This window comes from Gambusia affinis, linkage group LG24, assembly GCF_019740435.1.
Source record: "Gambusia affinis linkage group LG24, SWU_Gaff_1.0, whole genome shotgun sequence".
Taxonomy (NCBI): Eukaryota; Metazoa; Chordata; class Actinopteri; order Cyprinodontiformes; family Poeciliidae; genus Gambusia; species Gambusia affinis.
Genome location: NC_057891.1, coordinates 414829 through 486917, shown reverse-complemented (window position 1 = coordinate 486917; position 72089 = coordinate 414829). Strand labels below are relative to the sequence as shown.

General features: G+C 38.7%; 3 protein-coding genes and 2 pseudogenes across 4 annotated transcripts in view; 1 reads left to right on the top strand and 4 right to left on the bottom strand.

The window, feature by feature from the left end:
* Positions 1-15923: 15923 nt before the first annotated feature.
* Positions 15924-19989, top strand: LOC122827326 (annotated as a pseudogene).
* Positions 19990-29919: 9930 nt separating this feature from the next.
* Positions 29920-37069, bottom strand: LOC122827335 (NACHT, LRR and PYD domains-containing protein 12-like). 2 transcript variants are annotated; one of them, XM_044110162.1, is made up of 4 exons: positions 36954-37069; positions 34039-34212; positions 31331-31483; positions 29920-30797 (listed from the first exon to the last, which is right to left on the bottom strand). In XM_044110162.1, exons 1-4 carry the CDS (start codon positions 37031-37033, stop codon positions 30794-30796), a joined length of 411 nt encoding a protein of 136 aa, XP_043966097.1. In that variant the 5' UTR covers positions 37034-37069; the 3' UTR covers positions 29920-30793. The 2 variants fall into 2 exon arrangements, with proteins under 2 accessions (XP_043966097.1, XP_043966096.1); XM_044110161.1 differs by lacking the exons at positions 29920-30797; positions 31331-31483 and adding an exon at positions 31937-32185.
* A 10809-nt stretch (positions 37070-47878) lies between these two features.
* Positions 47879-57748, bottom strand: LOC122827349 (annotated as a pseudogene).
* Positions 57749-60360: 2612 nt separating this feature from the next.
* The window catches only part of LOC122827331 (NLR family CARD domain-containing protein 3-like), a 400427-nt gene continuing 388698 nt past the window's right edge, over positions 60361-72089 (bottom strand). The window contains exons 12-13 of the mRNA XM_044110152.1: positions 61763-61915; positions 60361-61239 (exon numbers count right to left, since the gene is read on the bottom strand). Of these exons, the coding sequence (XP_043966087.1) occupies positions 61233-61239; positions 61763-61915 (160 nt within the window). The 3' untranslated portion in view covers positions 60361-61232. The remainder of the gene's footprint in view (positions 61240-61762; positions 61916-72089) is intronic.
* The window catches only part of LOC122827329 (NLR family CARD domain-containing protein 3-like), a 138683-nt gene continuing 131902 nt past the window's right edge, over positions 65309-72089 (bottom strand). Inside the window, exons 5-7 of the mRNA XM_044110150.1 lie at positions 67791-69543; positions 65571-65719; positions 65309-65422 (exon numbers count right to left, since the gene is read on the bottom strand). Of these exons, the coding sequence (XP_043966085.1) occupies positions 65388-65422; positions 65571-65719; positions 67791-69543 (1937 nt within the window). The 3' untranslated portion in view covers positions 65309-65387. The remainder of the gene's footprint in view (positions 65423-65570; positions 65720-67790; positions 69544-72089) is intronic.

The following is a 72089-nucleotide window of genomic DNA, read 5'->3' as shown; positions in this document are numbered from 1 at the left end:
TTGGATGAGTTCACTTCCACTCAGTCATGATTGGTGAAGGGACTAACCTAAATCAGAGAAGTTGGAGGACAAACTCAGCTGATTGGACAGTGCAGGATCTATAAAGTGAAGACGTTTGATCATCAATCTGCAGGCTCTCTGTCCTTTCATTCTAACAGCATCTATGGTCTCCCGGGCCTTGTTTGCTGTTGATGGGTTCTCTTCAAGTATTGCCCGTTTCTCCGAAAGATTAAAGACACCATCTGTTTCCAGGTTATCGAGGAGCTGAATCAGGATTTCCTCAGAAACTCTCTTCACAAACTCACTGCGAACCTTGAAAAGTTTTTCTTCTGCAGGCAGAAACAGAAACGGGATTCATTCAAACTGAAGTTTAAGAGACAAACATGATGAAGATCAACTCTTCCTGTTGCTCCATCCAGATTCCCCTCAGAGTCTGTTGATCAGACCCTCAGGTCTAAACCTGTTGTTGTGTTTCTGCCTCATATCTGAGTGATGACACTGATTCTGTCTACATGAGAACAAATGAAGCTTCTGGTTCATCACTTCATTTCCTCACAGCAGGAAGAACAATAAAAGAAACACATTCTAAATATAAAGTTGAACTATTTCAGGAAAACAAGAAACTCTGATATTACTGGTGAAAAATATTAACTTATTAAACATTTTCATCACTTTTCTTTCTTTTTCTTTTAATCTCCATCTCTAAACTTTAGCATCTCTGTCACCAAATGTTGGAGTAAAAGACAGCAAGTTTTTCCCTCTGAGATAATAAATGAGTAATAAATGATGTGGTTACTGGATAAATGAATTAGTGGATTTATATGGAAGTAAATATGTGCCATCAGAATTTGAATTAAAAATGCCTCTGAAATTTGAATGCTGTATATTAGTGCTTACTTTTTCAGTATTAAAATAAATTCAGAATATATTTTTAACCTAAAAATTCAGTGTCATTATTTGTACATGAAAAAAAAATTCTGTGTCATTTTTTGTACATGGTTGTGTAACCCTTTTGTTGTTTGTCACCTAATGTGTTATGAACAGAAATAATGTGACTCCACACAACTGGTCCACAGCTCCACCAGCGCTCCTCAGAACTCTGGTGGGGGAAGCCGAGAGAGCGCCTGAAGGACCCGTTGCGTGCAGTCACTCATCACACCACTAGGTGGCTCAAACACATAAATCGAAAATCCCAAACACATACACACTACAGGCATACATACAGGCAGACGAGATTCCTCGTCTGCCTGTGCTGCAGAGACAACATCCCCCTCAGAGTCATTCACAGGAGCAACATCAAGGGGCTCATCAGATAGGGAGCTGACCCAGTCTTGTGTTCTGATTCTTGATTCACTTTTCTGAATGACTGATTCCAGAACATCTGAAATAGAGTTAATGTCAGAGCTTCCAGGTGTGACGGCAGTGGAGTCAATAAGTTGACTGGATGTATCAACAGGCAAGAAGTTCACTAGCATCAAAAGGTTACGATGCACAACTCGAATTTGACCAGTGGTGGGGTGTTTTATTTGATATGTGTAAGTTGTAGGGTTCATGCCCACAACTGTGTACACTGTAGACTCCCAGCGGTCAGCAGTTTTGCGTTTGCCTCGTTCACGCTTGTTTGACACTAAAACACGGTCACCGACCCCAATAGATTTCCCTTTTATTTGGCGATTGTAGAGACCAGCCTGTCGATCTTGTTCCTTGTTTGCATGATTTTGAGCTATGACCATAGCATCTTGAAGATCTTTAGTTAGGGACAGTACATATTTGTCATATCCACCAATTTCAGGATCTTGAAGAATGTTCTTAAAAAGCACATCAACAGGGAGGTGTGGCACTCTCCCATACATCAAATAAAAAGGGGCATAACCTGTGGTTTCATTGACTGTGCAGTTGTACATGAAAGTCAATGTCTGAAGTTGTTTTGGCCAATTCTGTTTTGCATCTGGTGCAAGTGCTCTTATCATGTTTCCCAGTGTTCTGTTGAAGCGTTCCACACTGCCGTTACCCATTGGATGGTAAGGAGTCGTATGAGATTTTCTCACACCAGCAACTTTCAACAGTTCGCTTATGAGTTGACTTTCAAAGGATGGGCCTTGGTCAGAATGGATTCTCTCAGGAAAACCATAAATGCAAAAGTACTTGTCCCAAAGCTGCCTCGCCACTTGTTTTGCAGATTGGTCACGGCAAGGAAAGGCCTGAGCGAGTCGTGTGAAATGGTCAGTTACAACCAGCACATCAATGGACCTGTTGTTAGAATCCTCTGCTGTCCAAAGGTCTATACACACAATCTCCAGTGGTGCAGATGTTTTATACTCTCAAGAGGTGCTCGACCATCTGGATCAGGGGACTTTGCGATGACACATCTGGGACACTGGCGAACGTACTCTTTGACATCACGGTCAATATGGGGCCAGAAGAACCTCTGACGAGCAATAGCCAAACTTCTGAACTGCCCTTGATGACCAGCATTGTCATGTATCCCTTTGAGAACATCAGACTTGAGAGAATCAGGGACCACAAACTGGTGGCGTCTCTTACGGGTAATTTGGTCTTTAGACAGTCTATAGAGGATGTCATTGGACACTGCAAACTTCTCCCAGTGTTTGAGGTATTTGATGACCATTGTTTGTTCATTCGATCTTTCTCTTCTTGACGGACGGCCACGATTAACATAGTATAACACTCTTGATAACACAGGATCGTTATGCTGTTTTTCTCTCAATACAGTTTCTGAAAACACAGGTTGATCGTCTTGAGATGGAAGGATCAGTTGAGGCAGATGTTCAAGGGTGTCAATAGCTCGTACTCTAGCAGCAGACTCCCATTCACTGTGTGTCTCAAGAAGAGCATGAACATCATCTTTTGTGACAGACTGAAACTTTGTGCTGTCAGGTAAGTTCAACACATTGGAGTCCTCGTCTTTGGTATTTGACTGTCTGAAGGCCTCTTGTACTGAACCAGGTGAAACAGGGAGGGCCTCATTAAGTAGCTGGCTGTATGGGCTCTGCAACAGCCTTTTTCCCACGGCAGATTTGACGAAGGGATGGCGACTTAAGGCATCTGCCACCACATTTTTAGAGCCAGGGATATATTTAATATCAAAAACGTAAGAAGCCAGCTTTGCCACCCATCGCTGTTCACAGGCATCTAGGCGTGGCTTTGTGAGAATGTGGGTGAGTGGGTTGTTATCTGTCCACACTGTAAATGCATGTCCTTTCAGCCAGTGGCTAAATTTGTCACACACTGACCATTTCAGTGCTAAAAACTCGAGACGGTGGGCTGGATATTTCTTTTGAGCACGTGTGAGAGACTTGCTAGCAAATGCTATTGGACGAGCCACACTTTCGCCCTCCTGAACTTGTGAGAGGACTGCACCCAAACCGTCTAGTGATGCATCGGTAGACAGGACAAATGGACGGTTAAAGTCTGGGTGGGCCAGAATTACTGAATTAACCAAGGCTGCCTTAAGCTCCATGAATGCAGAGAGCTGCTCGTCTGTCCAATCAGCTGGAGTCAGTTTGCGGAACTGGAGTTTTCGCTTGGTGGGTGTCTTTGGTTTGCGTTTCTGTTTTGCACCAGCCAGTAGGTCAAACAGTGGTCTGGCTATCGCAGAATAGTTTGGGATGAAATGTTGGTAGTAGTTAACCATGCCGAGAAATGATCGAATGCGTGAATGTGATGGAGTGATACCATCTGGCTCCATGAGATCTGTAGTGAGCATATTGCTGATGGACTCAACTTTAGAAGGATCTGTAGAAACACCAGATTTGTCAATTATGTGACCAAGAAACTTCACAGATCTTCTCAGCAGCCAACATTTCTTAGGAGCCAGTTTGAGATTGTGGTAACGGAGACGACTGAACACCATCTCTAACCTCTCGAGAGCGACTTCCTCAGATGGTCCAAACACCAGCAAATCATCGAGGTAACATAGTAGGCTGAGAAAGTTCTGGTCACCAAATATTGAGGCCATCATCCTCATAAAGCTGGCTGGGCTGTTGCACAGGCCTTGGGGAAGTCTGTTGTATTCATACAACCCCATGGGTGTTGTAAAGGCGGAGTATTTGCGGTCATCTTCATGGAGTGGCATGTTGTAAAAACCAGATGTGAGGTCCATTGTACTAAAGAACATGTTTCCTCCCAAGGCAGCCAAGCAGTCAGCCTGATGTGGTAGGGGATGAGCATCCTTCAGGGTCCGTCTGTTGAGCCATCTAAAGTCTGTGCAGATCCTTAAGTCACCGTTCTTTTTCCAAACTAGGACAAGAGGTGAGGCAAATTCACTCGTTGATTTTCGTATAATTTCTTTCTCCTCCATCTCATTCAGAACTTGACGGAGTTTCTGGTACTCAGCAGGAGGCACGCGATAGGGCAGCCGAAAGGGTCTCTCATCAGTGAGCCGGATCCTGTGAACAAATTCTTCGCCTCGCCACAGTCTAAGTGGTGGCGGGAGAAGACATCCTTGTAATTGATCACTAGATCTGCTAGCTTCCTCCGCCAATCATCTGATACATCACAAGACTGTAGGTCCAGATCTCCCAGACCAGCACTTCTCAGTCTTTCCTGTATATTGTCATTGTTTTCTACTGCAGAATCAACATCAGTGGATTTGACAGAGGTGGCCTGATATGAGCATGTTACATCTTGTATATCTAGGTCCTCCATAGCAAGACAGGTGTATATATCAGCCAGTCTAGCATTCTTACGTATGGTGACAGGACCACTGGAAGCATTTAAAATCTTGAGAGGGACTAACCTGTCTCCCCAGAGTGATATCACAGCTCTCGCCACCAAAATGCCACGGGGAGCGCAATGTGACGATGTGGGCTCAGACATCACAGTTAGACCAGGTGATAATTTTGTGCCCTTGGGAAGTTTGCCCCATACAAGATATTCAGTGCCAGCCTCCAGAGTAACAGCTGTGTTACATCTCACTGTGCCAACTTTGTCTAGGACATTCTCACCAGACCAACGGTCCAGGCCAAGCAAGAAGGGAGAGGAACTCCTCGAGTTCTGGGAGACCTTTGTGAGGTGTAGAAACTGCTGCCCAGTAGGAGGAGTCTTTCTTTAACAAGTGCAATAGTTGCCTGATGACATTGGAGCCCAGAAGCAGATCAGTCTGTTGGTTTTTCACTACAAAGGTGGGGACCGACAACTGGCATCCATAGATCTCCATATTCAGATCCACTATCGAGGTCGGTCTTACTCTGGAACCACCACATCCCACAAATACAATGTCGGTAGCCTCCTGGTGAGAGATTACAACACCAGAATTAATCAGTGACTGTAGGGCTACGTCGCTCAACGAGCATGCCATCGAGCCGCTGTCTAGCATGGCACCAAGAATTAATTTGTCATTAACTTTGACATTTGTGTAAAATAAACTGTCACTTCTTTTTACTTTTTGTGTTTCTTGCATAATAATATTCTCAGACTCATTTAGTCTTTGAATATTTTGGTACAGTTCAGCAGCGTCAAGTATGTGGGAGGAATCACTTTGACCCATGCGGTCTCCCTCCAGGCACAGGTAGTTTCCTGCACATTTTCTGTTGGGACAGCTCTATTTGGACAAGAGCGCCTTGTGTGGTCAGGGCTGAAGCATGTGAAACAAAGGCGGTCTGAACGGCAGTGGGCTTCTGTGGTGTGTTTGTCATCATTGCATATACGACAGTTTATAACAGGTCTGGCTCGACCCCATGCGCGCTTGTTGCGAGCAGATGATACCTGGCCACCAACCTGAATTTTATCAAGGACCTGCCAATAGTTCCTACCTTCAGACCGGAAGCTCAGCATCTTAGCGTCTAAACCAGAGTTGTAGAGCTTTCTTTCATCTCTGTTGGAGCTGAAGCTCCAGTTTAGGAGCCACAGCTCCTCTGAAGCTGCTGTTGGAGTCTGTTAGCATCACTAGCATCGCTAGCGCCGCTCAGAGTCTCTGCGCGCTGTTTTCATCTCTGTGGAGCTGCTTGTAGTTCACACTGACAGATAAAACATTGATTTTATGTTAAAGTAGAAAGTAGAAAGAAGATTTAAGAAATAAAACAGCAGAAACACGAAGAGAGAAATAAATCAGGCTTTAAGATAATGTATCAAACTTCATGCACAAAATAAAATATACTATAGAAATATGAAAGCATTAAACTCACCGTTGGGTTTGCGTTCGCCTCCATGGTCGCCAGCCTGGGTGATGCTAGTATTTCTTCAATATGACGGTTGTGTCACGTGATTAGGTGGATGTTGGACTCGGACATCCATTGCTAATGTCTGTGACCTGAAGTAACCTTGGCCATTTTTACAGCGAATTTTTAGACGCTGAATTTGAGCAAGTTGAATTGGAGGACACTGAAAATATTGCATTTGAATTTTGAAAAGTTGAATTTTTTATATGCTGAATTTTTTAACACTGAAAATTTAAACTGTGAAAAATATGTATATTGAAAATTTGATGACTTTGAAATAGGAATGTAAATTTTTTTAATAAATGAAAATTGCAACCATGTACAAAAAATGACACAGAATTTTTTTTTCATGTACAAATAATGACACTGATTTTTTTTTAGGTTAAAAATATATTCTGAATTTATTTTCATACTGAAAAAGTAAGCACTAATATACAGCATTCAAATTTCAGAGGCATTTTTAATTCAAATTCTGATGGCACATATTTACTTCCATAGATTTAGTAAATATTCCTGAAGTATCAGAGCTGCTGGCCTGTTCTTCACTTCAGTTTCCATCTGAGTTCAGTTTTTACCTTCAGGTTTCACAGAAACTCACAAAGTTTCCACCAGAGAAACAATAAAACAATAAATACACACTGAGGTTGAGGTTCATCACATGGCAGCAACACAGGCTGTGATTGGTCAGTTTGTTCCTTTAAGATGGTTCATTTCTGATTCTGATCACTTACCGAAATCCACTTCCTGCTTCTCCGCCATCTTTTATCTGGAAAACACGAAGGATTTATTATGTTTCTGACTTTGTTTAAAAATATATATATTTTGGTGATTTTGGAAGACAGAATGGAATCTAAAAAATACTGGATTAGAGATGGAAAATACGCATTTAAATTACACAATAACACACACCACCAAAAAACACAATTTCTTTAATTCTTTAAACTAAAATTTGTCTTTATAAAAACTTACTTGATCCTTACAGAAAATCTGAAATAATTTTTCCAAATTAAATTTGTTAAAATTTTTCTATGTTCCCGTTAAGGACTGTCAGTCATTCTAGGATCAGATTTCCTTCAGACTGAAATGAAAACATCTTTAAATCCTGTTTGTTGCCGCTGGACAGTATTGTGTTGCTGCTACCACTAGCATCAGCTGATTAAAGCTCCTCCAGAAACGCATCTGGACTCCTGCTCAGGTGTTCAGTTTTCAGGTGACCAGTTGTCCTCAGCGTCTCTGCTGTCTTCTTCTGAGTGATGATGAGAAGCAGCAGATATAAAGACACAGAGGGATGAGGGGGACAAATCTTGACTGACAGAGTTTCATCTTGCTGAAACAAACCAAGTCCTGATGGTTTTACTGAAGCTGCTAACTGGGACCAAGCTGGAGAACTGAGTGGAATTGAAAAGGGGACAAAAACTCTACAACCCTAAAGGTAAAACAATCAAAACTGCATAACGTAGATATTTGAAACTTGTTACACAAAGCCTTCAAGACAGGAAATTAAGTATTGGATGCAGGTCCTAAAATCAACATGTCAGCCATTTTGGGTCAAATGTCATTTCTAACATTTCACATATGCTGAATTTTGACAAACTCCAAAAAATGTATATGTATTGGCTTCATACAGTTGGTATGGTTATAAACCTTGGAGGATTAAAAGTTATCAAAATGTTGAAGTTTCTCAGTCTGATGGATTGGGGATTAATGTGAGATGCTGGAACCTGCTGAAGCCTGAAATCGTCCTCCACTCCTCAGTGGAACAATAAGACCTTCATCAAAACAGAAAACAAACTGTCTCTGAAGTCTGACAATAATGAGAGGATTAATATATGAACATCTCTACCTGCTGTACAGACATGACAACTGATTGTAATATGACTCAATAAGTTCAATATTCATTCAACAAATACCATCACGTAATCTGAGATTCTTTGGTTCTACTGGTTGCAGAACCAAAGAATCCAACCAATCTGTTGGGACAGATTGAGATTCCTGATAACTAGCTCATCTTCAGAGCTGATTACAGCAGACTTCATCTCTCAGGAGATGCTGTGGCTGGTTAAGTCCGATGGTAACCATCATAAGGCCGAGTTGGCTTGAAGTAGAAAAGGCTACGATTTTTTTAATGTCATTTTGGGTTAGGGCACAAATTGCAGTAAAGAGGGTGGTTAAAGCAAGCTTGTTGTTTTCAAGCAAGGGGTTGAGGCGAATGAGCAGGAAGATGCCAGCTACAACCATGGTGCTTGAATGTAGTAGGGCAGATACTGGTGTGGGACCCTCCATAGCGGCGGGAAGTCAAGGGTGAAGGCCGAATTGTGCGGATTTGCCTATGGCAGCAAGAATTAGTCCAAAGAGGGGGAGTGTAAGGTCGTGTTCATTAGAGAGGGAGAAGAGTTGTTCCAGGTCTCAGGTGTTTAGGCGGGTTGCCGTTCAAGATGGAACAGCAACCCAGCTGGAACTTATTGATAACTAAACATTAAGTTATCTCATTAATGTTTAGTTAATGAGATAACTAAACATTATCTCATTATCTGAGATAATGTTTAGTTATCTCAGAAACTAAACATTCAAAGTCAATTGTTCTCATGTTTGGGTTCTGAAAATAATCACTATTCTTAAGGAAGCTTCAACAAACTTTGCTTCTGTAAACTCTGAGTTAACTTAGCCTGAAACTGAGATCCTGGTTCCAAACTTTTTACCTCAAGATCAACAAGCTGCAAATGACGAATCAAGAACCACAGGAAGTGGATTTCTGATGCTTTGATCCACCAGGTTCTGATGTCATTAGATTGTTATTCCTCCAGAGGGCGCTGTTGATTCTTTACAGTTTGTTCAGCTTTAACAACAGAACCAGCTGCAGCCTGAACTGACATGAAGACTGATAAATAATTTGGTTGAAAATATGAAAACTATTAATCAGTTTTCTTCCACGTCACAATGATGAAACAGCTCATATAATAGTAATATAATTAATATAATACTTTGTTTTGATCACACATAAATATCAGGTTAACAGGGAAATTAAAATATGATGATGTTTAAAGGGTGTAAATACTTTCATATGGTTTTGGATTTAAAGTCAGACTTTAAATCTAGTTTCTGCTTTAAAAGTCTAGATAAATTATCCAATTATGTCATTTATTAAAGCAAATATAAAACTTTAATTAGGATTGTTTTACTGATAAAAAGCCATTAAAGTGAATGATGTTTTTCTCCTGATCTTATCATTCCTGACTGATTTCAAGCTCCGCCCCTTCTCACTACCATATAACACAAAACCTGTTTAAAGACGTAAAGAACTGCCGTCTCAGTTCGTTCATCATGTTATAATAACATTAGATGGCGCCATTTTGTTTCTTTGCACAATCAGGTTTGCTGCGAGAAGAGAAACAACCCAACAACTAGGGTCAAAGGTCAAACTCCTACCACCAACCCATAGAGGAAAAGTGTTTCTGAAAAAACTCTAAGTTAATTTATATTACATGAACAAACCCAAATATTTAACACTAAACCAAAAATAGAGTTAAAAAAATCCTCTAAATATTCACACTTGTGGGGAGAAGAAGTTTTCTTTAATTCATGAAAATAAAAATAAAACACTTAAAAACAACAAAAAATGAATTACCATCATTGAATATATTAAGTGACTGAAACATAAACAGGTTTATTTTTAAGTGTAAACAGTTGTATAGATTATTAGAAATTAGTGTGATTCAACCAATAATTTGGCAGATTTGTGATTTTCTAATAATCAAACATTTAAAAATCCAAATGAGAGGAAATGAGCGACAGTCAGACTGGAGGACAGTTTTCTTCTGCTTAAACCTCTGAGCTGTCCAGAAAAAATCTGACACTTTTAATAATTTTTCTTTTTTCTAAAACAACCCAAGATATTTGATCCAAAATGGCCGACTTCCTGCTGGGTGTGTCAATCAGGTCCAATAGTTATTTTTATCGGTTCTGATGATTTGATGTTTTCACTCTTACATAGATTTAAATAGCTGCAGTGGGTGGGACAGATGTTTTTACATCCTCTAGGGGGCGCTGTGTTATCTCACCATAATCACTTATTATTGATCAATAATTGATTGAAATGTGATCAGCTGTCCTCTGTCACCACAAACTGATTCAATCTGGATTTTCTACTGATCAAACCCAGAGAAATCCTCTCTGATCAATAAATTATTGACTTCATATTGAAATATTTTCCATCCACCAACCAGGAACCCAGAAATCTCAGCCGGGCCACAAACACTCAGAACCTACTGGTACCAGTTTGACTCCACTATCAAACTGGGAACAAACTCAGCTTGTTGTCTGGGTTACAGATGAAAACTCAGAGAAAATCAGAGTTCCTGACTGAAACCAGGTGAAACCAGAACCAGAACCAGGCCCAGTTCTGGTTCTGTCCAGCAGCTCAAAGAGAGAAAACCCAGTTTGGACTGGAAACCAGCAGAATGTGGAGTTAAAACTCACCTGATCAGATCTTTGCTTCTCCTTCTGTTCACACAAACCGAGTCGGAGCCACTGGAGAACCGGACCTGATTCTCCAGAACTTGAACCGGACCCACCTGAGGCTCCGCCCCCTCTCACAGCACAGGTGTGTTCACCTGTTGAAATGACAAGAATCCTGTCTGATCATCGCTACCAGGAAATAAATGTTTAAAAAACTAATTCACATTTTAGTTTGAAGGTTCTTTATGTTTTAAATATATTTAGTATTTTAATCAATATTTTATTAAATTAATGGATTTTCAGTTTCATCTATAAAGAAATTTAACAACCGACAAAAATTTCTGCACAGAAACACAAGAGCAATAAAACTAACAGTAGTTGCTGCTTGTTCTAATCTGAGCCAACAGAACCAAGAAATTTAAAATGTTGAAGTTTCTCCACATGTAGAAACAACCATCTGTTAATATGTTCATATTTTATCAAGTACAGATTTTATTAATTTATGTAATCATGTTTAATGTTGATAGGAGGGAAACTTTCCATGATGATTCTCACCTGATCCTCCCTCTTCATTCCTGAACATAAAGTTCTTTAAACTTTGGCCTCTTTCAGCCTGAAGGCTTTAAGTTGTAGAACTGGTTTGTCTCAAAACGTTTCCAAGTTAAAACCTGTTGAGTTACAAACAGGTTTTAATTACTGCTTAATTACTGTAGTTGTTCCCTGGAAAATGTTTATCAGTTTCTGTCTCTGCTGTTCAGGAATGTTTCCTGGTTTCTATCATGTCTCAACAAAAACAGGTTCCACCTACAAACACGACATCAGGATCCGTCCAGCAGGAACCTTTTCTGAAGGGTAATAAATGAAGGTGATGGTTTCAGATCAAACCCTTTAACAAAAATATCACTTTTCAAAAAGTCATACTGGTAAATATCATTTAACACAAAATGGAGAACTGGATCAGGAAGCGTCTGCCTTAATGGGAAAACTTCAGGGTTTCCCCCAGAAGACCCACCACCACTGAGCCTGGTGGTGAGGTCATAAGGTCATCCGTCCACCAGGAGGCAGAAATGAGTAACAGCTATTTATTTAAGACCCATTTAATCATCAGAAAAAAGATTTACCTTCCATAACGAAGCAGGATTTTATAACATTCTAAAAACAGCAGAAATTCTCAGGAAAACATCAAAAAACTACAAAAGTTAATAAAAATAAATGATAAGAGACAGAAAATATGATTAAAAACAGAATGAATAATTACATTAAACTCTTCACCTTCAGTATCATAATGTTGTCCATCAGAACTCGCCTTAATGTTTCTTTTTGTTTCCTCCGAAGAGTTTTTGTGGCGCTAGTGGCTCATATTTTTGTGACAGTAGGCAGACAGGAAGGAGGGCGAGGAGAAGACATGTGGTGAAGGTCATCGGGACCGGGAATCGAACCCGTGACGTCCGCGTCCAGTACTGAGGCCTCCAAACATGAGGCTTGCTGACCCGCTGCGCCACCACAGCACGACCACAATGTTAAACAGTACCATGCAACCTATAGACATTTTATCAAACTGGACCCAGAGTTCCCAGTACATAAACTGGACCAAGTGTCGTCGTAGAAACTTTAGCCAAAGTTTCACAGCAACTTAAAGGTTAATTCTCTACAATCCCAGGAAAAAACCAAAACAAAATAAAATGGTCTAGTCCAAGTTTGTGACTCAAAGTCAAAAGAACCAAATCCAGAACTTCATCCTGGATTCTCCATCAGCAGCAGAACTTCTGTCACTTTGGACCAAAACGTCCTCAGTGTTTATTTCACAGTTTGTTTTTTGCACTAGTTGCTTTAATTTGACAGTCATCCAACAGGAAGTGGACAGAGAGGACAGAGTCCAACTCAGGACTGCAGTGCTCTACACAGCCTCTAGGGGCGCCGCTGGAACCGCGTCGCCATGCCAACCCTGTTGTGGTCAACTTTAGTTTGTAGTTCCACTTTGGTCAATAACTGATATTTTAGACAGTTTAAAGTGTCTGAACTCACCTGGTTCGTCTTCTGGTAAAAATCGGTTTAGTGAGGTGATTGAGACGAGAGGACTAGTGATGGAAAAAGTCACTACTAGTTAACAATCAACTAGTTGCTGCAACATCCAGTTCAGAGACAATCTGAGTCGTTGCTCCTCACATTGTTGGTGGTTTTTGTTTTCATGCAACATTTTGATCATTTTCATTCAAACTGACTGACTGACCAACATCCTCCATGTTTAACTAGAATGAATCATTTTGATCAACCAGTTCAAATCTTTTTGATTTGATCTCTATAGATTCACATCAATCAGACAGAAACTGGTTTCTTACTTCCTGTCTGAGGGTCCAGGTTCAGTACTGAAGTCTGGAGGTTCTGCTTTGGACCGGTCACTCCTCTCAGACGGACCGATGGATCCTGCAGGTTCTGCTCTGTCCTCCTCCAGATCCTGATCTTCCATCTTCTGGCTGGATTCCTGGATCTTGGTCTCGTCCTCCCGGCCCGACTCTCTGCTCCTCAAACTGAGCAGAAAAACATTCAAATGTTCAGCAAACTGCTTTCATGTCAGCCAAACAGAACCTGAGACAGAATTTGTTTCTTCATGACTGGATCCAACTGGTTCATCCTCCCAGAACCAGCAGCAGCTACTGGTTCTGCTAACTGCTGATGAAACTTTCCATTTTCCTCCTGATGGTTTTGTTCACATTTTCTCCCAGAAAGAGTGAAGCTGGTCTCCATGTTGGATCCAGTTCAATATGGACCCGATTCACCAGAACCGCTGCTTTGTCTTCCTGTCTGCCTGCAGAACCACTGGGTTTGGTTCTGATTCTTCCCTCTGGTGTGGACTGGGATGCTGCTGCCGGCCCAGACTGGACTGGAGCTGCATGCTGAGGCTAACTGGGAGCTCTGGGCTCAACCGGAGCAGCAGGTGATGCAGAAAACCCGGTTGGGACCTGGAGATGGAGTTGCTATAGCGACCAGGTCTTGATGTTGTCCGGGTTCTGATGAAGGACAGAACCTGCACCATCATCACCATCATCAGAGAGCAGGAAGTGTTTGTCTCTCCACAGTAAAGCAGCCTGAACCAGCTCTCTGCTCACAGGATCCAGAACCTCCTGGTACCGAGCGGGTCAGCAGGGTTCTGTTTAAGCCTCTAACTGCCGAGCATCCGAACACCAAACCTCACTTCAGCAGTCAGACGGAGCAGCTGCAGCAAACCAAACCTCCAGCACCGTTAACAGCAGCTTCTCCTCCAACACGACTCGCTCTGGAAAAACTGACTGCAGGATCAAAGATCCATTAAACCATCTGGTCAATTTGTTGAGCAACCAGCATTTCACACCATGAAGAACTCTGAGAGGTGACCATCTCAAGAACCTGATGTCCACAACTTCCAGTAAGATTTTTATTGCTTTAATCTGCAGAGCTGAGCAGGAACAGAACCGAGTCAGAAATCCAGAAAAACAGAGAAAAACCATCAGTTTCCAAAATGACCAAGTTATCTTCACTAAAACTTTTGACATGTAATAAATGAGCGCAGAGAGAGAGAGACAGAGAGAGAGAGAGAGAGAGGCTCATCCACATGGAAAGACATTTCCTGGTTGATTCATGCTACAAATCCAGATGTTGCCCCAAAACTCTCATTAAAATTCTTCAACTTGTTCCTGACAAAACCTGAGAAAGTTCTTGGCTCCAACCAAAAGAAAAACTCAGCAGCCTGGAGAGGAAATCCAGGTTGTGAACCCTCAGCTGTTGGTGTGTCGGCCTCATCAGGGCTGCAGTTCTTCTCTCCAAACCCTGAAGGTCTTCACCGTCTCTTCTGGATGTGAACACCGAGTCAGAACCCCGTAATCAGCAGGTGCTTCTGCTTTGTGCTGTTTGTCCTACGGAGCTTTTCCCTTGAACTGATAAAGTCACCGCTCTTTACTGGAAGATTCCTCTTTTTGCTGCTGAAACTGTTGAGAAAGATTCTCCCTGCAGCTCCAAACTCTCTGTCCACAACATCTTCCTCTTTTCTGACCACACGTCTGTTCAGTTCCTCGTCTCACTAATTAACATGTTTATCAAGTAGCTGTAGTTACCATCTGGTTCCTCTAGAGGGCAGAAACCGCCCTGCACTGATAATAATAGTTAAATTCGCGGCTCCGCAGCTAAAACATCAACATTATTCTGACAGTTTCCAGGATAATTTAACTTTTCATAAAAATTATCCTACCTTCAGACCGGAAGCTTAGCATCTTAGCGTCTAAACCAGAGTTGTAGAGCTTTCTTTCATCTCTGTTGGTGCTGAAGCTCCAGTTTAGGAGCCACAGCTCCTCTGAAGCTGCTGTTGGAGTCTGTTAGCATCGTTAGCATCGCTAGTTCCGCTCAGAGTCTCTGCGCGCTGTTTTCATCTCTGTGGAGCTGCTTGTGGTCACACAATGTAACTACACACTTAAATCCTTTATACTAGTTTTAATATTAAATCTCTGAGCGATTATTAATTTCCTTTGTCCTTTATACTAGTTTTATAAAAAATTGATGAGTGATTATCAGTGAACCGAAAGACAGTCGCTGATGTTCAGCATCAGAGTTTAAATCTGCAGCTGCTGATAATCAGTTTGTGTGTAAAACAAGCTGCAGCTGCTGGAGTCTGTTAGCATCGCTAGCATCGCTAGTTCCGCTCAGAGTCTCTGCGCGCTGTTTTCATATCTGTGGACGGCTTGTAGTTCACACTGACAGATAAAACATTGACTTCATGTTAAAGCAAAAAGAAGATTTAAGAAATAAACCAACAGAAACACGAAGAGAGAAACAAGGGCTTCATTAGCCGACGAGGAGCGGGAAACTAGCTAAATGCTAACGTAGCCTTCTGCCCCCTAGTGGACCCAGTATGTAAATACAACCAGAGTAAAGCTTGAGAACTGATATGTGAATAGCAGTTCCTTTGGATTCTTTCAAAGTAAAACAAAAGGAACTCAATTCTCCCGCAAGTACATTTTAGCTTGTTAGTTTATTATATTATCAGAAAGCATGAATGTGTAATGTTTTTAGGATATGATATATGTGGTGTATTTACCCCTGTGGTTACCTGAGTTGGTACAGTCCTTGTATTCTGTGACGTGCAGCACTCTCTCTCTGTAGTTACCAAGAGGTTAGCACAACAATAAAGAGTTACGAACATGGTCCGAGCCTCCTCTGTTTGTTAAGACATCACATCTGGCGACGAGGATACTTTTCGGTGGAGAGAAGACGTCAAGTGTCAGTACTAGTACTACTTAGTACAGCCTGGAAAACCAAAAGACAAGACATTTGGTGAGATTGTGGACATTTTGAAAGAACACTACGAACCCAAGCCCATATTAGTTGCTGAACGTTTCCGTTTTAATAGATGCAACCAAAAGACGAGTCAGACTGTTGCCCAGTATGTCGCAGAGCTAAAACAACAAGCAGCTAACTGTGATTTTGGTGCGTCGCTGGATTCTGCACTGAGGGATCGGTTCGTAAGTGGAATCAAAAATGAAGCGTGCCAGAGGAGGTTACTTTCAGAGGACCGACTGACTTTCGCCAAAGCTTTTGAGATTGCTCTCAATATGGAGACTGCAGACAGAGACACTCGACAGCTTAGAGGCGCGGAGGGTGAATGGTCTAGTGAGGCAAACATTCACAAGGTGAGGCCAGTAAAAACAAATATGTGCTACAGATGCAAAGGGAAAAATCATAATGCAAATGAATGTCATTTTAAAGAGACTAAATGCCATAATTGTGGAAAGATTGGACACATTAGGAAAGCATGTCGAGCTAAAGTGCAAAAGAGTCATGAAAAGAGTGTGCCGAGCAGGAGCAGCAGAGACACAAAGTATGTGATGGCTGAGGAAGACCCAGAAGAGGAGTTAGCCCTTTTGACTGTTACTGCTGAGGATGATGAAAGATATAAAGCAACATTTGCAATAGACAATATGGATTTGGAAATGGAAATTGACACAGGAGCAGCAAAAAGTGTCATTTCATATCCTACATACTTGAAAAAGTTCTCTCACCTGCCCTTGCAGCCAGCTAAAGTGAAGCTCAAAGCTTACAATGGAGGACGTATTTGTGTCTTGGGACAGCTGGTAGCAAAAGTAGTGTATGAAGACCAAGCTCTAATTTTGCCACTTTTGGTTGTAAAGGGACATGGCGCATCACTATGTGGAAGGAACTGGTTGACAAAACTCCGACTTAATTGGCAGCAGATTAAGTATGTGGGTGTGCCAAAACACTTATCACTCAATGAGCTTTTGGATACTTATAGTGATGTATTCAAGGAGGAGTTAGGCACATTGAAGGACATTAAAGCTACCATTGTGGTCAAACCTGAGATGCTGCCCAAATTTAATAAACACAGGCCTCTTCCTTTCGCGATGAAGGAAAAGGTGGAAAAGAACTCGAAAGACTGGAAAAGTGTAACATTATTACACCTGTGAAACACAGCGAGTGGGCAGCACCGATAGTGCCAGTGCTAAAGAGGGACGCTTCTATTCGCTTGTGTGGAGATTACAAAGTGTCAGTGAACCAAGCCCTTGAAGCTGATACATACCCTCTACCACGTTTGGAGGAACTATTGGCAACACTCAGGGGGGGAAAGTACTTTTCAAAGATAGATCTGGCAGCAGCCTATCAACAAGTTCTGTTGAATGAGGATTCCAAGAAGTACACAACTATCAATACTCATAAAGGACTGTTCGTTTACAACAGACTTCCTTTTGGAATCAGTACAGCTCCATCAATTTTCCAGCGAATTATGGAAAACATTATGAAAGGATTACCAGTGGTGGTCTACCTGGATGACTTGCTCATCACTGGATGCTCAACAGCAGAACATCTGAGCAACCTGGAGAAGGTCCTGCAACGCCTTCAGGAGAATGGTCTGAGTAAAAGCGTTCCAAGTGTGAGTTTAACAAGCCACAAATTGAATTTCTGGGACACGTTTTGGATGAACATGGAGTCCACCCTTCAGAAGAAAAGGTGAGGGCAATACAGGACGCTCCTGCTCCTAGTAATGTGAAAGAACTTCAAGCGTTCCTGGGACTTGTTAACTATTATGGGAGATTTGTGCCAATGCAAAGCACAGCCCTGGCTCCACTTTACAAGTTACTGAAAGACAGTGTGACTTGGAGATGGACTGCACTGGAGCAGGCAGCGTTCGATAGGTGCAAAGGTCTGCTGACAAGTGATCGGGTACTGGCGCATTATGACTCCAACCTGCCTCTCTCTTTAGCGTGCAGGATGCTTGCATATGGCATCGGTGCTGTTATACAGCACACAATGCCGAGTGGGGAGGAGCGACCAATAGCATACGCTTCCCGAACACTGTCCCCAGCAGAAAAAAAGTACTCTCAAATAGAAAAAGAGGCTCTTGGTCTGATTTATGGAGTAAAAAAGTTTCACCAGTACCTATGGGGTAGGCATTTCACCTTAGCAACAGACCATCGCCCCCTGCTGACGCTTTTTGGGGAGCACAAGACCCTACCTACTTTAGCTGCAGCACGCATTCAAAGATGGGCTATCATATTGTCAGCATATGATTACCACATTGTTTTCAAAAAATCAGCAGAACATAGCAATGCAGATGGGCTTTCTCGCTGTCCTCTGCCGGAAGCAAGCGACTCTGGAACAGCATTGAGTTCAGCAGCGGTAAACTCACTGCTAACTGTGCATTTGGAAGGGGCTCCACTAAATGCGACCCAGGTTGCTCGGGCCACACGCACAGACATGGACTTGTCAAAGGTTTACCAGTATGTCATGGAAGGTTGGCCCTCTGTTACGGATGAGACTTTAAAGGCTTATCACAACAAGAGGAGTGAGCTTTCAACTGAGAGGGGTTGTGTTTTGTGGGGAACCAGAGTGATTATACCCTCTAAAATGAGAAAGACTGTGTTAAATGAGATTCACTCTGGTCACCAAGGCATCGTAAAATCCAAGGCCTTAGCTCGCAAATATGTTTGGTGGCCAAACCTGGATCATGACCTGGAACAGGTTTGCAAAACGTGTGAAACATGTCAACTGGAACAGAAGATGCCGCAGCATGTTCCATTGCATCCCTGGGAGTTCCCTGGTGAATCCTGGAAAAGACTGCATATCGACTTTGCTGGACCTTTCCTCGAAAGCATGTTTATGGTTGTGGTTGATTCGTATTCGAAGTGGTTGGAGGTGTTTCGTATGCCACACATCACATCACAAGCCACAATTACGAAGTTGAAGAGACTGTTTGCTTCGTATGGACTTCCTGAACAAATAGTCACAGATAATGCTACCACTTTTACATCTGCAGAGTTCCAAACGTTTGTGGCACAAAATGGCATTTTGCACACAACGAGTGCACCAGGACACCCTGCCACTAATGGTTTGGCTGAGAGATTTGTGCAGACATTTAAAGTGGGCATGAAAAAGCTTGCCAGCCAATCAGGCAACATTGAGGACAAACTTTCATTGTTTTTGCTACAGTACCGTGTTACGCCAAACTGCACGACGGGCCAGTCTCCAGCTGACGTGTTCTTGCGCAGACACATCCGCACCCGACTGGATTTCATCAAACCTAACACCAAGGAGACTGTTCGCAGGAAGCAGTATCGACAAAAGGCTCAGCATGACTTCACTGCCGTGGACCGCTCTTTTTCTGTTGATGATGCTGTTTATCTTCGCAACACAGGGGGAGGAGTTCACAAGTGGATACCTGGGCAGGTTGTAAGACAAACTGGTCCAGTCTCTTATGAAGTGAAAGAGCGGTACTCAAACACTGTGCACAGACGACATGGAGATCAGCTTCGTACCCAAGCTGTAGCTGAACCAGATATTGAGGACAGTGAAACACCAACACAAGAGCAAAATGATGTAAACATTACACCCAAACAAAGTGATTTGGACTCTGGGGTGCACCCTCCTGTTTCCCCAGATCCTTCAGTGGTTTTGAGGCGTTCCACACGAACACGGAAGACGCCAAAACGATATTATGAATAGCCTTGTGTTTATTTAGGCATAACAGTTATACATCTTATGTTCTGTTATTATTCTTATTGCATTAAGGGTTACATCTGAGTTGGATGCAGAGGTAAACAGAAAAGAAAAAAAAAATGTTTTGAGTATCAAGTAAATATACGTTTGAGTTATTGTTTGGTTCTACATGAAAATGCACTTAAGCTGAAATGAGTGACCTTTAGTTTATTTAGGGTATGTAGATAAAAATTGTATTTCCATCTAAAAGGGGGATGATGTGGTGTATTTACCCCTGTGGTTACCTGAGTTGGTACAGTCCTTGTATTCTGTGACGTGCAGCACTCTCTCTCTGTAGTTACCAAGAGGTTAGCACAACAATAAAGAGTTACGAACATGGTCCGAGCCTCCTCTGTTTGTTAAGACATCACAATATACATTATAATTTGGGCTCTGAGAGGAAATTATCGTAAGTTTTCTGCTCTCCACAAAAAAATAAACGTTTCATTCTTCTGACTAAACCAGAAACGCAACATATGCATGTAAATAACACATCTATATATTAAATCAGCTGTCAGTCCGTTAGACAGACCATAATAACATTAATATTTATCAGGAGAAAGATATAAACCTGATCAACTTAACAGAAATCAGAAACCAGCTGCAGCGCTACAAACTCACCTCTATATTCAGAGCGGGGAATTTCCGCCGTCTGGTGGCCAAAGTATGAACTTCAGTCATGGTAATGCTGCTTTTCTTTTTTTTTTACAATTAATTTCCACTTAATGTGGAGTTTAGAGAAAAACTAACAGTCTTTCTGAGTCATGTTGACAGTTTACTGACTCATATATTATTCTCGCATCTTTTAATTCTCTGTTTGGAGTTATTTAAGTAATAAAAAACAGATTAAGATTTATTTTTATTTTTTGGAAGAGACTCGCTCTCTACCTCCGTCTTGTGGTCACACACTGTAACTACACACTTAAATCCTTTATACTGGTTTTAATATTAAATCTCTGAGCGATTATTAATTTCCTTTGTCCTTTATACTAGTTTTATAATAAATTGATGAGTGATTATCAGAAAACCGAAAGACAGTCGCTGATGTTCAGCATCAGAGTTTAAATCTGCAGCTGCTGATAATCAGTTTGTGTGTAAAACAAGCTGCAGCTGCTGGAGTCTGTTAGCATCGCTAGCATCGCTAGTTCCGCTCAGAGTCTCTGCGCGCTGTTTTCATCTCTGTGGAGCTGCTTGTAGTTCACAATGACAGATAAAACATTGACTTCATGTTAAAGTAGAAAGAAGATTTAAGAAATAAAACAGCAGAAACACGAAGAGAGAAACAAGGGCTTCATTAGCCGTGGGCGGAAAATAGCTAACTGCTAACGTAGCCTTCTGCCCCCTAGTGGACTCAGTATGTAAATACAACCAGAGTAAAGCTTGAGAACTGATATGTGAATAGTACTTCCTTTGGATTCTTTCAAAGTAAAACAAAAGGAACTTAATTCTCCCGCAAGTACATTTTAGCTTGTTAGTTTATTATATTATCAGAAAGCATGAATGTGTAATGTTCTTAGGATATGATATACATTATAATTTAGGCTCTGAAGGAAAATCATCGTAAGTTTTCTGCTTTCCAGGAAAAAATAAACGTTTCATTCTTCTGACTAAACCAGAAACGCAACATATGCATGTAAATAACACATCTATATATTAAATCAGCTGTCAGTCTGTTAGACAGACCATAATAACATTAATATTTATCAGGAGAAAGATATAAACCTGATCAACTTAACAGAAATCAGAAACCAGCTGCAGCGCTACAAACTCACCTCTATATTCAGAGCGGGGAATTTCCGCCGTCTGGTGGCCAAAGTATGAACTTCAGTCATGGTAATGCTGCTTTTCTTTTTTTTTTACAATTAATTTCCACTTAATGTGGAGTTTAGAGAAAAACTAACAGTCTTTCTGAGTCATGTTGACAGTTTACTGACTCATATATTATTCTCGCATATTTTAATTCTCTGTTTGGAGTTATTTAAGTAATAAAAAACAGATTAAGTTTTATTTTTATTTTTTGAAAGAGACTCGCTCTCTACCTCCGTCTTGTGGTCACACACTGTAACTACACACTTAAATCCTTTATACTGGTTTTAATATTACATCTCTGAGCGATTATTAATTTCCTTTGTCCTTTATACTAGTTTTATAATAAATTGATGAGTGATTATCAGTGAACCGAAAGACAGTCGCTGATGTTCAGCATCAGAGTTTAAATCTGCAGCTGCTGATAATCAGTTTGTGTGTAAAACAAGCTGCTGCTGCTGGAGTCTGTTAGCATCGCTAGCATCGCTAGTTCCGCTCAGAGTCTCTGCGCGCTGTTTTCATCTCTGTGGAGCTGCTTGTAGTTCACAATGACAGATAAAACATTGACTTCATGTTAAAGTAGAAAGAAGATTTAAGAAATAAAACAGCAGAAACACGAAGAGAGAAACAAGGGCTTCATTAGCCGACGTGGAGCGGGAAAATAGCTAACTGCTAACGTAGCCTTCTGCCCCCTAGTGGACTCAGTATGTAAATACAACCAGAGTAAAGCTTGAGAACTGATATGTGAATAGTACTTCCTTTGGATTCTTTCAAAGTAAAACAAAAGGAACTTAATTCTCCCGCAAGTACATTTTAGCTTGTTAGTTTATTATATTATCAGAAAGCATGAATGTGTAATGTTCTTAGGATATGATATACATTATAATTTAGGCTCTGAAGGAAAATCATCGTAAGTTTTCTGCTTTCCAGGAAAAAATAAACGTTTCATTCTTCTGACTAAACCAGAAACGCAACATATGCATGTAAATAACACATCTATATATTAAATCAGCTGTCAGTCTGTTAGACAGACCATAATAACATTAATATTTATCAGGAGAAAGATATAAACCTGATCAACTTAACAGAAATCAGAAACCAGCTGCAGCGCTACAAACTCACCTCTATATTCAGAGCGGGGAATTTCCGCCGTCTGGTGGCCAAAGTATGAACTTCAGTCATGGTAATGCTGCTTTTCTTTTTTTTTTACAATTAATTTCCACTTAATGTGGAGTTTAGAGAAAAACTAACAGTCTTTCTGAGTCATGTTGACAGTTTACTGACTCATATATTATTCTCGCATATTTTAATTCTCTGTTTGGAGTTATTTAAGTAATAAAAAACAGATTAAGTTTTATTTTTATTTTTTGAAAGAGACTCGCTCTCTACCTCCGTCTTGTGGTCACACACTGTAACTACACACTTAAATCCTTTATACTGGTTTTAATATTACATCTCTGAGCGATTATTAATTTCCTTTGTCCTTTATACTAGTTTTATAATAAATTGATGAGTGATTATCAGTGAACCGAAAGACAGTCGCTGATGTTCAGCATCAGAGTTTAAATCTGCAGCTGCTGATAATCAGTTTGTGTGTAAAACAAGCTGCTGCTGCTGGAGTCTGTTAGCATCGCTAGCATCGCTAGTTCCGCTCAGAGTCTCTGCGCGCTGTTTTCATCTCTGTGGAGCTGCTTGTAGTTCACACTGACAGATAAAACATTGACTTCATGTTAAAGTAGAAAGAAGATTTAAGAAATAAAACAGCAGAAACACGAAGAGAGAAACAAGGGCTTCATTAGCCGACGAGGAGCGGGAAAATAGCTAACTGCTAACGTAGCCTTCTGCCCCCTAGTGGACACAGTATGTAAATACAACCAGAGTAAAGCTTGAGAACTGATATGTGAATAGTACTTTCTTTGGATTCTTTCAAAGTAAAACAAAAGGAACTTAATTCTCCCGCAAGTACATTTTAGCTTGTTAGTTTATTATATTATCAGAAAGCATGAATGTGTAATGTTCTTAGGATATGATATACATTATAATTTGGGCTCTGAAGGAAAATCATCGTAAGTTTTCTGCTTTCCAGGAAAAAATAAACGTTTCATTCTTCTGACTAAACCAGAAACGCAACATATGCATGTAAATAACACATCTATATATTAAATCAGCTGTCAGTCCGTTAGACAGACCATAATAACATTAATATTTATCAGGAGAAAGATATAAACCTGATCAACTTAACAGAAATCAGAAACCAGCTGCAGCGCTACAAACTCACCTCTATATTCAGAGCGGGGAATTTCCGCCGTCTGGTGGCCAAAATATGAACTTCAGTCATGGTAATGCTGCTTTTCTTTTTTTTTTTTTTACAATTAATTTCCACTTAATGTGGAGTTTAGAGAAAAACTAACAGTCTTTCTGAGTCATGTTGACAGTTTACTGACTCATATATTATTCTCGCATCTTTTAATTCTCTGTTTGGAGTTATTTAAGTAATAAAAAACAGATTAAGATTTATTTTTATTTTTTGGAAGAGACTCGCTCTCTACCTCCGTCTTGTGGTCACACACTGTAACTACACACTTAAATCCTTTATACTGGTTTTAATATTAAATCTCTGAGCGATTATTAATTTCCTTTGTGCTTTATACTAGTTTTATAATAAATTGATGAGTGATTATCAGAAAACCGAAAGACAGTCGCTGATGTTCAGCATCAGAGTTTAAATCTGCAGCTGCTGATAATCAGTTTGTGTGTAAAACAAGCTGCAGCTGCTGGAGTCTGTTAGCATCGCTAGCATCGCTAGTTCCGCTCAGAGTCTCTCTGCTGTTTTCATCTCTGTGGAGCTGCTTGTAGTTCACAATGACAGATAAAACATTGACTTCATGTTAAAGCAAAAATAAGATTTAAGATTTAAGAAATAAAACAGCAGAAACACGAAGAGAGAAACAAGGGCTTCATTAGCCGACGTGGAGCGGGAAAATAGCTAACTGCTAACGTAGCCTTCTGCCCCCTAGTGGACTCAGTATGTAAATACAACCAGAGTAAAGCTTGAGAACTGATATGTGAATAGTACTTCCTTTGGATTCTTTCAAAGTAAAACAAAAGGAACTCAATTCTCCCATAGTACATTTTAGCTTGTTAGTTTATTATATTATCAGAAAGCATGAATGTGTAATGTTCTTAGGATATGATATACATTATAATTTAGGCTCTGAAGGAAAATCATCGTAAGTTTTCTGCTTTCCAGGAAAAAATAAACGTTTCATTCTTCTGACTAAACCAGAAACGCAACATATGCATGTAAATAACACATCTATATATTAAATCAGCTGTCAGTCCGTTAGACAGACCATAATAACATTAATATTTATCAGGAGAAAGATATAAACCTGATCAACTTAACAGAAATCAGAAACCAGCTGCAGCGCTACAAACTCACCTCTATATTCAGAGCGGGGGATTTCCGCCGTCTGGTGGCCAAAGTATGAACTTCAGTCATGGTAATGCTGCTTTTCTTTTTTTTTTACAATTAATTTCCACTTAATGTGGAGTTTAGAGAAAAACTAACAGTCTTTCTGAGTCATGTTGACAGTTTACTGACTCATATATTATTCTCGCATATTTTAATTCTCTGTTTGGAGTTATATATGTAATAAAAAACAGATTAAGTTTTATTTTTATTTTTTGAAAGAGACTCGCTCTCTACCTCCGTCTTGTGGTCACACACTGTAACTACACACTTAAATCCTTTATACTGGTTTTAATATTACATCTCTGAGCGATTATTAATTTCCTTTGTCCTTTATACTAGTTTTATAATAAATTGATGAGTGATTATCAGAAAACCGAAAGACAGTCGCTGATGTCCAGCATCAGAGTTTAAATCTGCAGCTGCTGATAATCAGTTTGTGTGTAAAACAAGCTGCAGCTGCTGGAGTCTGTTAGCATCGCTAGCATCGCTAGTTCCGCTCAGAGTCTCTGCGCGCTGTTTTCATCTCTGTGGAGCTGCTTGTAGTTCACACTGACAGATAAAACATTGACTTCATGTTAAAGCAAAAATAAAATTTAAGAAATAAAACAGCAGAAACACGAAGAGAGAAACAAGGGCTTCATTAGCCGACGAGGAGCGGGAAACTAGCTAAATGCTAACGTAGCCTTCTGCCCCCTAGTGGACTCAGTATGTAAATACAACCAGAGTAAAGCTTGAGAACTGATATGTGAATAGTACTTTCTTTGGATTCTTTCAAAGTAAAACAAAAGGAACTTAATTCTCCCGCAAGTACATTTTAGCTTGTTAGTTTATTATATTATCAGAAAGCATGAATGTGTAATGTTCTTAGGATATGATATACATTATAATTTAGGCTCTGAAGGAAAATCATCATAAGTTTTCTGCTTTCCAGGAAAAAATAAACGTTTCATTCTTCTGACTAAACCAGAAACGCAACATATGCATGTAAATAACACATCTATATATTAAATCAGCTGTCAGTCCGTTAGACAGACCATAATAACATTAATATTTATCAGGAGAAAGATATAAACCTGATCAACTTAACAGAAATCAGAAACCAGCTGCAGCGCTACAAACTCACCTCTATATTCAGAGCGGGGAATTTCCGCCGTCTGGTGGCCAAAATATGAACTTCAGTCATGGTAATGCTGCTTTTCTTTTTTTTTTTTTACAATTAATTTCCACTTAATGTGGAGTTTAGAGAAAAACTAACAGTCTTTCTGAGTCATGTTGACAGTTAACTGACTCATATATTATTCTCGCATCTTTTAATTCTCTGTTTGGAGTTATTTAAGTAATAAAAAACAGATTAAGATTTATTTTTATTTTTTGGAAGAGACTCGCTCTCTACCTCCGTCTTGTGGTCACACATTGTAACTACACACTTAAATCCTTTATACTGGTTTTAATATTAAATCTCTGAGCGATTATTAATTTCCTTTGTGCTTTATACTAGTTTTATAATAAATTGATGAGTGATTATCAGAAAACCGAAAGACAGTCGCTGATGTTCAGCATCAGAGTTTAAATCTGCAGCTGCTGATAATCAGTTTGTGTGTAAAACAAGCTGCAGCTGCTGGAGTCTGTTAGCATCGCTAGCATCGCTAGTTCCGCTCAGAGTCTCTGCGCGCTGTTTTCATCTCTGTGGAGCGGCTTGTAGTTCACAATGACAGATAAAACATTGACTTCATGTTAAAGCAAAAATAAGATTTAAGATTTAAGAAATAAAACAGCAGAAACACGAAGAGAGAAACAAGGGCTTCATTAGCCGACGAGGAGCGGGAAACTAGCTAAATGCTAACGTAGCCTTCTGCCCCTAGTGGACTCAGTATGTAAATACAACCAGAGTAAAGCTTGAGAACTGATATGTGAATAGTACTTCCTTTGGATTCTTTCAAAGTAAAACAAAAGGAACTTAATTCTCCCGCAAGTACATTTTAGCTTGTTAGTTTATTATATTATCAGAAAGCATGAATGTGTAATGTTCTTAGGATATGATATACATTATAATTTAGGCTCTGAAGGAAAATCATCGTAAGTTTTCTGCTTTCCAGGAAAAAATAAACGTTTCATTCTTCTGACTAAACCAGAAACGCAACATATGCATGTAAATAACACATCTATATATTAAATCAGCTGTCAGTCCGTTAGACAGACCATAATAACATTAATATTTATCAGGAGAAAGATATAAACCTGATCAACTTAATAGAAATCAGAAACCAGCTGCAGCGCTACAAACTCACCTCTATATTCAGAGCGGGGAATTTCCGCCGTCTGGTGGCCAAAATATGAACTTCAGTCATGGTAATGCTGCTTTTCTTTTTTTTTTTTACAATTAATTTCCACTTAATGTGGAGTTTAGAGAAAAACTAACAGTCTTCCTGAGTCATATTGACAGTTTACTGACTCATATGTTATCCTCGCATATTTTAATTCTCTGTTTGGAGTTATATATGTAAAAAAAACAATTTTAAATCATAAAATAAAGCTGCTGTGTTAAACTCTTATAGGACGATATTTCTGATCAGACTGAATAAAATCCCACAGGGAATTTTATTTAACGACAGTAATGTAAGGTGACTTGATCTGACTTCATGAAATTTAATATTAGAATAAAGATAAACATCTGGTTGAACAATTTCCATTAATGATGTAAATAACGAATAAATCCAGAAAGATGTCAAGGTGACCAATGGAGAAAGTCCTGATATGTGATGAAAATCGACTGTTTCATCTAAAGTAGATCTGAACAGATAAACTTATATCCAAGCATCATCATAGGTGGAGTCGTTCTTCCCGTCCGTATTAGCGCTGAATTTTCCTGCTGACCTGAACACATCTTCAGTAAAACCAGCCTCTCTGAGTTCAACAGACCAGAGCTACGTTTCAGTGAAACTCTGAAGCTTCTTGGCTGGTTTTGGCTCTAAACTGAGACGCTCTCAAATGAAGTGAAATGTTGCACATTATAGGTTCTGGAGATGACCTTTAACCCCTTGCTGTCCCAGGTTTTAGGTAGTGTTGAGGTGAAGAGCCAGACTCCTGATCGGCTGTGAGTGACGTGACGCTCGGTGGAAGTTCTGCATCCTGTTCCATCTCCATGTTGGAGACGTGAGGTTTTGCTTCTCCTGTCTGGGATCTGATGGGAAACGAGTCACAAGATTCAGATGATTTCACAGTCGTCACTTTGACGATGCAAACTCTGGTTCCTCTCAGTGTTTGGTCTGTCAGAACGCTGCTCAGGTTTCTCCTCAAGGTTTTCCTGCTTTTCTTTAAAGTTGTTCGACTTTAAATCCACACAAATAAACCAGAGAAAGTCGGTTATCATCTCATCTTCTAGTGCAAATTTTCCTCCATCAACAAAAGCTGAAAAACAAAACTAGTTCTCCTGGAACAACAGCTGTGAGCAGCATGGAGTTTATCTCTGTTTCATTTCAACTTTGACCTTTTATTCCTTCTTGTTGCATCAGAAACTTCCCGTCCTGAATGTGAATGAAAAGGGTTTGAGTGAAACCAGGTTTCAGGTGGACTGAAGTCGTCTTCACTGTAAACTTCATCAACTTCCTGCTTCACAACAAAACCTTTCAAAGCCAAACAAACATCCAGGCAGCTGAGTCACAAATGATCCAAGTTCAAATCTTGTTTCCTTTGGAGGATCTGGTCAGGACGTCTGGATCTGTTCTGAAGTGGATTTAATGCTACAGATCCAGAGGAAGTTTTAGTGTTTGGCTCTGAATCTATAGAGCTGCTATCACGTTTTATTTTAGCTCCAGTTTTTTCACCATAACAGAATAAAATGACATTTTTGCTCTTTAAAGCTTCTTTAAATGAAATGAATACTTAATATTTCTGCTGAATTCAACTATTTTTCTCTCTTCTGTTCCAGCAGATCATCAAACAGATCAGATGAAAAATGAAACAGTTTTCAGCTTTTATTCACCAGATGAACCAGAATCTACAGTTTCATCCTGAAACCAGTTTTTCCTGATTCAGCTCAATTCTTCCTCTAAAACCAGATGTGAGTCTCTGAGGTCAGAGTTTTCTGACACCAGGAGGAAGAGCAGCAGAACCAGTAAAAATACTGGAACCAGTTCAGCTCAGCAACTGGAAACTGCAGCTTTAAGAGAGTTTGTAGAAATCTGCTGTCAGAGTTTATTGGTTCTGATCAGCAGGAAACCAGAACCCGACCAGAACCACAGCTCCATGAAGCCAGCAGCTTGGTTCTGAAGGAGAACTGGGCCGAGTTCTGGTTCTGGTTCCTCCACAGAGAGAAAACCCAGAGAGAGGAAAAGAAGAAGTTAAAACTCACCAGATCCAGACTCTGCTCTGCTGCTGCTGGAGTCTGAACCGGTTCTGATCCAAACCTGACTAGAGCTCACGCACCTGAGGCTCCGCCCCCTTCCAGGTGACATTAAACTCTTTTCCTTCCATGTTTTCCTCTCTTTGTTTCCATGGTGATCTGAGCTGTGAAACTCTGAGTTCAGATTTGAACTTTTTCAGTTTTTTCTCTGTTTTCAGCTCATTTCCAGCCAACATTTTACTGCAGGAAATCATTTCAGGAAGGAACCAGAAGATTCAGGAGTTGAGACTGTAACCGACCTGAACACTGAGGCCCCAGAGCGCCCCCTGCAGGATCTGCTGCACCATTAACCAGACAGAAATGAGGGTTTAATAAAAGTTATTATTCTAATTCCAAACATTATACTAGACACACACACATTTATATTTCTCAATATCTATTTAGAAATATAGAAACTATTTCGAGAAAACTATAAAGTTTAACAATTTTATGTTTCATTAGTTCTTACTGCCCTCTCGTGGAAAAATATCGTAACTGCAGATATTCTTCATATTAAATGTTCAATCAGTTGATTTGTTTATCTTCATTTGTTCTAATTTTCACTTTTATTAAGTAGAAAAAAAATCAGCTTAAAACACGAAGATTTTTTAAAAACTTTATTTGGTCATTAAAGATCCAGAATCCCACCTTACATTAGAAGAATTATGAAAATCAATCATGAACCAATCAGCACATTATCCCAGTGTTTCTCTGAGTGTTGAATAAATCAGTAAAATCACAGTAAAGATCCTGATGTGACCCATCGAGTCCTAAAGTTCTCTAGAAAACTCAAAACATGAAATATGGAGTTAAAAAAGTAAAAACCAAAACAAACTGAGAATCAATGATGATGAAAAACTTCAAGATTTACTTTTTACAATGAACATAAAAATATATAAAAAGAAATTTTCCAGCTTCCAGATGTTCCTGAAAACTGCTGTAAGATCAGAGTTTCTGTGGGACATCCAGTTCTAAACTGGTTCAACTGGTTTCTGTGATGGAAGCTGAAGATTCTCTCCAGTTTCCAGTAAAGCATCTTTTTCTCTGAGGAGCTTTGAGGAACATTTTCATGTCAACAGAAGGAAGAAGCAGCAGAGAAAAGAGGGTTGAAGTGTCTTTCATTGCTTCAAAGCTGAACTGGAAATGATTCCCATGTTTCCATTCTCAGACCATTTCTGGTTCCAGGATGAAAATGAACCAGAGAGAAAAAAGATCAACTTTCCAGTTGAATCCAGTTCAGATCAAAACTCCATCAAGCCTCTAAATGGAGCCCAGTTTGAATTGGATCTTTATTGATCCAAAGACACAAACAATATCAGACACTAAATGACAGACATGAGAAAACAAACAGAAGGAAAATCTTGGAGGTCAGAGGTCATCATCATGATCCAGTCAGAGTCTCTTTAGACTCAAACTGCTGCAGTTTCAACCTCTGAGGATCAGCAGGACAGAGATCATTCTCTACTAGAACGTACATGTCTTTCACCTGCAGAGAGAAGAAGGAAGCAGAGATCAGATCAGTGAGTGTTTCCAGACTCTCCAGCAGCAGTCAGTGACGCAGCACATCCACTAGATGGTTTCCAGGCTGCAGTCAGACTGATCTCAGAGCTGTGACCAAGATGAACCTGATCAGTTGTTTCCTGTTGAACTGAGAGAACAATCAGATCTGAGATCAGATCTGAGATCAGATCTGCTGCTGCCACAGTTTGATGAATGAGGACCACTGACTGTCTCTAGACATGTTGGACGGCTGGACGCTGGAGTCCAGCTGGACTTCCTGGAGACATGGACACAGCAACAACACTCATCTTCACACCCACACAAACACAGGAACACAGCAAGCTGCTGCTCCTCTGATTGGCTGATTGCTGTCTCTGTGTCCAATCAGGAAGCCTGAACCATTCTCCTCCCACTGAGAAGCTGCAGCTTTACTGGGAACACTGGATCTTTGCTTTGATGCTAACTGGGTTTAGTTCAACATGCTGACAGGAGATGAAATCACTACAAACATTTACTTACTTTAGATCATCTACAAGATCCTTCAGCTGCTGAACATCTGAATCCTTCAGGTTGTTTCCATACAGGTTCAGTTCTTTCAGATGGAGGCTGTTGGACTTCAGAGCTGAAGCCAAATAATCACAGCTGATCTTTGACAACCTGCATCTCCACAATCTGAATAAAGAATAAAAGATGAGCTGAACCAACAGGATGCAGGTTAACCAGTCCAACAGAACCAGTTAAAGATTCTCATGAATATTAATGCCAACAAGCTGCTGCTTCAATAAAGACCTGCTGACTTCAGAACCAGAACCAGAACCTGGTACTGGGTCGTGTTGTGTTGGAGGATTTTAGTCAGTAAAATTATTCCAGGTTGTGATCAAAGTGTTGACGCATCAATCATTGATTATTGATTTGTTCCTGTCAGATTCCAGGATTCACATTTCTAGACTGGGTTGAATGACCTTTGACCTGCTTCACATGAGGGGGATTTCTACACACCGGGGGTCCGAATGCTGTCCTGTTCTGACCTCAGGTCAGCGGGTCCAACTCAGTTACACAGAGGGACTAAATTAAACTCTGGATCCAAGTCCAGGAACAAACTCAGAAAATATTGATTAGAACAGAAGAAATGAACTTTGATTTATGATCAATTATAAATAATTATTCACTGAAATATCAATAATTATATTATTAAAATACCTCAATGTCTCCAGTCTGCAGCCTTCAGTCTGTAGAAAACCACAGAGATCCTTCACTACAGAATCTTTCAGGTTGGTTCTGTTCAGGTCCAGTCCTGTCAGATGGGTCGGTTTGGACTTCAGAGCCGAGAACAGAGAAGTCCAGCTGGTCTCTGACAAACTGCAGTGATGAAATCTGAATAAAGAATAAAAGATGAGCTGAACCAACAGGATGCAGGTTAAAACTGAAATATGAACAAATAAATAATAAAAATGTAGAAAATTAATTTTCCTGAATGTAAAAGAAACTTGATGAACTGATTCCAACATCTGATCCAGTCAAACTGGTTTAAAGAGTCCAAACCAGCAGAACCAGAACATTTGATCAGAACAGAAACTCAAAGTTTTTCTAAAAGTTTCTCAGGATCTTAAATTCAGTCGGATGTTTTTTCTCTCTCCATGTTTCCTTCCAGACTCTGTATTATCTGACTGATCTGTACCATCATTTATCTACAGATATTTTATCTCTCCAGTTTTTGTTTATTAATCTATTAATGATTTTTTCTTGCTGGTTGTATTTTAACTGCAGCTCATTGATAATTATGACAGATGTAAACTGGTTGATTTCAATCCGTCTAATTCAACGTTTTACAATTTCCATTACAGCTCACATTCTGAAAGTTGATCATTTTCTCATTTTGTGCTGATTCAGTTACTGAACTATCAACTAGAAAATATTGAGTCTTTTCTCTGTCAGATTGATGAGGGTCATTTAGTTCAAGTTCTGAATCCTTCATCAGAGATGCTGCAGAAATGGGAACATTATCATAAAGGAACAACAGGATTGTGAAGATGAATCATTTTAAATCTATTTTCCAGGTAAAACATGAGAATAATTTCAGTGAACTGATGAAGCTTGTTGCATACAAAACATTATAAAGGTAAGATCTCATTTCCTGTCCTACAAAATAAGAGCTGAATCAAGATGTTTGAACAAAATGACTTAAACACCAAAACCTTCACAAAGTCAGTATTTACTGCAGGACTGTTAATGAATTATCTTTCTATTATTTATGTCTCCTTAATGTCCAGGAACTCTGCCAGAAGACTGTGGTCATCCTGATAGAGTCTGACTGTCACAACAAACTCAGGTTTTCCTCTAAGCTGCTCTCAGTGGTTTGGAGGACGACTGACTTGGAATTTGCTCCATTAGTGGAATTCACACTAAAATGGAAACTCATCACTTGCTTCCTTTTTGTTTTTCTTCCTGCCAACATCAAACTCCTGCATGTGCTGCAGCTCCATATGATCAGGCAGTCAAGTCCACAGAAAACTTCCCTGTTTCTAGGAACCATTTCATCCAGAGTTGGTCGACTTTCTCTGTCCATCTCTGTCAGACTGTGAACCTTTAGTCTGAGCTTGTGGAGAACCTCTCCTAACAACCTGCTTCACATTCATGTGCTGCAGTCTCTGCTGGTTCTGATGTCTGGGACCAGAATATTCATGTCCTGAAGAACCTGCAGCCTGTTGAGCTCAGAGAAAAACTCAGTTGTCTGGATTTTTTCAGATGAAGATGAAGTTGGTTTCTGATTGAAGCTTCTGACTCAGGAAATGGATAAAGGGCGATTCCACCTAATTTTAATCAACTATCAGCATCTTTAATCTACTAGAGTTAAAACACTGAACCACCTGGACTCTTTAAACCTGGACTGGATTATTATCAACTAATAGCAGAAGATTTAAAACTAAGTGTGGCATTTGTGGATCTTCAATAAAGGGAGATTTCATTCTCTCTCTTTCTGCATCTTGACCTTTGACCTGCTTCACATGAGGGGGATTTCTACACACCGGGGGTCCGAATGCTGTCCTGTTCTGACCTCAGGTCAGCGGGTCCAACTCAGTTACACAGAGGGACTAAATTAAACTCTGGATCCAAGTCCAGGAACAAACTCAGAAAATATTGATTAGAACAGAAGAAATGAACTTTGATTTATGATCAATTATAAATAATTATTCACAGAAATATCAATAATTATATTATTAAAATACCTCAATGTCTCCAGTCTGCAGCCTTCAGTCTGTAGAAAACCACAGAGATCCTTCACTACAGAATCTTCCAGGTTGGTTCTGGTCAGGTCCAGTTCTGTCAGATGGGTCGGTTTGGACTTCAGAGCTGAGAACAGAGAAGTCCAGCTGGTCTCTGACAAACTGCAGAGATCCAATCTGAATAAAGAATAAAAGATGACTTGAACCAACAGGATGCAGGTTAAAACTGAAATATGAACAAATAAATAATAAAATGTATAAAATTAATTTCCCTGAATGTAAAAGAAACTTGATGAACTGATTCCAACATCTGATCCAGTCAAACTGGTTTAAAGAGTCCAAACCAGCAGAACCAGAACATTTGATCAAAACAGAAACTCAAAGTTTTTCTATCAGCCTGGATGAGGTGAACTATTTCTGCTGGTTCCTGATCATCAGCTGGAGACGATTTGTAACTGGATCAGAACCTCAGTTTATTCATTAATGGCCTTTGGGTTCTATTAGTTAAAAGTCAATGAAGATATTTAATGTTTATGAGCTATTCTGTCATTTAAACAGATTGTTTTGAAAGAAAATATATTGGAATAAAATTATTTATTCAACTAATGACTAGGCCTGTCACAGCAAATTTACTGGCATTAATTGTCTCAAAATTATTGTGATAAATGATAATATTGTTTGAAGACCTGAACATTTAATGGAAATGACAGAATAATACATTATTTGAAAGATAAATTTTTATTTTCAAAGAAAACTTAACACTGGAACTGATTAAACAAACAACAAAATAAGAAATGGATTCTGTCCATTAACAAAATGTATGAATAAAACAAAGTGAAAATAAAACTGATTCACCAAAAGAGCAGATTATGAAGTTGTTTACTATATTGCTTCATAATCATAGAATATAAAGAAACATCGACTATCTGATGCAATAATTCACACTCATGTTAGTTCACAACATTTTCCCTATGACAATCTTAGAACGTTGATCTCAAAGATTGTTTTTTGTGATCATCCTCAGTGTGTTCTGAGATTGTGTTTCTCTTCTCATCTAAATGTCCTTCCTGCTGTCAGATGAACACAACCTGTTGAATGTGACAGGTAATCAGAAAGCGCAGATTCTCTGCTTTCTGAGAAATTACAGAGGGGAATCCCAAACAGCTGACACAGGAACCCAAGTCCAGGACAACAGATGATATGGAAACAACAAATGTTTATAAAACATTTAAAGAATATAGAAATAAATTAATATAACTTTCAGCTTCTTAACGGACATAACATTCTAATGGTTTTCATTCAGTTGGACGTTCGCTGACCTAGAGCCACATGAATTGCACAGGGGATTGTAAAAGCACTGATTAGCCTGAAAATTAGTTCACTGGACAGATTAGTCCCATTGTTGACATCAGAGGCACAATTGAATCAAATCGAAGAAAATGAATGATTTTTGATCTTAATGTGATCTCAGGTTTTGAAAATAAATACAATTCCTCTAGTAGAAAAGTGGAACGGACATTAAACTGAGATGAGAAGAGATCAGTGAGAACAGTTGCTGTTTTCATTCAGGTATCAACAGAAGAGAAAAAGAATAAAAATGACTGGATAGTTTTAACTATGACGATTAATTGATTTATATTTATACAGAATTAATTTCTTCAGAATGTAAAAGATCTGAAATATGTTATCATCCAGCAATGACTCAAATTTAATCTTGACTGTTATTCATTTTCTCAGTTTTGTTGTAATAAATATTTAATCATATTCTTTGTGAAGAATATCATAAATATTAATAAAATTAATTTGTGGTTATTTTGAGAATTAATATTTATCAAATTAAAAGTTTAAAAAATATCACATGAATTTATTTTAACTTTTTCTTCAAATTGAAATGATGTCTGAATAAAGAAAAAATGATCTCTCTGCAAATTGAAGGACATACAAAAGTACAATCAGATGCAAATGAATTATAAAAGTACAAATAAGAAACTTAAAATACACAAAGACTAATAATGATTTAGTGAATAAAAAACATTACAAAATGTAATTACAAAATGAAACTGAATGACTTGAAAACTTGTAAGAACCAAAACTAAAACAGACCTTCAAAGTATCTTTGCCTGGACTCTTTAATAAACCAATTTTTTTCTCCTAATTAACCATCTGTTGTTCACACCAGTTTGTCCCAGTTCAGAATCTTGAGATGATACTCTGTTTTCCATCTGTTGTTGTCTTCATTGACAATGACTGATGCTAAATTCTGCATTGATCCCCAAGACAAAGCAGCTGTTCATACAGTTTCATCCAGCCAGAAAACTCCTCAGATTCAGCTGTCTTTCAGTTGAGACAGGTTCAGGAATCAATCCTTCCTCCCAGAGGGAGATGTTTCAAACAACATTTTTGTTCTAAAACATTGCACTGCTTAATAGTAGAGAAAGGTTTGCTCTTCCTAGCAATCTTGATATGACAAACTTGTTTGACTGATTCTCTAGATGCCAGGCGTTTGTAAAAGGTTTGTTGAGCTTGCAAACTTGTACAGCATGAAAGTGACGGTTTTCTCTGAAAAGTTCTTGATCTCTTGTGTTTTTTATAGTGACTGGATATTATATTCCTTTAACACAGAGGCACTACAACTAAACAAGTTGCCTTTGACTTCAATAAAGAAATATTTCGCTGTCCATTCTTGTTAAAATGCAGAATTGAATCAACTTTTCTTTTCTGAGATGACTGTGGGATCGTATTCATCACCTGTTGTTGTCTTAGCATTTGAGCATTCATGTGCCATCCAAAATAAACAGTGTCAACAATAATTAAAAATGATTTGTTGATGGGATAATTTATGATTAATTTATCATTATATAGTGACAATGACTAAAGTATAAATGAACGATTTTATTAGATTAGTAGAGAAAACAAACCTCAGAATCTTCACTTTACTGACTGAACTCTCCAGGATCTCAACCACAGGCTTCAGATCAGATTCTTCATCTTTATACATGCTGATCTGATTTATTTCCAGTTCAGTCAGATCTGGGTTGAAGCCACAACTTCACATTCAGCCTTTGGGAGTAAACAGCCACCAAGTCTGTGATTAGAGAAGAAATAAAATCAATTCTAATAAATCAATCTGGATCAATAACAGAATAAAATATGATAACAGTGATGTCATCATCTGATCAACATCTGATCTTCAATTTACTGAGTTTGACCCCACAGAGAATCAGTTCAGTTCCTGGTTAAAGTCCAGGTTCTGGTTCTGGTTCTGGTCCAGGCTTCATGTCCTCAGACCTTCAGCTGCAGTCAGATGTTGAAGATCTTCTATCATCTGTGAAGGAAAGTTCAGTTTTCTCTGCAGCATCTGATGGAGCTGCAGCATCAGAGCCTCAAAGGAGCTGCAGCAGCTGATGAAGAGGCTGACTGAGCTGAATGAAGGAAACTACTGGAGATGATGGAGAGGAGGAGGAACTGCTCACAGCTCGGACTTGGACTAGACCCTCTCTTGAGATCTTCCACCAGGCAGGAAGTGAGTTAGAAATGAAGTGAGCAGAGCAGGAAGTCCAGCCTGCTGTGGACCTCTGGCATCTCTGGGTTTGTTTAGCAATATCTGCTGCAGCATCTAGAATCATCATCATCATTAATAATAGTAGGATATTCAAAGTTTAATGCTGCCACAGAGGAAACTGGGAGCAGAAACCAAACACATGATGCTCCCAGTTCTGTCTCCGTTCATCTGCTGGATTTGATGCTTTAACAAAGTAGAAAGTGGACAGTCGTCAACCTGCTGCAGCTAAAAGCTTCAGATTGTTCTGTCGTCTGCAGAGCAGCAGCAGAACCGGTCCTGCTGCTTCAGGTCTGAACCTCTCAGACTGTTGATCTGAGAGGAACTGGGACAAACTGGTTGGAAGAGGGAACCATGTCTCTGCAGTGGTCTGTCCGTGCCCTCAGAGGAACAAAGGTTTGGATGTCAGAAGAAATTGTTGCTAAACTCCTGAAGAGCTGAATACCAAAACCCTGGAGGAGACGGAGCGTTTGGGTCCAGCAGCATTTTCATGGTGAAGCAGTGAAAGTTCTCCAGAAACTAGAAGAGGCTGGGATGTCTAAAGAGTTGAAGCTCATGTCTCCAGGTCTTCATGGAGGACAGCTAACAGCTTCAACAAAGGCTGCAGATGAAGAGTTGATGAGGAAAATGGTTCCAGCTCTGGAAGCTCAGAGTTCTCAGAGCTTTGGGAGGATCTGACAGAAACCAGAACTTTTTCTGGACCAGACAACAATCAACACATTTTGGTCTCATTTACAAACTCAGAGGAAACTAGTGGGGAGGAAGAGGTGAGGGTGATGGACAAAGAAGATCAACACTGTTAAAGTTTCTAATTAATGCAGGTTTATTTTAATGGTTCCATCATTAACCTAAACAATTATTTTATAAAAACAGTCAAAGATCCTAAAAGGTGAATTATGGAGAAGCGGCTCAATGACTGAAGAAGATTTAAAGTTAAAAAGTCTCTCTGATTGGATCTTAGAGAAATAGATTTTCTAGAGTTCTGAAGGTTTTATTCATTTCAACCTGAAAAGTGATAAAAGTTAAATATTTTTAAAATGATCAAAATAAAACCAGAAGCTGCAGCTGATCTGGATGATCTGAATGTTTAGATGTTTGAATGGCTGAAATAGTCCAGAGGATGAAGGAAGAAGTTAAAGACCACATCCAGAAGCTTGAAGAAGAAGAAGAAACAGGAGGACAATATTGCTGAATCAGCATTCATTCAGAAAACATCTGGACTCACCGAGCCTTTCTGCAGTTCCTCACAGCTGGAAGCAGTCTCAGTCGTCCTGATGCTGATTTCCACAGGTCCAACTCATCCAGAACCTCTGACATCAGCAGCATGAAGGCCAGAGCTGAACAGTCAGTCACTGAGCTTCTTCCTGAATCCAGCAGCCGTTGGATCTCCTGATAAAATGAGATCGTTCATCTCCATCAGACAGTAGAAGATGTTGATTCTTCTGTCAGAGAGATTCTATCAGTGTTCATCTCCTTCAGGTTGGTGATGATTCTCTGGATGGTTTCTGGACTGTTCTCTCTGACCCAGCAGATCTTCTAAGAGGTTCTGGTTGGACTCCACAGTGAGACCATGAAGGAAGCGGACAAACAGGTCCAGATGGCCATTTTACTGCTGGGATTTCTTCATGACTTTCTTCATGAACTCATCTAGAGATGTTTCTCTGTGTTTTTCTCCCAGGAACGCCTGGATCACCTCTGACTTCCTGCTGGTGAAACAGTGGAGCATGTAGACTGCAGCCAGAAACTCCTGGATGCTCAGATGAACAAAGGAGTAGACGGAGATGTTGTTCACCTCTCTCTGTTTTAAACATTTCAGTGAAACTCCTGAGAACAACGCAGCATCTTTGATGTTGATGTCACACTGATTGAGGTCTTTGTCATAGAAGATCAGGTTTCCTCAGCAGCTGATCAAAAGCCAGTCTTCCTAGAGACTCAATCAGCTTCCTGTTCTCTGGACAGATTGATTTTGTCTTTTTCCTCTATCATACTTTTCCTCCTTGATTTTCAGTTGAACCTTCAGGAACTCTATGTACATCTCAGTCAGGGTCTTGGGCAGATCCCTCTCTGGTCTCCATCAGATTCTCCAGAACTTTAGCAGTGATCCAGCAGAAAACTGGGATGTGATGATGTGATGAGATTTTTGATTTCTGGATGTGGAGATGATCCTGTTGGCCTTCTTCATCATTCTGAATCTCTTCCTGAAGTATTCCTCCTTCTGGGGTCAGTGAACCCTCTGACCTCTGTCACATGTCAACAAACTTTGCTGGGATCTGATTGGCTGCAGGTCGTGGTTATCCAGAAGAAGGAAGAAGTGTTCCCCTGATGATGTTTGTCCAGAACATCCAGTGAGCTGGACTCTGTAACATCAGTCAGGATCAGATTGTTGTTGAAATTCAGATCAAGTCGATTTCATCCAGACCATCAAAGATGAACAGAACCTGAAACGTTTCAAAGCTGCTGATTTCTTTGGTTTTAGTGAAGAATTTATGAATCAGTTCTAATAAACTGAACTTTTCTTCTTTCAACATATTCAGCTCTCTGAAAGTGAATGGAAATATGAAATCAATGTTCTGGTTGGTTTTGCCTTCAGCCCAGTCCAGAGTGAACTTCTGTTAACAGTGTTTTCCCAATGCCAGCCACCCCATGGTCATCATTGTTCTGATTGGTTGATCTTCCAGGTGGGGTTTTAAAGATGTTTCTCTTCTGATTGTTTCTTGTTTCCTGGATGCTGTTTCAATGTGTCTGACCTCATGTTCCTGGTTGACCTCTAGTTAACCCCTCTGTGATGTGGAGCTCTGTGTAGATCTGGTTCAGAACGGTATTTCTATGTTCAGCGCGCCTTCAGAGAGACTCTGGAACTTCATCTTGAGAAACTCTTTAAGGTCAGGCTGATACTGAGCAACAATATCTGAAAAAACAAAGAAAAACAAACACAATAAAAACAATCTGCAATATTCTAACAAGTAACTGGACTAATAAATTGTCCAGTTTGGTTCTTCTACATAAACTACGAAGGAAACATAATTCAATAACTAGAAAACTCAATGAGTTATTCCAACGTCAGTCTCAGCCCAAGGCAAAAGCAAACTAAGCAGCCACTTAGGGCCCAGGGCCACCAAGGCCCCTCAGTGAGCTGATTTTTTAAAACAATGATTTCTATGTCAAACAACAAAAAACACAATTTCAACATGAAGTGATTTTTTTCCAATATTTTTGATAATGTAGAAATCATTATTTTATAGACAAAAGAAAAAGAAATTGCTCTTGAAGCCCCTGGTGGTCGGTAGGTACTACTCACGGTAACATGAGCTGCTGTGCAGAGTGGATCCAAACGTCCAAAGCTCCAGAAGATAAGTTGGCACAATGTCTCATAAAATGACTTATCCTTCAGGGAGAAAGAAAAGAAGATTCTTGTTATAAATTTAATTCTTCAGCTTTTGGAGTTATGCTTAAGAGAAATTAATTTAATCAAAGAATGTCATGAATACGTGTAGGGCTGCACCGATTGCAGTTTTCTGGCCGATTACCAATAAAAAACCTGACCTGCCCATATTGATTTTGGCCGATAACATTTTTGTCTGAAATTTTAAATACAGGAAGAAAGTCAGTGAGTTGGCAACAGTGGAGTGAATATTGTTAACTGTAAACATTCAGTCATGACCTGGTAATCTGTCAGTCAAACCTCTGACTGCAGAGCAGAAGAAGATCGAGGCGATTTTAAAACTTTGCTGATGAAAATAAGATCAGGGATAAGATGGGCTTCACATGTAAGTTAGCAGATCACAATCTTCCAAAATTAAGGAAATCCAGAAATCGACTGGCCTATAAATGTATCCTATATTATACATGCATAGATATAATGAAACAGCTGTCAGAGATGCAATAAGTTTATAGCAGGTGAGCGAATGATCTAATATTCTAACTGTTGATTGCAGACATTGTTAGCAGAAAAAGGGCCCCATGGAGGCTTGGGCTGCCCTGGTCACAGTCTGTAATCTTCTTGTCAACCACTAAAACCTTCAGGATGCAGCTCATTGAGTGAACTGGAAACTCAGTTCCTATCTGACTGTGAAGTGTCTGCAGTATTAGCAGTACATGCTTTGACCAAAGACTTTTGTTCAAAAACATCAGGCAATCAATTTGAAACTCAAACAAAAAGTCTGTTGTTCTTTCTATTGAAACATAGAAACCTTTAGTTACACATATTAGAAAACTCTGAGTTAAAGTTATTGTATGTCAGACCCATGCATAAAGTTCAGCAAGAAAGGTAATTTTAGGGCCCAGAAATCCTGTTCAGCTCAATGAAATGTGTATTAAAAGATGTTATTGACCAGAAACAAAAATACACTTTTCAATAATTGATTTGAGGACAACACATGAAATGATATTTAACCATATTTTAAAAAAAATGAAAAAAATTTCAAAAGAATATCCATTTGCACTTCTAAATCCAAATTGTCCATAAGACCTCTTCATATTTCTTTAAAAGAAAGAAATTAACCTGGTATAATTTAATTCTGCTTTTGATTTATTTTCAACATTAATAAAAAATTCAGATTTTAAAATAATAAAAATCTGCTGAAACAAATAACATTATCTGTAGAAATAATCAAATTGATTCTGAAGTGTTTGTATTTAGAGATGATGAACAACATCATGACCCTTCAGAGTAAGAGTCTTCACTTATAATTTTAAAACAAACAAAATAAAAAGTCAAATTTATACATTTATCTTGTGGCCATTTTTTGAACAGCCTCAAATTAAATGAGGACTTTATTAAGCCCAGTTACCAAGACATAAGTTCCAGTTACACCAGCTGGATTCAGTTGAAACAACTGACCACAAAAACACTTTTAAACCTTAAATTTCCAAATATCAACTAAAGACGTGGATCTGGTTCCACAGAGACGATAGAATGAAGTTCTGATTGGAGATGTTCAGTCTCACCTGGAGCACAGCTGCTCTGATTGGCTGTCAGAGGTCCAGATCCTGTTCTGGGTTGTTTCCCATACTGGGGGCAGCTGGTCAAGACCGGATCCATCAGAACATTCTGAGACAAACCACAGCAGGATGGAGGCTCCTCCTCACCAAAGCGTCTCCTGTGAAGACATTTCTTCATCACTGAAATAGTTCACTAGCAACAGGCTGGAGCTGAAGATGTTCATGAAGGTCCACAATAAACAAGGGACCAGAAACTGGGTCAGAACAGAACCTCAGAACATCGATGATCTCTGGTTTTTAGTACTTCATTGAATTATATTTGGTATCATGACTGATGCCAGTGTTCCCAGTCTGGAAGATGCTGGGTTTCACTGCTTCAGTGGGTTTACAGACAATCTGAATTGTTGCTCTTCTGTTTGTTGTTTTGTTTCATGCAACATTTTAATCCATATTAATTCATTCAGACTTTCATTTAAACTCTACTGATTTACTGACCAACATCCTTCATGTCCAACTTTAAATTAATAAGTAAGAAAATTAAGTTACTGTTTATTAAAACACTGAGATCAACCAGTTAATATCATTTAGATTTTATCTCTATAAAGTCACATCAATCAGTTAGAAACTGGTTTCTTACTTTCTGTCTGAGGGTCCAGGTTCATTACTGAAGTCTGGAGGTTCTGGTTTGGACCAATCACTCCTCATAGATGGACTGGTGGGTCCTGGAGGTTCTGCTCTGTCCTTTTTCAGATCCAGATCTTCCATCTTCTGGCCTTTTGGAGAGAGAAACCAGAACCAGTCAGTCCCAGTGATCCAGTTCCAGTAACTGTCCTGAAGCAGAAAGCTGGTTCCCATCATGTGTTCATGAGTGAACATTTCCTATGAACTAGTGAACTTATTTAGCTCCCACAGTGGACTTGAACGCATCATGACTCTATTGTAGCTCTCATGGAGGGAGTTGGTGCAGAAGGTTCTGAGGAGCAGCAGCTCAGGTCGGGTCCACAGCTCTCTCCAGAAATTTCTCAGACAGCTGAAGGACCAAGCTGGGGTACCATCAGCAACATGTCAGCCTCTGATGGAAAGCCTCATGTCTATTGATCTGTCTCAGAATAGGGTCTCAGCACATGTCAGTTTTCAGCTGATTTTAGCCGAGTCAAACTTTCAGGATCCAGCTGATGGCCACTGGTTCTGGAAACAGCTGCTTCTGGATCTGGATGCATTTTTTTATTTGAGCTTTGAAAGACAAAGAGTTTCTTCCTGCTGTAAGGAGCAACAAGAGGAAAACCTGGAAAAAGACCAAACTCAGTGAGGAGGAAGAGAGAAAATCTGTGGACTGCTTAAAGCTGGTTCTGATCCGCAGACAAGAAAACATCAGTTTCTGATGAACCCCAGACTGATGAGGGACGGAGTGATGCGATTCACTTCCTGCTGATTTCAACAAGCAGAGAAACTAGTTTACAATGTTTCTCTGCTCTGCACATTTATTGCTGCTGACACCAAACGATGTAAACCGAGCGGCAGGAACAGGAAGTTACTCTGGAACAAAAATCTGACAGAGAATCAAACAGTTCTGACTCTTTTCTCAAGAGAAAGAGAAAAAAACTCACTGAGCTGCTGAGAAGTTTCACTAAAAAGTGATTTTACCTTCAACTCTGAGGGAGACTTGATTTAATTCACTCGTTCTTCAGAGCTTCTCTTCTCTTCCTGCTACCTGTGAAACATGAACCCTTATTCTGGTTTAAACAGCAAAATATTCTTAGAAAAACGTGGAGCGGGTTTGTTTCCACTTTAAAAATAAATTTGTTGGTTAATTTGGAATATTTCTTCCTACAGTAATCACCGTGTGTGAAGTATCTGGTGTTGGATCATGAAAAACGTCCGTCTCTCCAGAAACAGAAGACTCTTTGTGTCTTGAAAGCCTCTCATCGGTCAGGAAAGCTCCAGAGAGCCGAGAGAGACACGGAGGGACCCGGAGCGGCAACACTTACCTCTGTTAACGAGTCAACGAGTTATTTCCATCCTGCGGCTCAAAATGGACGCTGTTCTGAAGGAGATCAAAGTTGGTTTCACTTTCTTTTTTGACAGTCAGGTGACTTCTGTTTTCTTCAGCGTCTACAATAAAAGTTTAATTCATCTGAATAAATATTAACAGTTCAATTTGAGTTTACAGAGTGAAACAAAACTAGAATAAAGATAGAAAACTTGAACTTTTTCTGTTTTGCTGTTAGTGAAGCAGATTTGAATCTCAGCAGCTTTTTTCATGGATTCAGCAGAAAACCAGCAGAACAAACTGTTTTTATTTTATGGTGGATTATGATCGCTCACTGCCCTCTGGTGGTGAACTATCGTAACTACACATATTCATGTTGACTCAACCAGATCATTTGTTAAACTTAATTTCTTCTCATATCCACTTTTATCATTTCAAGTAAAATTAATTTCAATGAATGTTGTTAAAGAGCCACTGCAGGGTTAATAAATGGAAAAGAAAATTAAATTTACTTCAGAAAAATCTTCTCAAAAAGATTAACTTTCGGTAATTTTGAGAATCAAGGCCTGAAAAAATATAAACAACGAAAATGTGCTTGTGATAAAATCCAACCCGCTGAGATTAGAGCATTGAGCAGGATGAACATATCTAATGGAGAAAAATCTTATATAAAAAGTTAAAATATTACTAGTTAATATTACTTAGTGTATTAGTTAATTGTATGACTGAATTAATCTGTGAATAAACTTATTACACATAAAATAATATTATGTTGTTGCTGTTAATTTAATTTAAATACTTTTATCTGTTTGAAATGACTATCTAGGAAAAAGAAAATTATACAGTGTTGGTTGAAAACCTCAGAAGAATTTAATTTGGTGCTTTTGAATAAACATTTCAGGGAGGAAAAGGGAAAACTAAAACGTATTATTTAATATGAAAGCTAACCGAAAATATTCACTCATTTCTGTAACTCTTAATGTGAAAGTACCTAACGGAAGTTAATATGGTATGTAAATTCTCTAGCTAATTAGAGTAGCTGTAGTTACCATCTGAGTCCACCAGAAGGCAATAACCGCCCTGCTCTGAGAGAAGTTCAGTTTGTTTGTTCTTCATCAATCTTCTGAATGTTTCAATGATAATTTAATCGATCATAAATATTCTCCTAACTTCTAACCGCAAGCTCAGCGTCTAAAAAAACTCATCTGAAACTGCTGCCAGACTCTGTTAGCATCGCGAGTCTCTGCGGGCTGTTTTCAACTACGTGGAGCTCCTTCTAGTTCATACTGACCGATAAAACACTGATTGCATGTTAAAGTAGGCAGAAGAGTTAATATTAACATTAAATTATTTATTTTAAAAGTAATATTTATAATGAGAATGGTATAAACTTGATCAACTTAACAGAAGTCAGAAACCAGCTGCAGCTCTATAAACTCATCTCTATATTCAGAGCGGGATATTTCCACCCTCTAGTGACCATAGTGGGAACCACAGCACTGACAATGCTGCATTATTTATATTTAATATCCACTTCTCCACATTATATAGAGAAAAACTAACAATCTTCCTCAGTTATATCCACCGTTTTCCGACTCAAATATTATTTCAGAAATATTTTATACCACTGTTCTATGTTATATTTGTAATAAAGAGTTTTAAATCATAAAAGATAGCTGCTGTGTTAAACTATTTACAGGATGTTTATGTGACACTTATTTAACGGCATTAAAATATTCTGACTTGATAAATGTGAACATTAAAACAAATATAATCAATACAGCCGGCTGAAAAATGTACTTGAAGAATGTCTGTAGTTACGGACGTTCACCACCAGAGGGCAGTAAAACTGATCAACTTTATACTTTTCACAAAACAGTTTCTAATAACTACAGCTTTATTGACTTTATTCTGTAGATAGTAATCTGCATAATTAAGTCAGGATCCGTACTTGTTGTTGAACTGGAGAGTACTTATTAAAATAACTCAAAACGCAAAGTAAATAACAGCAATTTAGAAACAGTAACGGCAGATGGAATTGTAGTTACCTTAAAAAAACAGAAGTTACATTTTATTCAGTTAAAATCCTTACAAACATATTAACTGTGGGTAATTTTGAGAATCACATGGAAAAACTATAAACATTACAAAAAACATTAATTAGTGGTAAAAGTCAACCAGCTGAGATAAAACAAGCTAGAGGGAAAATAAATATATAATATTAGAACTGAAAACTCAAAGAAGCTTTTAAAATATTTTAGCATTGTCGTAAACAAGATTATTTACATTTTGGGTTTCTTTAACAAGTTACTCACTCTATACTGCCCTTTTGTGGTGACTCACTGTAACTACAAAAGTCATTCAGACGAGCTAAATGATAAAATTGAATAATGATAAAACTTTGAACGATTATTAGTGAACTTAAAGACAGACGTTGCTGTCCAGCATCAGAGTTTAGATCCACAGTTGCTGATAATCAGCTTGTATGTAAAACAAGCTGCTGCTGGAGTCTGTTAGCATCGCTAGCTCGCTCCAGAGTCTCTAGGATGTTTTCAACTCTGTGGAGCTGCTTCTAGTTCACACTGACAGAGAAAACATTTAAATGAACCCAGGAGTAGAATCTGCCTTCATTTATGCCATTCGGCAACTAGAATTATACTGGTTTGAAGCTGTGACCAGCTAGCATCAATTATTATCATTATTCCCATAAGTCCTTCCTATAAGGACTTAGCTCAACTACTAAACTGACTGGTGTTGCACTTGGTAATTGCAAATACCAATAAAGTTTTATCAAAAATACAAATTCGTTTTCTGTGAGATCTTTCAAAACATGAATACCAGGAAGTAAAATAAGTGATTAATTAAAGTTTGAATGTAGCTTCAACTAAAGACTTGGAAGAAAGTATTATCGATTCAATTTAATGCATTTTATCTAAACATCTTCAGTATAAATAATGCAAAAATAAGCTGCTGACTTAAATTAAAAGCTTAAAAATTCTCAGATAAACTGAAATGATCCATCCTCCGGCTCCATCTGTCTCTCAACCTCACCTGATATCACTCCACCCTGATTACACCTTCGCTTTGCTCAGTTTAATCTATATAGTTCATACTTATATGTTATGTAGAGATGGAGAATAATTATGTAAATAACTTAACACAAAGTTGAACAACAATTTTAGAAAAGAATATTTTCTATTGATCTAGTCATTGTTCTGTACATTTGTATATGAAATTTAGCTGAAAAACATTACATTTTATTCTGTAAAACTCCCAATATTAAATCTATGTTACAATTATTAATTTCTACTTTGTCCTTTATACTAGTTTAATAATAAATTGATGAGTGATTATCAGTGAACTGAAGGACAGTCGCTGCTATTCAGCATCATCCTCGCTTCCATTTCAGTGAATCCCACACAGTCTTTATATTGCTGGTTGCAGGAAGAACATGTCACAACAGCAAAAGGAGTCCGGTTTTCTGCCTTGAATGTTTTTGAAAATTTGCCCCAGTTGATCTCACCTGTTAATGAAAAATCAATTTCATGTAGTAACAATCTAATTTCACATGTTTCAGGTGAAAAAGTCAATTGGTCCTCACCGTCCAGCCAAGCAAATTATTCTTTTTCCAGTAAATATATATAGATGAGTTATCTGTATGTAAATATCACATCTATGTATTCCATAGTAATATTAATATTTATAATAAGAAAGATATAAACGTGATCAACTTAACAGAAATCAGAAACCAGCTGCAGCTAAAAAACAAACAAAATATTCAGGTGCATTGGGAATTTTCATACAGGAAGAATGGATGATACATATGATTATGAATGAATCTTACCTGTAAGATTGGCGGTATCCTTTCTACCTGCATGGTGAAGAGCATTAAACAATAATTAATACTTTATATCTCTCAGTATCTTATCCTTTCATCTCTAATGATATTAAAAAAAAGTTGTCCAAATAATGAATTTTAATTTAAAAAAATCATTTAGGGTTTTAGTCTCATTTGCACATAAAGATACACAAATCCAAATTACTAGTTATGTGTGAATTTAAAAAATGAACCTCAATTTGTGCCTCGGCTCCTTTGGCATAGGTGTGGTCATCAGCACACAGTCTGTAAAAATACAGATTTGTTCTAAGTGAAAGATGAATGCAAGTCCAAATAACATCAAAACTGCTTCAACCCTTTTAATTCTTCTATCCTGATTTTCTTTCAGACTTAAAAAAAATTAAGCATAGAACAAAAGTACACTGTGAATGGACATAATACAAATTCTATGACTTAAAACAACAAAGTGATGAATTTTAGCTACAGCTTACCTCACATTTTGCCTCTCATCAACTTTTTTCCGCTTTCTCTCCTTTTGTAGTTCTTCTCTGGACCTTTTAAAAAGGACAAATTGAAGGTTTTCTTAAAAAACTGACAGATGTGTAACATGACGTGGTACAGTGCACCATTGTTCTTACCTCGCAGGAAAGTTTCTCAAGAGAGAGAGACACCACCATCTCTGTATTGTCATCATATCATCCTGTGGACATCACAGGTTCACCTTTAATGAAATCTCCAACAGAAAGCATCGACTCTCATCTGTTTCCTTACCTCGCCAAAATCAAATGATGCTCCCATCACAAAGTACAGTGCATACTGTTGAGAAAAATGGGATTATTCTATACAAATCATACAAAGATATGGTGGGTGGAGGCGGATGTTACCATGACTACAAACATCCCGCAGTTGTTGGACAGTCCTTGTTTAGGCAATCCCTATGGTGTTGAAGAGAAAATTCAAGAAGGGGGAAGAAAATTAATGTGTCATTATTATAACAATTAAATTGAGGTAAAGGACAACAGCCTTACCCACAGTACTGATTATAAACATTTAAAGCAGGAATGGTTGGAAATAAGCAGCCTTGAAGTTCTATAGAACCACAAGTGTTCCATCAGAACATCTCACCTTAACATCATTGCCAACAAATTCTGTCCATGGTTCAGATGACATCTGATGACAGACTTCTCTGGTGATATGAATTGTTTTAAAATTATAAAGGGCATATTTCACAACATAAAAATTATAAACATGTATGAGAATGAAAGACAGATGTGAGACAGAACGGTCTCTTGGTGGTCCAGCTTTAACCCATGTCTTGTTTAAAAAGAAACAAGAGTGCTTAGAAAATGTTTGTCTCGGATTTCAGCCATTAAAATGTTTTTCACAAATTCAATTTGGATATTTATTGTTATATAAATATGAAGATTAATGCTGAACCTTTGCCTCCGTGGAACAACGGAATAACATACTGAACACATGCCATTTTCAAACTTATTCCTATAAAACCTTAATGTTTTGATGTGGTTTTCATCTGTGAAGCCACTGATAGAATCAAGGAAGAAAATCTCCCTATGCTTAGGCTTCAGAATCTGAAAAAATATGTCACACTGATGGTGAACACTACCGTAGACTAATGAATGAATTAGACAAGTGTCAAGAAATGCAGTAAATATGAAGGTCAATTTCAAATAAGTATTGTACTAACGCATAGTGTCCAATGTCCAGGACGCCACACAGGAATCAGAACCCAGTCCAGATCTTGTGCCTGCGGCTTCCAATTAAATCACAAAATTAATATATAGTGGTGAATCTGACATCCAAAGCTGAAAATAAATGTACCAAAAATATGTACTGGTAGGTGTAGAGCTGGGTCAAGGGAAAGAGGTGGAAACCAGGTGTGGACTACATGACTGTTCCCTGCAAAAACCTTGATGCCCTGGAGAAATAATACAAACAAAAGGAACAATGAAGAGGTTCAGAGGAAAGGGATACTTTTTTTGTCATCTATGTTTAATTCACATCCTATGACATGCCTGATATTCTTTGTCATTTCCATATTTATGATATTTACTCATTCAGTATTTATATGACTCCAAACTTTAAAATATCATGAAACAAATGTAGATTCCATAAATTTACAGACCTTGTCGCTGCACATTCTTTCAACAGCTTTCAGACAGGAGTTCAGAATCTTTGAAGAATTGTAGAAATCATATTTTTACAACATAAAAAAACATTAACACTCATATGGCTTGAAATATATTTAAACTCACCTCCCCATTGATGTCTTGCGATAACCCAAGAGTGAACATATCTCTTCTAGTGAGGACCTGCCCATCAACACAAGCAACATTTTCACCTGGATCTCTGGTTTGGTCTAATACTTGAGTAAGCTTAGGAAAGAAAAATTGAAGATAAATACATTTGTGTTAACTTCATTTTTCACAATATTATGCATTCCTCAAGTATATGTACTGATATGTACAACTTATGTCTTTATACTGCTTGTTTGTGGAAATTTCACTTTTTACAACATGACTGATTTCTCCAATAGAAAACTATTGGGATTACTATTGTGCAGTGTGATTTGTTATAAACAAATATTGAAACACATGTCCATTTCTGGACTACTGACAATTAATACAAAAAACCCAGAAAGAAATATTAAAAAGACAAACACAAAGCAAAATTGATATACATATACATTGAGAAACATTTACCAAAGTCATTTCTGTAGTATTAGGCTGTTGACTCCAGGTGGATTTATTTGCTTCAGTTGTTTTTAAGCTTGCCAAAGAGTCAGCAGGAGGACATTGGTGAGTTTGAACAACGCTGGCTTCCAAGCTGCAAGCATGTTGCTGGTTTTTCTCACAGCCTTTATCAACAGAAACAATCCTACATTAATATATATATATATTTTAGAATTTCTTGTTTGGTTTTTGTGTTCTTCCGAAGGTTGAAATGGTGGAGGATGTTTCTTTGCAGAAAGATGTGTGTGGATGGGGTGAGCATATTGAGGAAGTAGTTGTTCTTCCTCATGCCTGCAAATAGTTGCTCTGCACACTGACTGTTTAATCTTCCTACAAGTTCCGGAACAACCTCAATCCGCCGCAAGACATCCTTGTCGTCCTTGCTATTGCCTTGGTGGAAAACATCACTGAGACAATAGTGCTCTACTGAGCCAGTAACAGGATGTCCTCCCTTGTCTTCAGGTTCTTTCCTGTGCTTCAACCATGGCAAGTTTACAGCAAGGTTTTTCTCAGTAGCTTGTCTTATGTTTTCAGGTGTGGGGTCAACCAATCTACCTTCGTTGATGGTAAATGGTGAATCCTCTGGGCACCTATTCCTTAGATGACTTACAAATCCCCTGGGGTAGTCATACACTGTAATATTTGGAAAAAACTTCCAGGATAAAAGAAGGTCTGCAAAGTCTCTGGGGCTCTCCGCTCTCAGGTTAAACGTTACAGAATAAATAACGCCACAGGGACAAGTGATTACAGCCCATCCACCTGAAACAACAAATCACATCCTTACATGTAAAGCATATTAACTTATGTGGCTCATTGTTGTTGTGTACTTAATTAAACTTCACAAAAGCATTGGCATTACTATGACAATGTGTTCTATTTTCAAAATAGCAGATAAACAAGGGATGGCTGTTTTTGGTCATTTAAATTTTTCTTAGCTCATACAGTTACAGTACTTTGGTATGGGTCAAATGACAACAAATTTAAAGTTTTCTGTTATAAGTTGCTGTCACACACTTACCAGAGGCGCCCCACACTTTATCAAAAACCTTGTTATATGTGACTCTAGAAGCCATTTTGTCCCGCAGACGGAGCACAAGATCCATCTTAGAACCTCTGCTGTCAATTCCACATTGACTGCAGAGTTTCCTGATCTCAGGCAGCTTTAAAACAACACAAAATGTGAGTTATTTGTAATATTATTTAACCCTCCTGAAAGACCAACACAATCAGGAAATTCAATAAATAAATAAATATGAGAATACCTTGAGATTGAGAACCTCATCTGCAAGCCGCTCTTCTGTGAGAATCTGCTCTGCATCACTGTTAGAATCAGGCAAGTGGACTTTTTCACTCTCTGTGTTTATCAAAATGTCAGATCGTCTCGTCTGTGGTCCAATCCAGGGGGACCAGTTGTGATAAGTAGGTTTTACAACAAAAGGATTCCTGCAGCCAGCTGAGAAATGCAATGGAGACAAGTAAATACAATTTTTGAGGCACACTAATGCATTGAATAACTTGGTGCACAAAATGTTTTCAATTTCTCTGTTGAATAGACACCAGACTTACGTGGATAAAGTCCACGGCTAATCACTTCCATAGTAACTGCTTCCCAAAAAGAGCGTGCATTCACTTCACCATTATAGTGTTGAGGTGGGTTTGGTATTTCACTAACTTTAAAAATAAAACAAAAAACACAGGATTCCATTTTGTTTATTATGTTCATTTCAGATGAGTCTAGTATTTAGAATAACAGTATTTTCATACTTGAAGGTTTCAAATCTAAAAACCTACCTGGCATGCTGAAAACACCTTTCTTATGGAGATCCATGACAACAACTGCAGGATGATACCCACATGAAATGCATGCGTATTGGTAGTCATGGTCACTTAGACCTTCAAATGACAGATATGCCTGCAGGATCCGATCCTTGTTAGGAAAGGTCTCTCCTTCTGTGTATTCTATCATTTCGATTATGCGACTTACAGCAGTGTGAGTCTACGGAAAGAATTAGGACACATTTACAAAATCACAGTAATGAAGATGAAAAGTTCACAAATGTGTCTTTTACCATTTGTTGTAATGTGTAAAAATAATATTCATATTCTAAACAAGTATTAAAAACTACAACTAACCTGCAATGCATTCCTCAGTACCAGACACAAATGTACGGACAGCAGCAGGTGATCATTGAAGTTGTGGATGCCGTCTTCCCAGTCTTGATATCGGTAAACCATGGAACAGTTGGGGCAAGTCTTCCTGTATGTTGATATACCTACGAGAATATTAAAAAGATTATTAAGATCTTACGTCGACATGACGGAATAAAAATAGGATAAAAAAAAAAAGTCTTATGGAAATAAAAATAAATCAGTACACTTGTAATCAGAGCAGATTAGAGTAAATTACAAACCTTTGACTACTCCTGTCATAGTCAATATGTTGGCAGTGGAAGATACCAGCTGAGGGTCACCAAGCCTGGCGTGCTGTCCACATTCTGTGCATTCAGTCTCTGATGGGATCAGATGTTTGGGGAACCCATTGAGAGCCTTGGCATCTCTACTGCTGGTGACAAGACTGTCAGGAAGATCAGCAGGTATTTTCTTCTGGTTAATCAAATACTTGATTATCCTCTCTGCTGCTTCATCAGTGATGGAACGACTTTCCTCCTGACATTCTGATGCTGTTGTCCCACACATAACATCCTCCTCTGAAATCACTGCCTCTTTGAACATGTCTGGCATTTTTTCAAAGATTGCTGTAGCCTTGTGCGTACAGGACCTTTTGCCCTCTGTACATGCACAATGCCAGGTATTTTTTCCTTTGTCATAAGTGACAATCACCCTTCCAAGTCTGCTGAAAAACGACGTTTTAGGTTCAAAGACAGACACGTGAAATATTGTGTCTGTCCCACTGCCAAAAAGAAGAACTGAAAACGGCGAATTATTTGAAAACGCCTCCTGCTGATTTTTTAAAAGTTCTGCTTTTCTTTGAAGACTGAACCATAAGTTCTCAACCAGGATGTTGAGGGTAGTTTCCGACAAAGGTTCTTCTGACTCTGTGGCGCGTGGACAAAAGCGTAAAGATTGAATGTGTTCACACTCAAAAGGCAAAATCCCACTTCGCTTGGCAAACTGTGCATTCACATTACACCTGTCAAGCTCACATTCTGACCTGTGAAATTGTGACCAGGTGTTTTTTATTACATGTATAGGTCTTGATGGACCATAAACGGATTTCTTAACAGCAAAAACACCTTTTCTGGCATCCACACACTGACTCCTTAAATTATGATTTTGTGAAATGAGGTCCACATTTTCCTGGTGGTTTCTTTTCAAATGAATACGGAGATTCTTTTTTCTCAGGCGCAGATTGCACATTTCACATGTAACCATGTCTTCTGAGCGGACAGGTGCCTGTACTGCCTGGATGTTAGAGGCTGTTGGTTGGACAGGTGCCTGGGCTGATGCACAGCTGGACACCTTATGGAAAGTCATCGTGTGGTTAACCAAATGATTAACAAACCTGTCCCTTCTGTCAATAGTTGAAAAACAGTATGGGCAATGGAAGTGAGATGTGTCTCTACAAGGTAGGCCACATCTGAATATACGGAATTCTGCAGTAACAAAAAGAAATGAACAAAATTAAAAAACAACATCTACATACATTGCAGATATGTTTAAACAATATGTGGTTCATTCCCACTTTAAATAGAGCAAGGACACAACGTAATAGCTACTAAAATAAAAGAAAAAGGTTAATACACGTCTGGAAATATACAAATGATTGGTAGAAAAAAAGGCATGTTTGAATTAACCACTGTAGATTCTTTCACATTATTCTTAATTTTGAAGGATTTAACAATTAATTTTCTAAGTCACAATGGCTTCCAGAAACCAAATATATATTCTGCAAAACATTAATTGAAATTGTAAAAATGATATTGCTCAAACAGTCAAGGGCAGGTATTAACTAATTAGATTTACTCAATTACTCTGTAACTTATGACAAAATTAAAAAAATAAAATTAAAATTAGGGCTATTTTTCAATATCTTATACTCTTGAGTAAATTTTGTTGACATGTAACCTAATGCAAGTAACTTAACTGAATGAAGAACACATTTTAATCCAGAAAAAAATAAAACGCGATACACAGAAAAATGTTATATTTGGTGTTGTCTAACCTTAATTTGTTGACTTGTATTAATATTTTTCATTTTTGGTTTTAAAATACCTAACAGTGCACATAACTTTTTATGAGCACCGTTTTATTCATGTCTGCTGAAATAAATATTACATCGCACATTATGATCAGTAAAACCAGTAAAACATTAATAAAAGCCATTTCACCAAATACTTTCTTACTCTTACTTCTGTCATTTATTGCACAGTTACTTACTAAAAAATTATATTGAAGTACTGCTACTCGTCAGAGTATCACATCTGGGTACTACACCCACCTATGATGGCAGCTGTTAGTTTATAAAAAATATTACACTTTCCAGAAATTTAACATTGGTGTACAAAACATATTTAAAGAAAGATTAACCTTTAAAAAGAAAAGAAAAACACTAGAAAACTGGTAAGTATGTAAAACAATATTTTATATTTTTTTCAAGTGTAGTTTTACATACCGTTATGTTGAACCATAGCAGTTTGTGCTATGTGGTTCTGTACCTTGTACGACTCATCGGCACAGTATGAACAAAGGGACAGTAATATTTCTTGTTTATGCACACGGAGAATCTTCTCTCCGTTCCGAATGTTACAAATGGACAGGTGGATCTGTATAATGAAAATAAAAAACAAAGTTTGAGCACAAAATACATTTCTCAATTAAAAATGTTATCTACTTTTCTATTTTTATCTAGTGGTACCCTGCAGGATAATAATTAGCTGTGCTACATGCTAAAATTAGCCTTCGCCTGTATGAATTACGAATTTCACTAGTTTACAGTTGTTAATTATATTTTCAACCTAATCTAGAAAAGCGTATTAATTTACTGTGAAAAAATTTTTAAGAAGGTAAAATTACCTTTTGTTGATTTTGTGGGTTTTGCATTATGGATCGGGTGCCGAACACCAGTGCAAAAACTTTTCAAACTTCTTTCTTTCTTCTTCCTTTCCTCTTAACCCCGCGTCTTTAAGGCATTTATACTAGTGATTATGAAAATAGCGCCCCCTTCATTTCCGGAATGCAATAGTCCCATTTCCAAATAAGGTATGGGACTGACGGAGAGGTCCGTCCCCGCCCCTTTCTGTTTGCTGCAGCGAGGTCCTTCTCGTTCACGCTGACAGATAAAACACTGACTTCATGTTAAAGTAGAAAGAAGATTTAAGAAATAAAACAGCAGAAACACGAAGAGAGCATCAAGGGCTTCATTAGCCTATCAGGAGCGGGAAACTAGCTAACTATTAACGCAGCCTTCTGCCCCCTAGTGGACTCAGTATGTAAATACAACCAGAGTAAAGCTAGAGAACTGATATGTGAATAGTACTTCCTTTGGATTCTTTCAAAGTAAAACAAAATTAACTCAATTCTCCCGCAATTACATTTTAGCTTGTTAGTTTATTATATTATCAGAAAGCATGAGTGTGTAATTTTCTTAGGATATGATATACATTATAAATTGGACTCTGAAGGAAAATTATCGTAAGTTTTCTGCTTTCCAGACAAAAAAAGAGAATAATTATGGAAATAACTTAGACACAAAGTGAACAACAATTACTTAGAAAGGAATATTTTCTATTACTCTAGATGGAAATTTAGCTGAAAAAACATTACATTTTATTCTGTAAAACTCCCAGAAATACACACTAAAATCCTTTATGCTAGTTTCATATTAAATCTATGAGTGATTATTAATTTCCTTTGTCCTTTATACTAGTTTAATAATAAATTGATGAGTGATTATCAGTGAACTGAAGGACAGTCGCTGCTATTCAGCATAAGAGTTTAAATCTGCAGCTGCTGATAATCAGTTTGTGGAAAAACAAGTTGCTGCTGCTGCTGGAGTCTGTTAGCATCGCTAGCTCCGCTCAGAGTCTCTGCGAGCAAACAGATTATTTAACTTTTATTTTTATTTTTTGGACGAGACTCGCTCTCTACCTCTTTCTCGTGGTCACACACTGTAACTACACACTAAAATCCTTTATGCTAGTTTCATATTAAATCTCGGAGCAATTATTAATTTCATTTGCCCTTTATACGATATAAATGATGTAATTGGGCCCCGAAGCCAATTTATCATAATTATTCTGTTTTCCAGAAAACAAAATCATAAATATATATAGATGAGTTATCTGTATGTAAATATCACATCTATGTATTAAATCAGCTGCCAGTCCATTAGACAGACCATAGTAATATTAATATTTATAATGAGAAAGATATAAACGTGATCAACTTAACAGAAATCAGAAACCAGCTGCAGCTCTTCAAACTCACCTCTATATTCAGAGCGGGGAATTTCCGCCCTCTGGTGGCCAAAGTGGGAACTACAGCCATGAGAATTTTGTATTATTTACATTTAATATCCACTTAATGTGGAGTTTAGAGAAAAACTAACAGTCTTCCAGAGTCATATTGACAGTTTACTGACTCATATATTATCCTGATATTTTTTAATTCACTGTTTGGAGTTACATACAGTACAGACCAAAAGTTTGGACACACTTTCTAATTGAATTCAATTAGAAGTTCTGACAACATTTGGTCTGTACTGTATGTAATAAAAATTGTTTTAAATTATAAAATGTAGCTGCTGTGTTTAACTCCTACAAAATGATTTTTTCTGATCAGACTGAATAAAATCCTGCAGTGACTCTTTTTTAACGACAGTAATCTAAGCTGACTTGATCTGACTTCCTAAGAGTGAAATTAAAATAAGGCTAAACATCCGGTTGAACAATTTCCATTAATGATGTAAATAATGAATAAATCCAGAAAGATGTCAGGGTGACCGATGGAGAAAGTCCTGATATGTGATGAAAATCGACTGTTTCATCTCATGTAGATCTGAACATATAAACTTATATCCAAGCATCATCATAGGTGGAGTCGTTCTTCCCGTCCGTATTAGCGCTAAATTTTCCTGCCGACCTGAACACATCTTCAGTAAAACCAGCCTCACTGAGGCCAATAGACCAGAGCTACGTTTCAGGGAAACTCTGAAGCTTCTTGGCTGGTTTTGGCTCTAAACTGAGACGCTCTCATATGAAGTGAAATGTTGCACATTATAGGTGCTGGAGATGACCTTTAACCCCTTTCTGTCCCAGGTTTTAGGTAGTGTTGAGGTGAAGAGCCAGACTCCTGATCTGCTAAGTGACGTGACGCTGGGTGGAAGTTCTTCATCCTGTTCCATCTCCATGTTGGAGACGTGAGGTTTTGCTTCTCCTGTCTGGGATCTGATGGGAAACGAGTCACAAGATTCAGATGATTTCACAGTCGTCACTTTGACGATGCAAACTCTGGTTCCTCTCAGTGTTTGGTCTGTCAGAACGCTGCTCAGGTTTCTCCTCAAGGTTTTCCTGCTTTTCTTTAAAGTTGTACGACTTTAAATCCACACAAATAAACCAGAGAAAGTCGGTTATCATCTCATCTTCTAGTGCAAATTTTCCTCCATCAACAAAAGCTGAAAAACAAAACTGTTCTCCTGGAACAACAGCTGTGCAAACTGATCCATCACATCTGTGAGCAGCATGGAGTTTATCTCTGTTTCATTTCAACTTTGACCTTTTATTCCTTCTTGTTGCATCAGAAACTTCCTGTCCTTAATGTGAATCCAAACGGTTTGAGTGAAACCAGGTTTCAGGTGGACTGACGTCGTCTTCACTGTGAACTTCATCAACTTTCTTCTTCAAAACAAAACCTTTCAAAGCCAAACAAACATCCAAGCAGCTGAGTCACAAATGATCCAAGTTCAAATCTTGTGTTTCTTTTCTCTGGAGGATCTGGTCAGGACGTCTGGATCTGTTCTGAAGTGGATTTAATGCTAGAGATCCGGAGGAAGTTTTAGTGTTTGGCTCTGAATCTACAGAGCTGCTATCATGTCTTATTTTAGCTCCAGTTTTTTCACCACAACAGAATAAAATGACTTTTTTGCTCTTTAAAGCTTTTTGAAATGAAATTAATGCTTAATATTTCTGCTGAATTCAACTCTTCTCCAGAAAGATCTGGTTGCTGCTGCAAAGAATCAGATCCACTGGGAATAAAGTTGGAATTTCAGTTTTCAGCTTTTATTCACCAGATGAACCAGAATCTGCAGTTTCATCCTGAAACCAGTTTTTCCTGATTCAGCTCAATTCTTCCTCTAAAACCAGATGTGAGTCTCTGAGGTCAGAGTTTTCTGACACCAGGAGGAAGAGCAGCAGAACCAGTAAAGATACTGGAACCAGTTCAGCTCAGCAACTGGAAACTGCAGCTTTAAGAGAGTTTGTAGAAATCTGCTGTCAGAGTTTATTGGTTCTGATCAGCAGGAAACCAGAACCCGACCAGAACCACAGCTCCATGAAGCCAGCAGCTTGGTTCTGAAGGAGAACTGGGCCGAGTTCTGGTTCTGGTTCCTCCACAGAGAGAAAACCCAGAGAGAGGAAAAGAAGAAGAAGTTAAAACTCACCAGATCCAGACTCTGCTCTGCTGCTGCTGGAGTCTGAACCGGTTCTGATCCAAACCTGACTAGAGCTCACTCACCTGAGGCTCCGCCCCCTTCCAGGTGACATTAAACTCCTTTCCTTCCATGTTTTCCTTTCTTTGTTTCCATGGTGATCTGAGCTGTGAAACTCTGAGTTCAGATTTGAACTTTTTCAGGTTTTTCTCAGTTTTCAGCTCATTTCCAGCCAACATTTTCCTGCAGGAAATCATTTCAGGAAGGAACCAGAAGATTCAGGAGTTGAGACTGTAACCGACCTGAACACTGAGGCCCCAGAGCGCCCCCTGCAGGATCTGCTGCACCATTAACCAGACAGAAATGAGAGTTTAATAAAAGTAATTATTCTAATTCCAAACATTATACTAGACACACAGACATTTATATTTCTCAATATCTATTTAGAAATATAGAAACTATTTCGAGAAAACTATAAAGTTGAACAATTTCATGTTTCATTAGTTCTTACTGCCCTCTCGTGGAAAAATATCGTAACTGCAGATATTCTTCATATTAAATGTTCAATCAATTGATTTGTTTATCTTCATTTGTTCTAATTTTCACTTTTATTAAGTAAAAAAAATCAGCTTAAAACACGAAGATTTTTTAAAAACTTTATTTGGTCATTAAACATCCAGAAACCCACCTTACATTAGAAGAATTATGAAAATCAATCATGAACCAATCAGCACATTATCCCAGTGTTTCTCTGAGTGTTGAATAAATCAGTAAAATCACAGTAAAGATCCTGATGTGACACATCGAGTCCTAAAGTTCTCTAGAAAACTCAAAACATGAAATATGGAGTTAAAAAAGTAAAAACCAAAACAAACTGAGAATCAATGATGATGAAAAACTTCAAGATTTACTTTTTACAATGAACATAAAAATATATAAAAAGAAATTTTCCAGGTTCCAGATGTTCCTGAAAACTGCTCTAAGATCAGAGTTTCTGTGGGACATCCAGTTCTAAACTGGTTCAACTGGTTTCTGTGATGGAAGCTGAAGTTTCTCTCCAGTTTCCAGTAAAGCATCTTTTTCTCTGAGGAGCTTTGAGGAACATTTTCATGTCAACAGAAGGAAGAAGCAGAGAAAAGAGGGTTGAAGTGTCTTTCATGGCTTCAAAGCTGAACTGGAAATGATTCCCATGTTTCCATTCTCAGACCATTTCTGGTTCCAGGATGAAAATGAACCAGAGAGAAAAAAGATCAACTTTCCAGTTGAATCCAGTTCAGATCAAAACTCCATCAAGCCTCTAAATGGAGCCCAGTTTGAATTGGATCTTTATTGATCCAAAGAGACAAACAATATCAGACACTAAATGAGAGACATGAGAAAACAAACAGGAGGAAAATCTTGGAGGTCAGAGGTCATCATCATGATCCAATCAGAGTCTCTTTAGACTCAAACTGCTGCAGCTTCAACCTCTGAGGATCAGCAGGACACAGAGATCATTCTCTACTTTACAGAGATCAGAACCTGCAGAGAGAAGAAGGAAGCAGAGATCAGATCAGTGAGTGTTTCCAGACTCTCTCCAGCAGCAGTCAGTGACGCAGCACATCCACTAGATGGTTTCCAGGCTGCAGTCAGACTGATCTCAGAGCTGTGACCAAGATGAACCTGATCAGTTGTTTCCTGTTGAACTGAGAGAACAATCAGATCTGAGATCAGATCTGCTGCTGCCACAGTTTGATGAATGAGGACCACTGACTGTCTCTAGACATGTTGGACGGCTGGACGCTGGAGTCCAGCTGGACTTCCTGGAGACATGGACACAGCAACAACACTCATCTTCACACCCACACAAACACAGGAACACAGCAAGCTGCTGCTCCTCTGATTGGCTGATTGCTGTCTCTGTGTCCAATCAGGAAGCCTGAACCATTCTCCTCCCACTGAGAAGCTGCAGCTTTACTGGGAACACTGGGTCTTTGCTTTGATGCTAACTGGGTTGAGTTCAATATGCTGACAGGAGATGAAATCACTACAAACATTTACTTACTTTAGATCATCTACAAGATCCTTCAGCTGCTGAACATCTGAATCCTTCAGGTTGTTCCATCTCAGGTCCAGTTCTTTCAGATGGAGGCTGTTGGACTTCAGAGCTGAAGCCAAATAATCACAGCTGATCTTTGACAACCTGCAGTCCATCAATCTGAATAAAGAATAAAAGATGAGCTGAACCAACAGGATGCAGGTTAACCAGTCCAACAGAACCAGTTAAAGATTCTCATGAATATTAATGCCAACAAGCTGCTGCTTCAATAAAGACCTGCTGACTTCAGAACCAGAACCAGAACCAGAACCTCTGGTTTTGGTTTCGGTCACGACTGTCGTGACCAAAACAGTCGTTTTGGTCACGACTGTTGGGTCGTGACCAAAACAGTGTTGTTTTGGTCACGACCCAAAACAACACTGGGTCGTGTTGTTTTGGAGGATTTTAGTCAGTAAAATCCTTCCAGGTTCTGATCAAATGTTGAAGCATCAATCATTGATTATTGATTTGTTCCTGTCAGTTTCCAGGATTCACTTTTCTAGACTGGGTTGAATGACCTTTGACCTGCTTCACATGAGGGGGATTTCTACACACCGGGGGTCCGAATGCTGTCCTGTTCTGACCTCAGGTCAGCGGGTCCAACTCAGTTACACAGAGGGACTAAATTAAACTCTGGATCCAAGTCCAGGAACAAACTTAGAAAATATTGATTAGAACAGAAGAAATGAACTTTGATTTATGATCAATTATAAATAATTATTCACTAAAATATCAATAATTATATTATTAAAATACCCCAATGTCTCCAGTCTGCAGCCTTCAGTCTGTAGAAAACCACAGAGATCCTTCACTACAGAATCTTCCAGGTTGGTTTCGCTCAGCTCCAGTTCTGTCAGATGGGTCGGACTTCAGAGCTGAGAACAGAGAAGTCCAGCTGGTCTCTGACAACCTGCAGTGATACAATCTGAATAAAGAATAAAAGATGTGAGCTGAACCAACAGGATGCAGGTTAAAACTGAAATATGAACAAATAAATAATAAAAATGTAGAAAATTAATTTCCCTGAATGTAAAAGAAACTTGATGAACTGATTCCAACATCTGATCCAGTCAAACTGGTTTAAAGAGTCCAAACCAGCAGAACCAGAACATTTGATCAAAACAGAAACTCAAAGTTTTCTATCAGCCTGGATGAGGTGAACTATTTCTGCTGGTTCCTGATCATCAGCTGGAGACCCGACTTGCTAACTGGATCAGAACCAGTCAGTTTGTTCATTAATGGTCTTTGGGTTCTTATTAAAGCTGCTGAAACTCCATATTTCTTTTCATCTCCATAAGGATGTAGAGCTAATTAAATGACATAAACAATACTTTTATACATTATAAATAATATCTATATATCTCCATCAATAATAGGAGGAACAACAGAAATAAGGAGACAAGAAAAACAACATGATCAACTATAATAAAAAAACATTTGCAATGTAAGAAATTTAATTGAGCAAAAGTGAATAACAAACAAAGGAATTATGTAGAAAAGAATAACAACCCAGGTTGTTAAAACCAGGCTTGTTAAACAGATACAAGCAAAAATTCTGATTTTTGTTTTTATGGTAGCGTGTATATTATTCTGAGAGACATTTTGTTGGTAGAGTTTTATATATAGGAAAAAAACTATTTGGTTTATCAATGTGGAAATTTTCCTTCCACTCTAAAACAAGATAAATCATATTCATAGAATCACATCCTCAACAATTTGTAGAGCAAACACTTAGCATGCTATAGCTAAATGTTATCATTCAGTTTGGTTAAGAATAATTATTGCACCGTCAATAAATGACTTCTAATAGATGTTCTTAGTTACCAGAGGAACACAATAACGCCTTCATGAGCTCAGAGGTTCAAACTCATGAATAAAGAGGATGGATGCTCTCTGATAAAATATTTCTTGCCGTCTTTCACGTCCTTTCAGCAAACGGTTGAGAGGGAGTTGTTTTGAACAGAGAAGTCCAGCTGGTCTCTGACAAACTGCATTCCTTCAATCTGAATAAAGAATAAAAGATGTGAGCTGAACCAACAGGATGCAGGTTAAAACTGAAATATGAACAAATAAATAATAAAAATCTAGAAAATTAATTTCCCTGAATGTAAAAGAAACTTGATGAACTGATTCCAACATCTGATCCAGTCAAACTGGTTTAAAGAGTCCAAACCAGCAGAACCAGAACATTTGATCAAAACAGAAACTCAAATTTTTTCTAAAAGTTTCTCAGGATCTTAAATTCAGTCGGATGTTTTTTTCTCTCTCCATATTTCCTTCCAGACTCTGTATTATCTGACTGCTCTGTACCATCATTTATCTACAGATATTTTATGTCTCCAGTTTTTGTTCATTAATCTATTAATGATTTTTTCTTGCTGGTTGTATTTTAACTGCAGCTCATTGATAATTATGACAGATGTAAACTGGTTTATTTAAATCCGTCTAATTCAGCGTTTTACAATTTCCATTACAGCTCACATTCTGAAAGTTGATCATTTTCTCATTTTGTGCTGATTCAGTTACTGAACTATCAACTAGAAAATATTGAGTCTTTTCTCTGTCAGATTGATGAGGGTCATTTAGTTCAAGTTCTGAATCCTTCATCAGAGATGCTGCAGAAACGGGAACATTATCATAAAGGAACAACAGGATTGTGAAGATGAATCATTTTAAATCTATTTTCCAGGTAAAACATGAGAATGATTTCAGTGAACTGACGAAGCTTGTTGCATATAAAGAATTACAAAGGTAAGATCTCACTTCCTTAAACTTAAAACTTAAACTTAAACTAATGACTAGGCCTGTCGCCATAGCAAATTTTACTGGGCGATTAATTGTCTCAAAAATTATTGTGATAAATGATAAAAATGACATAATAATACATGCGATTTCCTGCCAAAGATAGATAAACTTTATTTTCAAAAGAACACTCAACACTGGAACTGATAAAATAAACAAAACAACCAAAAACAAAAATAAAATGGATTCTCAGTCTCCATTAACAAAAATTTACTTGAATAAAAACACCGGAGTTGAGGCTTTTTTAATTCAGCGTCATCAACAGAAAGAGAAAAAGGCGATAATTAAACTGACGTTGATAGTTTTAATTTATCGTACGATTAATTGATTTATCATTTATCGTGACAGGCCTAATAATGACTAAAGTATAAATGAACGATTTTATTAGATTAGTAGAGAAAACAAACCTCAGTTTCTTCACGTTACTGACTGAACTCTCCAGGATCTCAACCACAGGCTTCAGATCAGATTCTCCATCTTTATATATGTTCATCTCATTTATTTCCAGTTCAGTCAGATCTGGGTTGGACTTCAGCGCTGAGGCCACAACTTCACATTCATCCTTTCGGAGCAAACAGTCACCAAGTCTGTGATTAGAGAAGAAATAAAATCAGTTCTAATGAAATCAATCTGGATCAATAACAGACTAAAATATGATAACAGTGATATCATCTGATCAACATCTGATCTTCAATTTACTGAGTTTGACCCCACAGAGAATCAGTTCAGTTCCTGGTTAAAGTCCAGGTTCTGGTTCTGGTTCTGGTCCAGGCTTCATGTCCTCAGACCTTCAGCTGCAGTCAGATGTTGAAGATCTTCTATCATCTGTGAAGGAAAGTTCAGTTTTCTCTGCAGCATCTGATGGAGCTGCAGCATCAGAGCCTCAAAGGAGCTGCAGCAGCTGATGAAGAGGCTGACTGAGCTGAATGAAGGAAACTACTGGAGATGATGGAGAGGAGGAGGAACTGCTCACAGCTGGGACTTGGACTAGACCCTTTGGCTCCTTGAGATCTTCCACCAGGCAGGAAGTGAGTTAGAAATGAAGTGAGCAGAGCAGGAAGTCCAGCCTGCTGTGGACCTCTGGCATCTCTGGGTTTGTTTAGCCAATATCTGCTGCAGCATCTAGAATCATCATCATCATTAATAATAGTAGGATATTCTATAGAAACAAAGTTCCCAGCAGCAGGTTATTAAATGCTGCCACAGAGGAAACTGGGAGCAGAAACCAAACACATGATGCTCCCAGTTCTGTCTCCGTTCATCTGCTGGATTTGATGCTTTAACAAAGTAGAAAGTGGACAGTCGTCAACCTGCTGCAGCTAAAAGCTTAAGATTGTTCTGGTCGTCCTGCAGAGCAGCAGCAGAACCGGTCCTGCTGCTGCTTCAGGTCTGAACCTCTCAGACTGTTGATCTGAGAGGAACTGGGACAAACTGGTTGGAAGAGGGAACCATGTCTCTGCAGTGGTCTGTCCGTCGTCTCAGAGGAACAAAGGTTTCGATGTCAGAAGAAATTGTTGCTAAACTCCTGAAGAGCTGAAGACCAAAACCCCTGGAGGAGACGGAGCGTTTGGGTCCAGCAGCATTTTCATGGTGAAGCAGTGAAAGTTCTCCAGTAACTAGAAGAGGCTGGGATGTCTAAAGAGTTGAAGCTCATGTCTCTCCAGGTCTTCATGGAGGACAGCTAACAGCTTCAACAAAGGCTGCAGATGAAGAGTTGATGAGGAAAATGGTTCCAGCTCTGGAAGCTCAGAGTTCTCAGAGCTTTGGGAGGATCTGACAGAAACCAGAACTTTTTCTGGACCAGACAACAATCACCACATTTTGGTCTCATTTACAAACTCAGAGGAAACTAGTGGGAGGAGGAAAGGTTGGTTCACAAAGTTTCTAACTACTTTCCATGGTTACTACAACAATGCAGGGATTTATTTTAAAGTTTCCATCAAACCTAAACAATTATTTTATAAAAACAGTCAAAGATCCTAAAAGGTGAATTATGGAGTAGCGGCTCAATGAGTGAAGAAGAATTTAAAGTTTAAAAAGTCTTTCTACCTTCAGACTGTCTTGTTGCTCTGTTTGGTGTTTCTGACTCCTGCTCTGTTCTGCCCCTGCCTGTTCGAGAGGCTCTCGCCTTTGGGATGGTCGTGGCTAAACGTGTCATTCTTACAGAGTGGAAATCTGCCTCACCTCCCTCCTTTAAATGCTGGCTGAATAACATGGCTTCTTGTTTACATCTTGAAAAAATACGCTACACTCTCAATAATAATGTACACAGACATGTTGGGATGTGGGGCCATTCCTTGAACTTTTGAGTAATACCACTGGACACGTGTAGTGACTGACTAGCGTCTTCTCTGTGGCTCTGCTGCCTCCCTGCCTGTCAGAAAGGTTGTAGGTTGGCCTCTCGGTTGGTACACAAGTAACTTAATACACCCTGATGCACTCATTTCCAGCGGTATGCGGAGGAGCTGAATATTTTATTTAGTTATCTAACTTGTTTTAGTTGTACATGTTAACCTTCACTTTTTTTTTCTTTTCTTTCTTTCTTTCTGTTTCCCCCCATCTATCTTTTTGCTGTTCTATCTTCTATCCTTAATAACTTGGGGCGGGTTGGGTCGGGGTATCACTGTTTTTGTTGTTTATTTTCTGGTTACATAAATGATAGTTGGACAGTTGTATTCTGGAATTTATCTGTAACTGCAATCTTGTTTGGATTCATTCACTGATGATGACAATGTAGAAGATCCCAATGCCGACGTCAACCGACGCCAACTGGTCATCTCAGTCTGATCGATGTTCCGGATATCATTATATTTTGATAACTGCCCTGCAGTTTTGTTAATTTGTCGAAAACAATAAATATATTAAACAAAAAAACAAACAAAAAAAAAGTCTTTCTGACTGATTGGATCTTTAGGAGAAAATAGATTTTCTAGAGTTCTGAAGGTTTTTATTCATTTCAACCTGAAAACTGATAAAAAGTTAAATATTTTTAAAATGATCAAAATGTGTAAAAACCAGAAGCTGCAGCTGTCCTGGATGATCTGAATGTTTAGATGTTTGAATGGATGAAATAGTCCAGAGGATGAAGGAAGAAGTTAAAGACCAAAAACATCCAGAAGCAACTTGAAGAAGAAGAAACAGGAGGACAATATTGCTGAATCAGCATTCACACAATGAAAACATCTGGACTCACCGAGCCTTTCTGCAGTTCCTCACAGCTGGAACCAGTCTCAGTCGTCCTGATTCTGATGTGTTGTACTTCTCCAGGTCCAACTCATCCAGAACCTCTGACATCTGCAGCATGAAGGCCAGAGCTGAACAGTCAGTCACTGAGAGCTTCTTCCCTGAATCCAGCAGCCGTTGGATCTCCTGATAAAATGAGAGATCGTTCATCTCCATCAGACAGTAGAAGATGTTGATGCTTCTGTCAGGAGAGATTCTATCAGTGTCCATCTGCTTCAGGTTGGTGATGATTCTCTGGATGGTTTCTGGACTGTTCTCTCTCTGACCCAGCAGATCTTCTAAGAGGTTCTGGTTGGACTCCACAGTGAGACCATGAAGGAAACGGACAAACAGGTCCAGGTGGCCATTTTCACTTCTGAGGGATTTCTTCATGACTTTCTTCATAAACTCATCTAGAGATGTTTCTCTGTATTTTTCTCCCAGGAACGTCTGGATCACCTCTGACTTCCTGCTGGTGAAACAGTGGAGCATGTAGACTGCAGCCAGAAACTCCTGGACGCTCAGATGAACAAAGGAGTAGACGGAGATGTTGTTCACTCCTCTCTCTGTTTTAAATATTTCAGTGAAAACTCCTGAGAACAACGCAGCATCTTTGATGTTGATGTCACACTGATTGAGGTCTTTGTCATAGAAGATCAGGTTTCCCTCCAGCAGCTGATCAAAAGCCAGTCTTCCTAGAGACTCAATCAGCTTCCTGTTCTCTGGACTCCAGATAGATTTTGTCTTTTGTCCTCTATCATACTTTTCCTTCTTGATTTTGAGTTGAACCTTCAGGAACTCTATGTACATCTCAGTCAGGGTCTTGGGCAGATCTCCTCCCTCTCTGGTCTCCATCAGATCCTCCAGAACTTCAGCAGTGATCCAGCAGAAAACTGGGATGTGACACATGATGTGGAGAGTTTTTGATTTCTGGATGTGGGAGATGATCCTGTTGGCCTTCTCTTCATCATCTCTGAATCTCTTCCTGAAGTATTCCTCCTTCTGGGGGTCAGTGAACCCTCTGACCTCTGTCACCATGTCAACAAACTTTGCTGGGATCTGATTGGCTGCTGCAGGTCGTGTGGTTATCCAGAGAAGAGCAGAAGGAAACAGTTTCCTCCTGATGATGTTTGTCACCAGAACATCCAGTGATCTGGACTCTGTAACATCAGTCAGGATCAGATTGTTGTTGAAATTCAGATCAAGTCGACTTTCATCCAGACCATCAAAGATGAACAGAACCTGAAACGTTTCAAAGCTGCTGATTTCTTTGGTTTTAGTGAAGAATTTATGAATCAGTTCTAATAAACTGAACTTTTCTTCTTTCAACATATTCAGCTCTCTGAAAGTGAATGGAAATATGAAATCAATGTTCTGGTTGGTTTTGCCTTCAGCCCAGTCCAGAGTGAACTTCTGTGTTAACAGTGTTTTCCCAATGCCAGCCACTCCCATGGTCATCACTGTTCTGATTGGTTGATCTCCTCCAGGTGGGGTTTTAAAGATGTCTTCTCTTCTGATTGTTTCTTGTTTCCTGGATGCTGTTTCAATCCGTCTGACCTCATGTTCCTGGTTGACCTCTCTAGTTAACCCCTCTGTGATGTGGAGCTCTGTGTAGATCTGGTTCAGAACGGTTTTATTTCCATGTTCAGCGACGCCTTCAGAGAGACTCTGGAACTTCATCTTCAGAAACTCTTTAAGGTCAGGCTGATACTGAGCAACAATATCTGAAAAAACACAGAAAAACAAACAAAATAAAAACAATTTGCAATATTCTAACAAGTAACTGGACTAATAAAGTGGCCAGTTTGGTTCTTCTACATAAACTATGAAGGAAACATAATTCAATAACTAGAGAAAACTCAATGAAAGTTATTCCAACGTCAGTCTCAGGGCCGGCCCAAGGCAAAAGCAAACTAAGCAGCCACTTAGGGCCCCAGGGCCACCAAGGGGCCCCTCAGTGAAGCTGATTTTTTTAAAATAATTTTTTCTATGTCATCACAACAACAAAAACACACAATTTCAACATGAAGTGATTTGTTTTTCCAATATTTTTGATAATGTAGAAATCATTATTTTATAGACAAAAGAAAAAAAGAAATTGCTCTTGAAGCCCCCTGGTGGTCGCGGTAGGTACTGCACGCTTCACCGGTAACATGAGCTGCTGTGCAGAGTGGATCCAAACGTCCAAAGCTCCGGTCAGAAGATAAGTTGGCAAAACAATGTCTCAAAAAAGGACTTATTCTTCAGGGAGAAAGAAAAGAAGATTCACCTGGTATAAATTTAATTCTTCAGCTTTTGGAGTTATGCTTAAGAGAAATTAATTTAATCAAAGAATGTCATGAATATGTGTGTAGGGCTGCACCGATTGCAGTTTTCTGGCCGATTACCAATCTTTAAAAAACCTGACCTGCCCATATTGATTTTGGCCGATAACATTGTTTTTGTCTGAAATTTTGCTAAATACAGGAAGAAAGTCAGTGAGTTGGCAACAGTGGAGTGAATATTGTTAACTGTAAACATTCAGACACGACCTGGTGGGCCGATCTGTCAGTCAAACCTCTCACTGCAGAGCAGAAGAAGATCGAGGCCGATTTTTAAAACTTTGCTGACGAAAATAAGATCAGGGGATAAGATGGGCTTCACATGTAAGTATTAGCAGATCACAATCTTCCAAAATTAAGGAAATCGGTGCCCAGAAATCGACTGGCCTATAAATGTATCCTATATTATACATGCATAAGATATAATGTAAACAGCACTGTCAGAGATGCAATACGTTTATAGCAGGTGAGCGAATGATCAAACATTCTAACTGTTGATTGCAGTTAGTCGACATTGTTAGCAGAAACAAAGGGCCCCATGGAGGCTTGGGCCGGCCCTGGTCAGTCTACAGTCTGTAATCTTCTTTTGTCAACCACTAAAACCTTCAGGATGCAGCCCCCATTGAGTGAACTGGAAACTCAGTTCCTATCTGACTGTGAAGTGTCTGCAGTATTAGCAGTACATGATGCTTTGACCAAAGATCAGGGTGATGTTTTTGTTCAGGTAACAGTTATTTGGCAATCAATTTGAGAACGTGTCGACGGAACATTAAAAGTCTGGACAACTCCTTAATGTCACTTTCTATTGAAACATAGAAACCTTTAGTTACACAGTGATTATTAATAAAACATAGCTGAGTTTAACTAATGTTACCTTGTATGTCACTTCTGACCTGTTACTGTTTTTAGAAGTTCAGCAGGGAGTTTGTAGCTGAGGTCGTTTTATTTCCAGGGTTTCCCCCAGAAATCCTGTTCAGCCCGGTGGTCGGGGCGCCGAGGCGTCCACCATGTTTTTGTATTAAAAGATGTTAAGTTGACCAGAAACGTAAAAATATTACTGAATAATTATTTGTTACAGGACAACATCACCAGTGAAATGATATTTAAAACCACAGCTATCGAGTCCTAAAAACAACAAAAGAAAAAAAATTATTAAAATGAATATCAATTATTTGCACTTCTGTTAAATCCAAATTAAGTCCATAAGACCCCTCAGGCCTTCAAGGGGGCACATAAATGTTACCTTGTAACACAGACCATAGATATAGAAATGTAACCTTTGTTTATTGAGATTATCAATGCTGCTCAATTTGATTTAATGGTTTCAACATACAAAAATTCAAAGATTTGAAATTATTTAAAATCCTTAAGATTTTAAATTATTTAAAATCCTTAAGATTTTAAGGAGCTGGGAAGTTTACTTTGTAGCAGTACATGATGCTTTGACCATCATGCACTGGTGGTCAACAAACAATCTTCATAGTTAGATTGTTTGGTTACCATAGCAACAATCTGATGCGTTTTTAATGAGTGCCACAGTAGATCACATTAAAGATGCTCAAAGCAGTGAGAAAATACGTGGAATTGTCCTTTAGTCATTTCCCAAATTGGATTCTCAAATTTTCCAGCAGAACCTTAAAGGCCTGGTGTAATAACCAATAAAAGTAGAACAAAAATCCTTTTCAAGGTCAGAATAACCATGTTGGCAGCTGGGCAATTTGCTGACCTATAACTTTTGCCACCTCTCTATTTTTATTTTATTATACACTTTATTTCTGTTATGCTAAACGTAACGTTAATATCAACCAATACCCGATTGCTGCTCTCCTTTCTGCTATTTCATTCCCCTTAACATCATAATGTGCTGAAACACAAATAACATTATCTGTAGAAATAATCAAATTGATTCTATGAAGTGTTTGTTTTATTTAGAGCTGATGACATGTTAT

What these genes read in the sequence shown, in the direction of transcription:
- LOC122827335 (XM_044110161.1), bottom strand. Translation starts at nt 37,033, where the DNA reads ATGTATAAAGATGAAGAATCTGATCTGAAGCCTGTGGTTGAGATCCTG. An exon ending in AGTAAAGTGAAGATTCTGAG is followed by an intron (nt 34,213 to 36,953) that starts GTTTGTTTTCTC and finishes TTCTTTATTCAG; the next exon opens with ATTGGATCTCTGCAGTTTGT. An exon ending in TGCAGACTGGAGACATTGAG is followed by an intron (nt 32,186 to 34,038) that starts GTATTTTAATAA and finishes TTCTTTATTCAG; the next exon opens with ATTTCATCACTGCAGTTTGT.